At 40.1% G+C, this 72,089-nt stretch overlaps 1 long non-coding RNA gene across 1 annotated transcript; it reads left to right on the top strand.

The window, feature by feature from the left end:
- Positions 1-24,589: 24,589 nt before the first annotated feature.
- LOC144369581 (uncharacterized) lies at positions 24,590-54,262 on the top strand. Its single transcript, XR_013429367.1, has 2 exons — positions 24,590-24,719; positions 54,018-54,262. It is a non-coding gene; the product is annotated as an uncharacterized LOC144369581 (long non-coding RNA).
- The last annotated feature ends 17,827 nt before the right edge of the window (positions 54,263-72,089 follow it).

The following is a 72,089-nucleotide window of genomic DNA, read 5'->3' on the forward strand; positions in this document are numbered from 1 at the left end:
TGGGCATTGGAAGCCAGAAAAGAGAATTCAGACTCGACTTAATCATAGGCATTGGTAATAATAGGCACTGTGAAAACAGATGCCCAGGAAAGTTCACTAGATGAGCTGGGCGTGGAGGTGCACGCCTGTAACCCAGTAGCAACAAAAGAAAAGAAAACAAAACAAAACAAAAAAACAAAAGGAAAAAAAGGAAGGTTCATTAGTGAACATTGCTGAGATGAGCATCATTCCCAGTTCTGCCATTACCTGAATGTATGGGTCTGGCTGCTGCTTCACCTCTCTGGGACTAAGTGGCCTCATCTATAAAAAGTATAGCCTGGATGAGATATTCTGTAAAGACTCTTAAAATTCCCAAATGTCATGATTTTATATTCTACTTAGCCATTAGAGGCAGGATGAGCTATTTGTGAAGGCAACATGAGCCAGAATTCCAGCTGGGACACATTAAGTACATTTTAAAATTTGTAAACTTTTGCAAACATTCCATATTACTTACGGAGTGACTTAAACTTATTGGCATATTAAATAAATCTCTTATAGTGATGTGGCTATGTGGCAAAATTTCTCCTATTTATTCATGCATGTATATATTTATTATACCCAGTCTTGTTAAGATAGGATTTAAATAAATTTTCCACCTTCCTAATAATGATTCCTGGCTTCTATGCATGCCACTAGGTGGCGATGTTGTGTTTTTGAAACCAATTTACTTTTTAGAAGAGATACATGATGGGTGAGATACTACTTAAAAATAAAAATCACATTTTCAGTTTTTGCTCACTTTTGAATCATATTTCCTAGAATTTGCTCATTGTTTAAAATGTGACAAGAAACCTTAATTCTTAAATTCAGAGGAATTAGGTTTTGTTGTTGTTCTTTAAAACAATCCCAATATCTAAGAAAAATCAAATAAAAACAAATCAAATCTATCCTATAGCTTAAAAAGAACTTGAATTTCTCTTCTAAAGGGAATTTAAACAGTTTATTCTGAAAATATTTAGAGAATTGTAAAAAGTTTTTTAAAAATTTTCTTATTCTTTTCTGAGGAGCATGCTTAATATAGCATAAAACAACTACTGCAGATACAAAATATCTCAGAAAAAATTGAATTTGTATTGAAAAAATACAGACTATTTCTTGTTATTATTCCTTAAACAATACAGTTTAGCAACTATTTACACAGCATTTACACTGCATTAGGTATTATAAGTAAACTAGAGATGATTAATGTTTATTGGAGGATATATACAGGTTCTATGCAAATGCCACATCATGAGTATCTGCAGATTTTTGGTATCTGAGGGGGTCCTGGAACCAGCCCTCCATGGATTCAAAGGGACAACTGTATACCTGTTTTGGGCGGGGGGAGGGGGAAGGCCATTCAAAAAGCCAACGTCACTTTGGGTCGTTATGATTACATACTTTTGGGAAAGAAAGATGTCCCTCTATCTAGGAAAATCATACAAGGCATCTCTTTCTAGAATAAAGCTGAATGCTTGAAAGAAGGAGAAGGGCATGAGGCCAAGGATTTAGAGAGTGTTTTCTCCTGTATGACAGTGAAGGAGACTCATCTCTTCCACAGAGACTGGGTGTAAGAACCACCAGTTTAGAGGAAAGCTATTCCTGTGTTCAGTTACCTGAGACTGATTTTCTCCAAGTTCTGTTGTATTGACAGTGGGCAAGTGGAGCAGGAAAAAAGGTGGATAATGTGGTTCTGGTCTTATTTTCTCTGTCATTAGCCTCACAATTCTCACTTACTGATAGACAAACACTCAGCTAGTATCTCCAGCAATTGAACACCATGGTAGGGCTATGGGCTGAGGAGCTGAACTGTCTGGCCCATATCAGCTTCAAAGACGGACAACCAATCTGTCATGGTGTTGACTTCTTTATCTGTAAAATGGGGCTTTTAAAAATCGTTCTTCCTGACTTTTTTTGGGATGGTTATAGGATCTCAATATGTGGGAATTTAAAAAAAAAAATCAAACAGAGTGCTTGAAACATAATAGCTATTATTTTTGTTCTCTTTTTTGTTCTGAAGGTTGACCAAAACAACCCTATGGTGACCCAATGTGAATGACTGATCAAATTAAGCAAGACGGTTAAGATAGCTATTTTAATTTAATGGATGTACATCTCTTCCCCTGTTTGCATGTATTTTTATGGCAGATTCATAGGTTGTTCCACATTCAAAACCTCATGTACTTCTTCCTCATAAACTAAAAGTAAAACAAACCAAACAAAACTCTTATTCGAGGTAATGGCTTTCATAAGGGACTTATTGCCCTCACTTGGGGATTCAGAAATTCTTAAGAGAGATGAACATGGAAATTTGATGTTGATTTGATTTCCCAGACTTCCATAATTTTTAGATTTAAATAATTTTAGCAGAGGCAATTTTCATTTATTTTATTGAACTGAACAGGTAAAGAGTGAAAGTACTGCTGCATCCTATTCTGCAAAATTCTTACGACAACACAACTTTGTTATATATGTGTGTGTGTCGTCCTCTTGAAGATTCCTGAACTTGTGTCTGTGCAAGGGATGAGTCTGTACTCCTCATTGTCATGAGGAAAACCCATCTACCCTCTCCAAGTCCCTGGTCTCATCACTTCTCTTTCTTTTAGGCATTTGTGTTTGAGAGAGCAGTGTGCTGGGTGGTTTTCCTCTTTTGCAAAGAGCACGTCTCACACAAATTAATGCCTTTCTTTCCCCCAAAGTGCATGATTTGAAATAATGAAAACTTGGATTCAGAAGTTGCGTTTCGCAGGACGTGACAAAAATACAGGGACACACGATCATCCCAAGTGGTGGAATGGGAAGGTGGGCTCTTTGCCACGGGCCACTGAGGTGGGGAATCATCGGATGAAGGTGATGAAGATGAACGCCAGCTGTGCTCACGAGAGTCCTTCCAAGCGGAGGGCCTGGCCTGTGCTGGACAGAAGGTCACCAGAGTTCCTGGGCGAAGCGGTGATTCTCCCCTGGAAACATTTTCCACCATCTCCCCTGCCCACCCTACCCAGGGGATCTCTGGCAATGTCTGTAAACACGTTTGATTGTCATAACTAAGAGGAGGGTGACTATTGGCCTCTGGTAGCTAGAGGCCAGGGACACTGCCAAGCATCCTACAACACATAGGACATCCCCAACCACAAAGAACTGTCCAGTCCAGGTGTCAGCCGGGCTGCGGCTGAGAGCCTGGCTTAGAAGGAGCTTACGGTTCTTGGGTTCAGAGCCCTGTTGCCTCGGGTAAGACCTGTAAGGTGATGTCGGGGCCTTGCATAAGACTTGGATGCTTTATAGTGAAGATGCAGTTTTCACTCTTTGCTCTTTTATCACAGTGTCCACAGAAAAGAAAGCTCTGTGAGAGCTACGTTAAAAGATTTCTATTATCTTTTAGAGAACATTACACAAACTAAACATTGTGGACTACTAATGTCATACGATTACTTGAACATAATGTGCGCTGTCATTCCAAATGAGCCTGTTAGAAGGAATCCGAGTTTTATTGGCATATAAAACAAGACAGAAGTGCTTTCTAGGACCAGCATTCAACTGCAGATGTACAGGTGGCCCCCGACTCACAAGGGCTTGACTTGGATCTTAGGTCTTTGTGATGCTGTGAAAGCTCATCCACACAATCACTCTGTTTTTTAGTTTCAGTATAATATTTGTGAGATGTTCAATACTTCACCAAAAAAAAAAAAGGGCTTTGTGTGTGTTATGGCTGGGATATTAAATGTTCCCAAAAGACATGTATGTGAGAGGCTTGGTCCCCCGCCAGTGGTGCTATTGGGAGATGGTGGAACCTTTAGGATGTGGGGCCTGGTGGAAGGAATTTAGGTCACTGAGGCTTGGCCTTGCAGGGAATATTGGAACCCAGCCCCTTTGCTCTCTATCACATGTTCCCCACCATGATGTTCTGTGCTACCACAGGCCCCAAAGCAATGGAGCCAACTGACTTTGGACAGAAACCCCTGAAACCATGAACCAAAATAAACCTTTTCGCCTTTTTTTTTTTTTTTTTTAAGAGAGAGTGAGAGAGGGGAGAGAGGGAGAGAGAGAGAGAGAGAGAGAGAGAGAGAGAGAGAGAGAGAGAGAGAGAATTTTTTAAAAAAATATTTATTTCTTAGTTCTCGGCGGACACAACATCTTTGTTGGTATGTGGTGCTGAGGATCGAACCCGGGCCGCACGCATGCCAGACGAGCGCGCTACCGCCTGAGCCACATTCCCAGCCCACCTTTTCGCCTTTTAAGTTGGTTTTCTCAGGTTTTTTTCTCACAGCAACAGAAAACAGATGAACACCGTTGGATGATTTTCCCAGCTGTAGGCTGATGTAAATAGTCTGTGCTCATTTAAGGTAGGCTAGGCTGAGGCAGGATGTGCAGTAGGCTCGGTGCCTTCAGTGGATTTCCGACTTATGATATTTCCAGCTGATTACGGAATGACACGACCCCATCATAAGTGGAGGATGATCTGGGCTACAGAGCAGATACTGGTGACATGCTGGTGAGCAATTAGTCACATCCACTGCCTTCAAGGGGCAATAGTGTCGGGACGGAACCTGAATCAGTGTGAGAATCAGTGTGGGAGAGGTGACCTTGTCATCCTTATTTCCTTCAGGTAAATGACACCCTTACAGGGTCTGTGGAGGAGAGGCCTGTTATGCACTGGGGTGTGAGGCGGGCTCCTGACCTGGGTGATGCACAGAACCAAGGTGAGTGTTCTGAAGGTGGTGTCCGTCGGTGGAGCAGGCTGAGCGGGGCCAGTGGTCCCTGGCTGGGATCACAAGCACAGCCCAGATGCACACTAACGTGCACCCTCCAGTGGCACAGAGACCTGCAGAGGCAGAGGGGAGCAGAACCTCCTTCCTGTGACTGTCTGCATGGACAAAGCAGAGTCGGCACTGCCCCGACAGCCTTCCCCTAGGGAGGGGAGCCAGAGCACCCTGAGATGCTCTTTGCAATCCCCTGGAAACGTCTCACGTGGAACGTGAGTTTCCCAAGCCACCATTCCAGCCTGGGGCTTCCTCCAGGCTCGGGTTCTGGATCTGGCCACATAGTTGCCAGGATTCTACTTTCTGTTGGATTCTGTAGCTCTTCTGTTCAGGGCAGGTGGCTGGGGTGTGTTGTGGGGTAGTGAGTCTTAGCAGGTTGGGAGAAGCCAGCAGTTTGGAGAAACGAGTTCAATGTCCCTGAAAAGGAGGAGTGGACTGTTGACCCCCATCACTCCAGAAGTGTTGTCATTTATCTTCATCTTTGTTCCAATATTTAGAGTTTTTTCCTCTTTTTATGCCATTTTACCTTTCTGGCAATATAGGTCCCATACAGTATCCTTTTTGGAGGATAGCAGTAAGTATTCTGAAGTATCCAGAAGGGGCTTTCTCATGATCAGGAGTACCATATTGCACAACTGCAGAAGATATCGTGCACAATGCAGTCTGTGTGAAAGATCCCTCTGAAGTTGTTCAGTGCACAATCCATGCAATCACACAAAGCAACTCTCTTTGTGTTTAGGGAAGTCAGTAACCTTCTGGATGATCCACAGGGATAAGCAGACAGCTGTGATCAGCAAGCCCTCCTCCTGCAGCAATGGGAAGAATGCACGGGTCTGCCTTTGGGTGTTGAGCTTACCTGAATGGACGCCGGTCAGCAGATTTCCTTTGGTTCCCTGAAAGGTGGAGGCCATGCTTTCCCTCAGGGCTGGTTCCCTTCTCTCTACCTGTTCCCCAGGATCTGCTCAATTCAGCTCCTGATGTCTGCCCACATTTCTCCCACCACCTTCCTTCTATCACCTACCCTGTTTTCCTGGGCAGGGTGAATTCTTGCTTCTTTGCTCTGCTTACATTATTTTTGCATCTCAACATCTCTGCCTCTCTTACTTGTGATCACTCGGATCATCATTCTTTTCAACCCTGTGATCACGATTCATATTTGGAAGTTAAAAGCATCTTGGACCTGGAGACTATCATGCTAAATGAAATAAGCCAATTCCCCCCAAACCAAAGGCTGGATGTTCTCTGTGACACGCAGATGCTGACTCACAATAAGGGGGGAAGAAGGAATAGAAGTGCAGTGGATTAGACAAAGGGGAATGAAGGGAAGGGAGGGAGGAGGGGAATAGGAAAGACGGTAGAATGAATTGGACATTAGTGTCCTATATTCATGTATGAATGCACGACCAGTGAAAGGCCACATCATATACGACCACAAGAGTGGGAGGTATACTCCATGTATGTATTTATGTCAAAAAGCACCCTACTGTCATGTCCATCTAAAAAAGAACAAATAATAAATAAATACATAAATATCCACATCCAGGCCCACCTTTCCCACAACCAGGCCTTCGGTCACAGTGTTCCCTCCAGCCAGAATTCCTTTCCCATATCCCAGAAGGACTACCTGTGACCCACACTTAAAAGTTCATTGACTCTTCTTCCTAAATGACTTCCTTGATTCTCCCTCTTTCCTACATTTCTACCAAAATATGCATGCCAGTCTCTCCACTGTGCCCATCAAAAGATGTGTTTGTTTTCTGAACTCTTAAAAAAACCTCTAACTGTGCCTTTATCGTGATATTTATTACTGTGCACTCTATAGCACGTTACCTTTTCCAACTCATTGCTAAATCTTGCTGGGGAGACAAAAAGAATCATGCTTCAACTCACCCTCTTGCTTTCCACCAAACCTACTACCATGTTTTGTTTGTAGCCATTCTCAATAAATGTGCTGTGAATAAGTTTTTTAAAAGCAGCATCTTGATGTTTCTCAGTCTTGGGTTCCTTCATAGAAGGCATCGAATGAAGGAGTGCCTGTAGCTGATGGGCAAATAGCTGGGAACTAAGGGAAAGAAAGAAACACCAGAAGATGAGTGGGGTCAGGTGCGGCGGCACACACCTGATATCCCAGTGGCTCCGGAGGCTGAGGCAGGAGGATTGCAAGTTCAAAGCCAGCCTTAGCAATGTAGCAAGGTTCTGTCTCGAAATTAATATTAAAAAAAGGGCTGGGGATGTGGCTCAGTTGTGGCTCAGTGGTAAAGCAGCTTTGGGTTCAATCTCTAGTACAAAAAAAAAAAAAAAAAAGAGTAGGCCCAGAGTCTCTTTTTCTTTCATTGGTGAAATGCTCGGTTCTCCTCACCTCGTGGGGAGTTACAGAAAGGTAGAAGCAATGTGTCTTGTTCTCCTCTGTGATTACCTAGCTCCTGGCACAGTTCCCAACACAACACCAGCACTGAGTAAAAACAGTGGAATACATAAAGAAATGGACCTGTGGATGTTGTTTTATATCAGGATAGTTTTCAGTTGCGTGTAACAGAATCATGATTGCAGCGCCGTAACTAAATAGGCAGCTTTTTCCTCATGACCAGTCTAGAGGCAGAGACCTAGGAAGCAGCAGGTGTACCCATGGCCAGGCAGGGAACAGTGCTACTTCCCGGCCCTGTCCTTCTTTGCATGTGGCTCTTGAACTCAGGGTCGCAGGACGGTTGCACCATCTCCAAGCACACAGTGGATCTTCATGGTGAATCAGACGAATCTGTATCTTTTTATTTGGAAAATTACAGCTTTTTGAGGAACTCCACTGATGTATCACTAAGCAAACCGTGCTCTCCCTGGCAGCAAGGGAGACGGAAATGAGGTTCAGTTTAATCTGGGTTCTCTCCGTGTCTGATATTGTAAGCATTTCTTGGGGGTGGCCATGTTGTATTTATATTTTGTATCCTATTTTTAAAATTAATATAAATTAACATAAATATCCTCTTTAAAAATTAATGTAAATTAATATAAATTAATAATAACTGATGTCATATAATAATAATGGATGTTATGTAATTAAAATTTTTGTAAACATAATTCCTAGCTTCATATCTTTGAGAACCTCTTTAGATGAGACCGCAAGCCCCTATCTAAATGAGGAGGCGGGGAGTATTTCCGACAATGATTTTATAAAAGAAAACCTTTATTGTAATGGTGCTCTTGAGTGTGATCCAAACTGATTGCATCTGATCAGTAATTTAGAATTTAGATTAAGCAAGGATGGAATTCAAAGACAAATGATCTCTTTAAGAAAACATTCAGTTAGTATGCTCCTATTCATCTCCATTAAAGATGTAATTTTCACATATTTGACACATGGTTTTATTCATCCGTTTTACTCTGTGAACAATCATTGAGCACCTACTAGGTTCCTGGTGCTTGGCATGAACATGAATGCGGTAGTGGAGCACGTACCAGGAACTGCAGCGTTCACGCAGTCCACAGTGCAGGAGTGCTCCGGGAGCCTGCCTTTTAGTGGAAGAAGGCAAAAAACTTAGCAAGTAGGCACACTGATCAATAATACCGTTCAATGGAAATCAGTACTTAAAGAAAATAGCATCACGGAGGGGCAAGCCTTGTAATCCCAGCAACCTGGGAGGCTGAGGCAGGAGGATCGCAAGTTCAAGGCCAGCCTCTGCAACTTAGTGAGACCCTAAGAAACTTAGTGAGAACTTGTCTCAAAATAAAAAATAAAAAGGGCTGAAGATGTAGCAGTAAAGCACCCCTGAGTTCAATCTCCAGACAAGAAAAAGGAAAGAGAAGAGATGGATGGAGTAGAAAGTGTTGGGAGTATCGGTTACAGGGAGCCCTTTCACATTGGGTGGTCAGGGAAGAGCAGGGAGCCCATCCACAGGAGGGGGGAAGGCTCAGGGCAGCGGGGACAACCAGGACAAAGCCCTGAAGCTGGAGAAACCGTGATGTAATACAATTTACTGGCTTTGGCCAAGGGAAACAGATGGCATGGCTGAGTGTAGTCCTGGGGGACGGTGGTACAAGTTCACGGAGGCCAGTGGAGTGCTCAGCCTGATGCATGGTTCGCAGCCTGTGTCTGATGATGAGCCGCGGTGTTGGGGCTGGGGGCCTGGAGATGGGTGGGCACGCCCTGCTGTGGGGTGGCGCTGGAGCCTGGTGGCTCAGATGAAGGTGACTGGAGAGGTGATAAAAGGTGTGCTTGGGAGACATTTGTACCTGCATTAGTTTGCTCTGGTGGCCACTAAGAAAATACGACAGCCTGTGAGGCTTCACCCACCGAAATGCGTTTTCTCACGGTTCCAGAGGCTGAAAGCCAAGATCAAGGTGTGTGCGGAGTGGGTTTCTGGGGAGGACCCCTCTCCCTGACCTGCAGGACACACTGCCTCCTGCCTGTGCACTCAGTCTCTCCTCTGTGTGTGCCTCCTGCCGTCTCTGTGTGCCCAGATTTCCTCCTCTTGTAAGGACACCAGTCTGAGTGGATTTGGAAACACTAGAGACCTCATGTTAATTCTTTAAAGGCCCTGTCTCCAAACAGGTCATACTTGGAGGTCCTGAGAATCGGTGTTCAGCCAGCTTAGCCTTTTGAGGAGACACAATTCAGTCCTTAAGGTTCCTAAGGAGGAGATACATAGATAGAGTTGATAATGAGAAAATTAAGAAATTCTTGAAAACACAGAGATTTCAAGATAAATATTGCATTCAAAACAAAATCTGGGTGTTTAAGGCTGGTCAGAAGGCTGGGGTTGTGGCTCAGTGGTAGAGCATTTGCCTAGTAGGTGTGAGGCACTGGGTTTGATTCTCAGCACCACATAAAAATAAATAAATAAAGGCATTGTGTCCATCTACAATTAAAAAAAAAAAAAAGACTGGTCAGCACAGAACCACCAGGGTTAACAGTGCCAGGAAGGAATTATAGCAGGGAAGGGCAAGGGTGAGTGTGGAGGGGGAGGGAGAGGGAGAGGGGACTTCTGGAACTGGTTCCACTTTGCTGAATGAGAAACAATAGCACGTGCAGCTGTATTTACTCAGGTATAGATACTGGCTTCAGCATATAAGGAATTTCACATTATAGATGAAACTTTGAGGCTGATAAAAGGTGTGTTTGGGGTTGGAGGGAGGGAGGGAGGGAGATAGAAGAGATTTGCATTTTGACTCTGGGGGAAGTTGGTACATAGGAGGCACATGGCTCTGCATTACATTTGGCAGCTACTTCTTTAGTGCTTTGAAACGGTGACATTTCAGGGGCAAGGCTTTTCACAATGAAAGTACTTTTTTTTTGTAATTATGCAAATAGTATGTGAGTATTCATATATCATTTGTGCACTATTAAATATTCAAACAATGCTGGGAATGTATGAGGAAGAAAGCAAATCCACCCTCTGAGATAGTCACCACTAGGCATTTTTAATGAACCTTTTTCATGCTTTGCTTTATGCATATATATATATGCACATCTATAATTCATACCAGTCAATCTATTTATTTATAGTGAGGTGTGCGTGAACAAATGGAAGTGAGTATGCACATACACATGTGTGCATGGACGTGCTTGTGGATGCACATGCACACATGTGTGTGCACTTGAGAGTATGTGGACATGTGTGCATGCATGTGCATGCAGATCTGTACACCGCCCCCCCCCCCCACCTTTCTGCTATCCTCTGGGAACCCATGTTAGCTGACTGGTTTGCATTCCTCTCTCTTTTCTCTAAGAGTTTCTGTCCATTTACCAATACACATCTATAGGTGCACCCCAATACACATTATTGTACAAATACAAATTATTATACAAATAATTTTAAAATTAACATCTATTTTTATAAAAAGATGTGATCTCAGATGAATGCACTACACATATGTGCACACACTGTTCCTCATTCCCACGTATTTTTGAAGTGTGCTGCCTAGATGTGTGTCTGCTTTGCTCATGGAACTTAATATCCGTGCTTGTTGGGATGCTGGGTTTCATAAACATCCCTCTGTTTGCATTACCCCCAGCTCTCGGTTCCCCTTTCTCTTCACCTCTTCCTTGCCGAGGAGGTGAGGAGGAGCTGGGTGGTGGACAGATGATGGGAGTAGATGCTCCATGAGCAGACATACCTTACTAGACTTTTCTCAGCGCATGCTCCCGCCATGCGGGCCAATTTGATCTAAATGCCTGTGAATCAAAGGGTGTCCATACACAGTCCTGCTATTAGTAGCTCACTATCTGCTTCACTGTTTCAGTTGCCCCAGATCTGGATTTGGAATATGAAGCCCCTTTATGACCTTTTTGCCTTGGTCACTGCTTTTGATATCAGTAGAGATTTGTTCTCTTCTCCTCGCTGGAGAGACCTAGATTCACATACAAAGGTGTGAACCCATTCTGTGGTGGTTGTTTTCCTACAGAGCCACCAGGGAAACTTCCACACCATCTGCTGGTCTCTTCTACACCAATTCACCAGTCTTCATGCAGAGAGCATGCAGTAAAAGAACCCGCCGGATAAGCAAAGTTATTTCTATTGAAATCATATACCAAACCCTTAAGTAAAACGTCATTCTATTTAGGGATGCTTGGGTGGCAGAAGGAAAATTGGCCTATTTTTCTGATTAGTTTACTTTCCACTCTTGAAAACATTCTTAGCCTAGACCTTGACCCCAGGGGAGTAAAATGATCTCTGTTTTTAATGTTCTGAATTCTTAACCCCAAAGGGCAAACCAGATGTTATTAGTTGTATATTCCCTATAGCACATACTAAATGAGTTGCAACTCTGAGCATGGATAAAATAAGAGTTAATGGAAATATATTATGCCATTATTCAAGTTTAATGGAAACTTGTTAAGATTTTGTTTAAAATATTGCATGAAAAGAGACTGTATAATGAAATTGTACAGAGGGAGAGTTTGCAGAATGATTGAAGTAGACCAGCTAGTCAATAACGTTTGACTGTGGCTCTTTCTCCAGTATTCATTCTGGAATGAGCTGACTGGTGCTCATTTCTGTATTCTGCAAGGGCAAATTCCCTGTGACCATTACTTAGCTCAGAGACTTGGTCTTCCCTGGGGCTGACACTGCACTCCAGGCCAGCATGAGGCAGACTGGAGCATCCTGCTTGCCAAAGCCCTGGTCTTCACCTTCTGAGCCCACAGGCCAGAAGGGCAAGGTCAAGACTGGAAAAGAGCCTGTGTGGCTACCCAACTCCAGTGACACGTGCTGAGTGGTGGGCAGGTCTGGGCGCTGCTTCTATTAGGAGGACACTGTCACCAGAACCAAACCTCTCCAGGGGATCATTAGAGAGACTCACGGTCCTCCTCTCATACCTGCTGTTCTACTTCAGGAAATGTGCAGAGAAAAAATATTTGTTTATTTATTTTTTTTTGTTGCTCAAAAGTGAAGCTTCAGATAATGAAACATTTTCATGATCACAAATCTTCAGCAGCTGGATACTGAAATATTGGCTCGCTATGTATATGTGTCTATGTGTGTTCACTTGTGCAAATGATTCTAATATTATTTTGGCAATTTTTTTCAAGTACTTATTTTTTAGTTGTAGTTGGACACAATATCTTTATTTTATTTATTTATTTTTATGTGGTGCTGAGGATCCAACCCAGGGCCTCGCACATGCTAGGCAAGTGCTCTACCACTGAGCCACAACCCCAGCCCTTATTTTGGCAATTGCAGGTTAAATTCCTACTGGCAGAACATGGTCTTCCTCCTGTGTGGGTGCTGGGACATTAAATTGGATCTAATGAATATTTATTGCACTCCGTCAGAGGGACAGACGAGTCTTCTGTGGGGAATGGAGAATACTGGGAGATTCGTAATTGGGAGATAGACTGAGCCCCATGCTGAGAAGTCTGAGACCTGAATTCTTGCTCTAACTCCTTTCTTATCTATCCCTGTAAGTCTCAGCAGATCATTTAACTCTCCAGAATTTTTAAATCAAAATTTTATCAATGGTAAAAGGCCTAGATTGACTACCTTATAAAGAAAGTCTCTTCCACTTGAGAACTGTCATTCAAGGATGAAAGAAAAGTTAAACCCTTCGTTATCAGATGTATATGCACAAAATGCATTAAATCTGAAAGGGTTGGAAAAATCATACAATAAGTAAAGGGAATTCAGTAACTCCCAGCATTTAAGTGATAACTAGATATTCTAAAAAATAACCTCCTTCAGTAATTACTGGGTTACACAAATACTTCCCCTGATCATTTATTCATTTATAAAATGTTTTCAAATTCTCACATTGTGAGAGGAGACTACAAGGTGCTAGAGACACAAGAGTAGTGAGTCAAAATACTTATCCCCAAAGAACTCACATGAGGTGGATCTCAGAGAAAAGATGGGGAACAAAAGGCAAATAAATTACCATAAAGTGTACTTCCTAAGCTCACTGCCAAAGAAATGCCTTGTTTCATCTTTCTATCCACATTATAAAAAACACAAGATGGATGTGATTGCAAAATTTGAAAACGTGCTCCTATGTTAGGGTCTGTCAACAAGTCAGGATGGCGCCTGGCATTTTGCAGAGGGAGTGGTTTGTGAAGTCACACCAGCGAGCCATTAAGTGTGGAGATTCCTTATTGGTTGACTGCTGTATCTAGTTTATGTTAATTAAGATAAGCTGTGTGGAATGTATAAATACCCCTCCTGTCCTTCAATAAATGGCTCCCACTCCTGCTGTATCAATCTACACAAGTTGCTTGTCACCGCCCCCCCCCCCCTCGTTATTTTGCTACAGCCGGACTGCGGCACTCCTAACTCACTGGCATGACAATAAACAAGAAAACATATACGTAGGTATAACATAGATATTTCCCAGGAGGAAATGACACAGGAAATAGGGTCAAAGGCGCATTGGCTCTGGAATAAGGTGGTTATGAGTTCAGATTCTGATGCCTCTGGACTGGTTACCTTAATTTATCAACTTCAAGTTTCAATTCCTTGTTTACAAAGACAAGATCACTGAACCTTCCTGGCATAGTGGCTGTGACCGTGCGGGAGGGTAGTGTGGATGTGTCTAATTTCCGGGTCCTCCCTGTTGTTATTATTTCAGCTTCTGTTTGTCACCTCTTCTAAAAATCTGCGAATGTTTCTTTCATTTTACTGAAATTCTCCACCAAGTGTTATTAGGCCTTCCTTGATCTCGGGGTGTTTTGTAATCTGGAATTAAATTTGTCTGGTTGAGAAGCTCCCATTTACACAGAACTGGGACTCACGCATTCAGAGTGTCTCCTGTGGGCTCCCAGAGCTGTCTGGGCTGTAGCCCATCTCTACTGTCACTTGGTTCCACTTCACCTGCTCTTCACCCCTAGGGGGCATTTTTGCCATTTACCTCTGTCCTTGTTACAAGCTGCATGCCCAGTACCTCTTTCACCCTAAGGCCTCAGTCTCATTACAGCCATCCAGCATCGATCGAGCTAGAGCTCATGCAAGCTAGGTGCTGGTCAGTGCACCTTCCACTTCGAAAGGAGCTGTTCCAGTCTTGCCAGTCTCCACTTCTTTCTACTTACTGGAAAACCTCTGCTCTGTGCTTTGCCTTGCTTTTGCTTACAGGGCACTGGCATCTCCTCCGAAGTCACTGTCCTCGGGCGGATTGCTGCTTGGTGGCTCGGCCCAACAGATTTTTATCTCTTTAAATGGAGACAACATTTTGTTTTCCAGTGCTACGCTTGTCAAAAAAGTTGCTGATCCAGTCTGCATTCCTAAAATCCACACCACAATTTATTTTCTAATGTATTTATTGCTGTTTGCTTCAGCTTTCTCTTCCACGTTCTGAATGCTTCTATGGAACGACAGACAGTTGGATTCTCCCAGGAGGCTCCTCCACTCCCACATAAATGGTTGGAGCCGACACCTGACCTCAGGTTCACTCACATGTTTCTGTGTCAAGCTGGGACACACAGAGAGAGAGAAGTTTCAAGACTTAAAATAAAATGGAATATTTCTTTTAAAGAGTTCTTGACTTCTAGTCAAATTGGTAGATTAAACATAGCAAATCACTTTTTCTGTTCCAAATGTCAAGAAATTCTGATTAAAACGTTTTAAAATACTTTTTAAAGGTACAAAGATCAGGGAGACACATTCTAGAAGTGAGAATAGCTTAACTGAGCTGGCCCCAGGCAGTGGCTCCAGATATTGAGCCTCTGACACCTGTAAGGGACGGGGGAACAAGTTTTTGGAGGACAAATTGAACACAAATGGAGTTTCTCCATGAAACCAGGGGCTGGAAAATTGCTGCCTGTTTATGAATACAGACCGGGCATCTGTCTGCTAACCTTAGTCATAGCAAAGAGCAAACTGAGCACTCCCAACCTGGCTGAAATCAGAATCATCTATGATCAGAACTTGAATCCTTTGAAACACTGGGTGGCTGGACTCAAGATTTATGTTCCTCCAGTGATGGAGAGCCAGGGACTGCGATAGAGTTTGCGTGGAGGCAATCCGTAAACCCCTGCAGAGAAGTCCCATGACCCAGAGAAGGAAAGTTCATGGACAACTTTGGTGTGAAATAAGGTCATAGGAAAGAATGACACAGGAAGTGAGGTAGCTGGTTCCGTGAAAATCAGGCTTCCCTTCCCCCACGGTAGTGAATGCCTAACACAGAGAGAAGAGGGAATGGAAAAACATGAATGACGTCAACTTAAACAAGTGTGTTTAAAAGCTGCTTGAAGAGACAAAGGAGAAGATAGCAAAATGATGTGAAAATAAGAAAGAGGAGACAGAAAAAGCAGACGTGAAAAATAACCTAAAACAGTAATTGGAACTTGTTATGAGATCGGCTAAATAATAAATCACGTAAAACTTAAGAAAGAATCAGCAAAATGGAACAGAGTTTTAATAAATGGTTCAGAAGTCATCACTGAGAATTAATGAGCCAAGAGGAGAAAAGAAAAATTAAGAGATAATGAACACAAAATGAGGTCCAAATACCTCTCCTTGAAGTTCCAGGAGATTACAGAGGGGATGATAGAGTTAATAGACACATAGAGAATGCTGAGAACTTTCCAGAAATGAAGAAACCCTCACATCAGTAGGGAAGAATAAGTAAATTTTATAAATACCCTTAGATATGTTGCCACGAAGCTGCAAAACCTTAATAGAAAGTTCTAGAACACACCAGAGAGAAATTGTAATACTGGTAAAGAAACAATGATCTAATAAACAGAAGGTTTTCATAAAAAATAAAAGACAAAAGAAGACAATGGAGACTATTTTAAAGTTCCGAGGGAAAATATTGTGAATTTAAGATTCTTGCTGGATGAATGAACATTTAAGAATAAGACAAAATAATAACATTTTCAGGCATGCAAATAATTTTAAATGTTAAAATTATTGCAAGACACATGAAATACACAAAACAATGTAATTAGGAAATAACAGTGAATTCATAAGGAAAAGCAGGATGCAAGAAGTAATAGTGAACAAAAAAGTGTAGAACATGGTAGTATAGTGAAGTGCTTATTCACTGTAAAGTAAGATCATTGCAATAAGAATGAGAGTTAAAAATGTGTGTGTGTGTGTGTGTGTGTGTGTGTGTGTGTGTGAGTGTGAGTGCTTACAGGCCACATAAGCGTAACACAATATTAGTCATATGAGTTTGGGTTTAAGACTGGTAGAAGTTTGGGAGGAATTTATTACCAAAGTTTTTGTCTTATTTGGATAGGAAATGGAGATGCTGAATAATTTTATATTTGTTTGGCAGTACAAATTTAAGTGTGTATGTAAAAATATCATGGGTAGGGGTGAGGGTTGTAGCTCAGTTGAGACTTCTTGTCTGGCACTGGACTCAATTCTCAGCACTGCAATATGAACATATACATAAATAAAAATAAAGGCTCATCAACAATTAAAAAATCCTTAAGGGAAAAGAAGCGGATAAAATATGTATATATGAGCAACACAGACAATAAGATGGCAATAAGAAGTTCAAATACACAAAAATCATAAACCATTTGAATGGACAGAGAAATTAAATGGTGGATATGAACAGATTTCATTAATACCTACCTATTTGGTATTTTCAAGAAGAACATTTTAAAAAGGATTCAAAAGTTTTGAAAGACAAGAGATGATAAAATATATGCCAGGTAACTACTAAAATAAAATCATGAAGAAATACAAATCAAGCAAAGAAGGATATAGGATAAAAATAGGAGAAAAAAAAAGAGGAAACACTCCATTGGAAACAAAAGATCCCCCAGGAAGTCATATCGATGGTGGTTGTGTGCCTAGAAAGTACAATTTCCAAGCTACTAAAGCAAGAACTGACAGAATAAGAGGAGAAATTGACAATGCCATACCATGATAGGTGATGTCACATATTTCTTTCAGAAAATGTTGTAAACTTCTAAAAAACTTAGTTTTTAAAAATGCAGTTGACAACTTTGATCTAATAATTTTACACAAGATTTTGCACTTGACAAAGAACACATTTTTTTTCAAGAGTATGTTGTACTTAATAAAAATATGCCCTATACTCAAAAAAAGTCTGTCTCAACACTTTTCAGAGTTGATATCAGGCAACCATCTTCTCTGACTCCAATGCAATACAGTTAGTAAAGAACTAGAATCTGAGTTCAATCCCCAAATGTTTTTGAAAATGTTTAAGAAAAACTACCTTTAAAAATAATGTCTGAGTTATAAAAGAAGTTATTAGAGAAATCAATAGAATTATAAGCACTATATTTAAAAAATGTGGAATTACAGTTGACCAGTTCTCAGAATGAAACGTATGGCTTTAAATACATTCTGTTTTTTTTCAAGCAGAAACGAACTTTATTTTTAGAACACACACAGCACCCCACGAGCTCTTCAGGAATCCCCTCAGAGCCCAACTGCCACCACCGGCTTCCCACAAGCCTCTTTTTTTTTTTCCTTTAATTTTTATTGTTGGTTGTTCAAAACATGACATAGTTCTTGACATATAATATTTCACACTTGGTTCAAGTGGGTTATGAACTCCCATTTTTACTCCGTATACAGATTGCAGCATCACATCGGTTACACAACCACTGATTTACATATTGCCATACTAGTGTCTGTTGTATTCTGCTGCCTTTCCTATCCTCTACTATCCTCCCTCCCCTCCCCTCCCCTCCCCTCTTCTCTCTCTACCCCATCTACTGTAATTCATTTCTCCCCCTTGTTTTTTTCCCCTTTCCCCTCACTTCCTCTTGTATGTAATTTTGTATAACCCTGAGGGTCTCCTTCCATTTCCATGCAATTTCCCTTCTCTCTCCCTTTCCCTCCCACCTCTCACCCCTGTTTAATGTTAATAGCAAGACTGTGGAACCAACCTAGATGCCCTTCAATAGACGAATGGATAAAAAAAAATGTGGCATATATACACAATGGAGTATTACTCTGCATTAAAAAATGACAAAAATCATAGAATTTGCAGAGAAATGGATGGCATTAGAGCAGATTATGCTAAGTGAAGCTAGCCAATCCCTAAAAAACAAATGCCAAATGTTTTCTTTGATATAAGGAGAGTAACTAAGAACAGAGTTGGGAGGAAGAGCTTTCAATACATTTGTTAAGAAAATAAATGATTTTTTGAATACTAATGAGATAAATAACCAATTCAAGAAGCAAGGTCAAGGTCCATAAGGTGAACTGATGGATTTTTTTTCTCAGTGTCAAAAACATGCAAACATGCAGATTTAAGTAACAATAATTATTGGCAAGGATGCGGGGAAAAAGGTACACTCATACATTGCTGATGGGACTACAAATTGGTGCTACCAATATGGAAAGCAGTATGAAGATTACTCAGAAAACTTGGAATGGAACCACCATTTCACCCAGTTATCTCAGTTTTTTAGTTTATACCCAAGGGACTTAAAATCAGCATACTACGGTGATGCAGCCAAATCAATGTTTATAACAGCTCAATTCACAGTAGCTAAACTATGGAAACAACCTAGATGTGCTTCAACAGATGAATGGATAAAGAAAATGTGGTATATATACATAATCAAATATTACTCAGCCTTAAAGAAGAATGAAATTATGGCACTTGCCAGTAAATGGAAGGAACTGGAGAATATCATGCTAAGCAAAATAAGCCAAACCCGAGAAACCAAAGGCCACATGTTTTCTCTGATAAGCAGATGCTGCTGATCCATAATGGGGAAGGTGTTGGGTAGAATGAGGGAAATTGGATTGTGCAAAGGGGGGTGAGGGGAGGGAAGGGGGTGTGGGGTGTGGAAGGATGGTGGAATGAGACAGACATTAGTACTCTTTATACTAATGATTACACTACTGGTGTGACTGTACACCTTGTTCAGCCAGAGGAAGGAGGAGTTGTGCTCCATTTGTGTACAATGTGTCAAAATGCATTCTGATAATTAATGTATAATTAGAACAAATTAAAAATAAAATCAAGACATTAAAAAAAATTTATACATGATCCCTTTAAACTCTGCCTCTCTCCTACTTTTTCTTGTCTTTTCCTGATGCCAAGTAAAAGTGTGCTATTTTGTTAAGTATCAGGTGACTGTAAGTTTGTGGGTTTGTCTCTGTGTTTTCTATTCTGTTTCAATGGTCTTCATGTCTACTTTGATGCCAATACCATGCTTTTTTTTCCCCCTACAGCTTTGTAGCATAATTTGAAATTGGGTATTAAGGTGCCTCCTGCTTCACTTTTCTTGCTCAGAATTGCTTTGGCTAATATGGCTCTCTTATTCTTCTAAACAAATTTAAAGGATGTTTTTTTTCCTAGTTCTGTGAAGATTGTCATTGGTATTTTGATGGGGATTGCATTGAATCTGTATATTGCTTTTGGCAGTATGGCCATTTAGACAACATTAATTCTGCCTATACAAGAACATGGGATGTCTTTTCATCTTCTGAGGTCTTCTTCAGTTTATTTTTTCAATATTCTATAATTTTTACTGCAGAGGTCTTTCACTTCCTGGGTTAAATTAATTTCCAGGTATTTTTTTTTGATGTCATTATGAAAGGAACAGTTTTTCTGACTTCTTTTTTTCAGCTGATTTGTTGTTGGAGTATAGGAAAGCTACTGATTTAGGAGTGTTGATCATTCATGCTGCTACTTTGCTGAATTCATTTATCAGTTCTAGGAGTCTTCTGGTGTATTTGTGTTTTTTTGGGGGGTATTTTGGATATAGGATCATGTCATTAAGAAACAGAGGTAGCTTGACTTCTTTTCATATTTGTAGCCCTATAATTTCCTTCTCTTGTCTGATTTCTCTGGCTAGAGTTTCAAGCAATTTAAAAGCTTCTGTACAGCAAAGGAAACAAGGGTGTGAAAAACGGGCCTACAGAAGAGGAAAAAATATTCATCAGCTACTCTTCTGACAGGGAATCAATATTCAGAATATATAAAGATCTCAAAAAATCCCCCCAAAAGCCCAATACCCAATCAATAATCAGGCTAAAGAACTAAACAGAAACTTCTCAAAAGAAGAAACACAAGTGGCCAATGAATATATGAAAAACTGTTCGACATCTCTAGAAATCAGGAATTTGCAAATCAAAACTACACTGAAATTTCATCTCACTTCAGTCAGAATAGCAGTGATCAAAAATACAAACAATAAAAAATGCTGGTGAGGATGTGGGGGAAAAGGTACACTGGTACATTATTGGTAGGACTGAAAATTAGTGCAATAACTCTGGAAAGCAGTGTGGAGATTCCTCAGTAAACCAGGAACGGAAACACCATTATGACCCAGCTATCCTACTCTTTGGTATTTATCCAAAAGATCTAAAATCAGCATACAATAGCAATATAGCCACTTCAGGGTCTATGGCAGCGCAATTCACAATAACCAGATTGTGAAATCAACCCAGATGCTCATCAATAGATTAATGGATCAAGAAAATGCGATATATATGAACAGCGGTGTTTTTACTCGGCCATAAAAGAGAACAAAATTATGGCATTTGTTGGTAAATGGATGGAAATGGAGGACATCATGCTAAGTGAAGTAAGCCAGACTCAGAAAAATCAATGGTTGAATGCTTTCTAGTGCAAAACAAGGGTAAGAAGGCGGTGGTAGCATAAAAATATAGGGAAGATCAGTGGCATAGAAGAAGTAGAATGAGAGAGTAGGAAGAAGGAAGTGATAGGGAATCAGATAGGGAAAGAAATATGGAATGACTTTGGCAAAATCATATTATATGCATATATAAATATACCAAAGGTTTCACCTTTTAGGTATATGTAGAAAGTACCAATAAAAACAAATACATAAAGGGACAAAAGGAAGATTGGTAGAGGAGGGAACTGAGGAAGAAAAAACCGTGTGGGATGGGAATCAGATTCCTTGCATGTAAGATTTTGTCAAAATAAACCCAAATATTATGTATAATCATAATGCTCTAATAAAAAAAGTGTGCTAGACCTTTTTTTGTGTTTTTTCCTTCTTTTTTTGTTAATTACTTTTTTAGTTGTAGATGGACACGATACCTTTATTTGTTTATTTTTATGTGGTGCTGAGGATCAAACCCAGTGCCTCATATATGCAAGGCAAGTGTTCTGCCACTGACCACAATCCCAGCCCCTCCTTCTTCTTTGATTTTTTTATTTTTTTGTTTCTGAATTGCATTTTTGTTTCTTCAGACTTATTTTGCAATTCATTAATTTTTCTTCAGCTATGTCTAATTTGCTGCCACAGCTATATTTTACAAACTTATTTTTTAATTTTATATTTTTTGTTATAAATGTTATGATTATTCCCCAGACTCAGACCATTTCTATAATTTAAAAATAGTTTCTTGTTGCATACAGATAACATCAAACTTGATTTTTAACATTAATTTATTATTTAATTGATGCGTTATGGTTATACTTAAAAGTGGAATTTCTGTATATTCACATATGTAGCTGGCATAATTTTGCAGTTCCTTCCCTTTCCCATCCCTCCTTCTAGATAGGCAATATGTTCACTTTGTTCAAAATAAATTAGTATTAGATGGTAAATAAGAAAAAAAATCTCCTTTTCATCGTGTTCATTAGTCACTGAGTTATACACACATGCTTTTACCCCATTTGTAAAACTGCAATACATTATGTTTAATTTTTGTTTTTCACTTAATATGAGTACACATGGAACCTCCTTATTATTTTTCATAAAGTGTGTTTTACTTCATTGTGTATATAAACCCAACTTCATAACTTGTCCCCTATTGATTTAGGTAGTTTTCAAATTTTTTGCCACTACAAATAGTGCTGCTAAGACACACAGATGTGATTAGATATCCTTTTACCAGTAAGGGACGTAACTCTAAGATAAATTACTGAAAATGGAATTTCTAGATCAGAGGGTACACACATATTTTTATAGATATTGCCAAATTGCCCCTCCAAAAGTTACATGTGTTAGCCTTGGTTCAGCAATATATAAGAAGGTCTATTGCCCTGTAGCTTAACCAATACTATTATGAAACTTCTGGATTTTTGCCAGTAAGATAAGAGAAAGTGGTCTCTCAGTATACTATTAATTTTTCTTTTTAGGACTAGGAATATGCTTTTCTTCCATTTTTTAAAAAATTATTTATTTTAATTAGGTATATGACAGCAGAATGCATTTTGATTCATTGTACACAACTGCAGTGCAACTTTTCATTTGTCTGGTTGTGCATGAGGTAGCGTCACACCATATGTGCAGTCATACGTGTACCTAGGGTAATAATGTCCATCTTATTCCACCATCTTTTCTGCTTTCATGTCCCCCCCCCACAGTCCCCCGCATAATCAAAATTCCTTCAGTTTTCCCATGCCCACCCCTATTATGGATCAACATCCACTTATCAGAGAGAATGTTTGACCTTTGGTTTTTTGGGATTAGATTGCTTAGCATTATAGTCTCAAATGCCACCTATTTACCTACAAATGTCATAATTTTATCTCTTTTAATGCTGAGTAATATTCCATTGTGTGCATATATCACAGTTTCTTTATCCATTCATCTGTTTCCAGGTTGCTTCCACAGTGTAGCTATTGTGAACTGAGTTGCTGTTGGTGTGGCTGTGTTACTACAGTGTGCTGATTTTAATCCCTTTGCGTGTAGATCGAGGAGTGTGATGGGTCAAATGATGCTCCCATTCCTAGTTTTCTAAGGAATCTCCGGGAATATGCTTTTCATAGTTTTGAAGAATCATTTGCTTCTCTTTGACCTATGCATTCATATCACTTGCCCATTTTTCTACTGGATTATTGGTATTTTAATATTTCTTTATATATGAGGCATATTAGCTCTTTGTCTATACTGTGAGTTGCATTGTTCCCCACCCCCTTTGTCATTTGTGTTTTGTGGAGTATGTACATGGGTTTTTTAAAAGTAGTTTTATAGTTGTTACATTTAATAAGTTCAGTCAGGTCTTTCTAGATTTTGGGTCCCTGACCTGTTCTTTTTCCTTTGCGATGTCCTGCGTATGTGCATGTGTATTCTTGACTATCTTGACTGTGTGTTGGTCATTGTCCTTTAAGTATTATTTGTAGGAATAATATGAGGTTTAAGATGAAGGTATGGTTTTCCAAAGACGATTTACGTTTCTCTATTGGGTATTTGTGTTTGGGGAGGACTTTAATTCAAGCTTAAAGTCTGATATTATCTGTATGATCCAGGTGATAAGAACTGCGGTTTCAAGAATTTCCTGGGTTATTTTTGTATTTTGAGTTAGCTATGGTGGTCACTGGTTTACATGTGGCTGGCTTTAGACTCTCTTCTTTGTGGGAGTCTGGACTTTGACCTCTGCTCCTCTTGCACCAATAAGTGGCCAGTATGATTGCCCAATCTCTCTGCTTTTAGGTGGAGGTGGATGTGGGTGGAGGTGGAATGCTTAGTAAATGCTCTTTGAGAGTCAAGTTTACCTTTTTGGATTCTCACATTTTCTTAGAAATTCATGTTAGTACTTTATTTTTTTAAAGAAAATCCTGTATTCTTAATCTATAACTACTAATCTAACACATCTTAGGGTTTTGGGCACACTTCTCTACTCCTTTGATTTCCTCCTAGATAGGAAGTGCTCATTGACATTTCTTTCTTTTAAAGAATTTGTCGTTTTTAGATATACATGACTGTAGGTGTATGTTGACATATCATACATATATAGGATGCAACTTATTACGATTTTGATCCCATTCTTGTGGTTGAACGTGATGTGGAGTTACACTGGCTGTGTATTCATATATGAGCATAGGAAAGTCATGTCCGTTTCATTCTGTTATCTCCTATTCCCATCTCCCCTCCCTTCCTTTCATTCCCCTTTGTCTATTTCTCAAATGTTTTGTTGATATTTCAAATCTAATATTACAAAACAAGGCCTTTGGTGTACTATATACAGACGCACAGGAGGCTACAGGCTTCCAGCTGTCTGGTATATTCCATCCTCGTACCCTAGCGCCTCATCTCAATGCACAATCAGAAACCTCGGATTCATCATCAATCCGTCTTTGTTCTTGCCACCTCCTTTACATCCACTCTATTAGCAGTTCCCCTCCACATAGCTTCAAAATCCCCCCATTTTCCTCTACTCTTCAAATCCACTACCGCCACTCCACTCAGCCTTCATCATCCTCTCTCTTAGGTTCATTCACCTAAATTAGATTCAGGTCTTGCTTCTTCTCTTGCTGAGCTCATCATTCCCATTTTTAAATCCCAGACAGTGATCTTTAAAAATGTAATGGATATCACCAGTTTCCCCTAGTTAAATGTCATCCTTTGAAGTTGGGTGAAATCGTTCTACTGACCAGAAATTTGATAACAACATCCTCCGCCCTGTGGCTGCTTTCTGGCCTCACCCAATGCCCTGTTGTCTATTTCTGTTAATCTGATAGGTGGAGCTCATAACTGTGAAGCCGTGCGGACTGCTGCTTCTGCCTGGGAGCATGCTTCCCTAAATCGCTACTCTTACCGCTTATCTTCAGCAGGATCTTTCCTGACCATCCAGTGGAAATTGCCACTCCTATCCAGTGAGTCATAATGTCTCATTTTCTGCATATTATCCTAGTCTAAAATGTTCTATTTATTCATTCCTTTTCCTGTTTAATATCTGTCATCTAGCCTGGAATGTGCCTGTGATGTCCAGCTCCCCAAATAATATGTGACACATAAAATGTCCAAGAGGTACATTTTTGTGGTTTTTGTGTTCCTTGAGTTGCTTTATTTGCAGACACACACTCATTTGGATATATAGTTTGTTTCTCTTTTAGAAAAAATAGAAGGGCAGGGATAAAGTAGGATAAGGTGTGTACCTAAGCAGATGGTCCAGGAAAGCTTTCTTCTCTCTGCTAGAAGGTGGATGATTATACCCCATGACCAGGTCTTCCTTGAAGCCAGTCTGTATGACACATGACTGTAGTAGGTGGGGACCCTTTTGTAATCACTGTGTCTACAATCCCCAGCAAGGGCTCCTCCAATCACTGGTCCCTCTCACCCTGTGTCCTTCCTTCCACTCCACCTCACTGAGACTCACCTCTTTCTTGATCGGCACTGTGTACCTCTTATTTTCCTCCAACACTCTAGTATTGTCTGACTTGGAAAAGGACAAATATTGTATGGTACCACTTATGCACCTAGAATAGGAAAATTCATAAGGCAAAAAATAGATTAGGAACTTCCAGGGGTTCAGGAGGGAGGATGAAGGGTTAAGTAGTGCTTGATGCTTATAAAGCTTTTGTTTGAAGTAATGAAAAGGGTTTTGGGAATGGTCATAATAGGTGCACAACATTGTGAATGTAATTAATGCCACTGAATCTTATACTTAATTATGGTTAAAAGTGAAAAATTTTATGTTATTTTTATTTTATAGTAGTTTTTTTTTTTTTGATACCAGGGATTGAACTCAGGAACATTCCACCACTGAGCCCCATCCCCAGCCTTATTTTGTATTTTATTTAGAGACAGGGTTTCACTGAGTTGCTTAGTGCGTTGCTGTTGTTGAGTCTGGCTTTGAACTCACGATTCTCCTGCCTCAGCCTCCTGAGTTGCTGGGATTACAGGTGTGTGCCACCACGGCCGACTATTTTACCATAGTTTTAAAAATCAGTAATGTAATATACCAAGAAACAATAAATTGTATACTTTAAATGGGTGAATGATATGTGAATTATATCTCAACAAAGTAGTTTTTATTTTCAAAGAAAAAAGGAAAAACTGTTGTCTTGAATTTGTTAGTGTCTGATTCTTTTAGATAGTTGTGTGTTTCATTTTCTCTTTTTTATGGACTTAGGTTAACTGCTATAGACAAACGTTAAGTGCTTGAGAGATGTTTGTTACACTAATGAGTAAATGCTAGAAGGAGATATTTAGTTGTGTAGATTTTAAATCTTTAATTTGTCGCTGGTTGGTATTTACATGATGATTATCTTTCAGGATTTCATGTTCATTTTGCGTTAGGTTTATTTTTTCCTACTCTCACCAGAACACAAAAACAAACAGAAAACGACTTCCTGGTTTTTAAGATGGACTAGTGAAACTCTCAGACTCTTATTGTAGATGATCGCAAAGCAAACACAGGGAGAAAAGAGCAAGAGTCGGGGCTCCCGTTGGCTCCTCTCAGGCCCGATTCCTAATTATTTCCAGATCACATAACTCACACTTGGAAGGAAAGAGAGATTGCACTGAAGTGGAGGTTAAAGGGATGTGTGAGCAGCTGTTTCAGAGGCTGAGTTGGTGCCTCGGGTGAACCATGACCTTAGGTGGCCTGTGGCCTCTGCTCTCTGTCATGCGTTCGGTCCAGCAGGCTCAACCTTTCAGTTTTACCCTTATTGTTAAAGGGATGTGCTTCTCTGCTCTCTAACTCAGACGAGGACTGGTGTTTTACCTCCACTCCTCGCGTGGCTTGTTGCTAACCCATTTATTTGCTGTTTGCCTTTATATGTTGTCTATGTTCTTGAGGGCCTATCCTAAAATTCAGGAGGAATGTATCTTTACTGTGTGCATAAAGAATTTAGAGCTCCAATTAGAATGACATACAAGAGACCCCTAACTTATCCATGGGCTGGTACTTTCCAAATATGGCCTATACATATCTTGTTTAAAAATCAGAATGCAGAGGCTGGAGTTGTAGCTCAGTGGCAGGGCACTTGCCTAGCATATGTGAGGCACTGGATTTGATCCTTGGCACCACATAAAAATAAACACATAAAATAAAGGCAAGCTGTCCATCCACAACTACAAAAAAAAGGGGGGAGGAGGGAGGCCTGGCTTCTAAAAAAAATCAGAATGCATTTTTCTGTAATGACAATGTTGTAAAAGGATATTGTATTCCCAACGTAACCCCCCAAAACCAATGAAACCATGAAGTCGTTAGGTTTGGGGGACTCGAGAAGTGTCTCAAACCATATACCAGGTTGGACTGTAAGATTTGAGTCCTCAGAGTTTTATTGCCCTTCTTGACCCCACTCTAAACTCTGGAAGGTACCAGGAATTTGTCACTGCTGAAACATCTTCCTCTTCTCATTGGTTTCCTGGTGAAATTCATGTTTGACCTTTTTGGTGAGGATTTTCTCGCTTTGAAAAGAACTAACGAGACCTTCTCTCCGTGGGCTGAGAAGGAAGTAGCTTTGCAGGTCCGACTGGTGATTTCTGTTTAGGAGAATGATCGAGTTGATAGAGCTGCTGTGAGGCTCGCAAGACAAGACTCACCAAAGGGGTTGAAAAGCAGTCGAGTGTTTTAAAATTGGAAGTAAGAGGAATATAAAGTATTGAAGGGAGCTCTGGAAGCAGCTATTCATTTATTTATGAGGGAGTACACATTGTCAATAGAAAAGCTGCAGGAACCCTCACAGAATACGGTGTTGAAACCAGCATCGACTAGTTTCTAGCCTACTTCATAGAACATCTGAGCCACATTACCATTTCTATTTTAGAATGCACAACTGCCAGAGTCATTAAATCTTATTAAATCAGTCTAAGACTATTGGGAGTCGTAATTGTCAGTTTTTATGCTCCGCGTAAACTCTTACCAAACTCGAGGCTTCCATAATTGTATTTGAGGCGCTTCTTTCCCAGAGCCCACACAAATAATTACAAACACCAAGGTGTTCAGGGATTCCACTTCTTTTATGTTTGGTCTTATAGGAACAAACATATGGTTGATTTTGACCCTCCGGCAAAGTAATGAAATGAATTAATTTCTGGATGATTAGCTACATTTTATGGTGACTATATTGGCTTAATAACAAAGAAAAGCCATATGTACATGTGCTTCTGTGTGGATATAGATTAAGAAAATGGGGGAAAAGCAAATGCTTTGTTATGAGATTGGAATGCTGAATTTATGTTGTCTTCATCCTATTTCAAACAAGAGATTGTGGCTTGAACCATTCTGGTAATCAGTTTAGGTAGTAAGTGCTGTGTCTACGCATCTCACATCTCAGTTTTCCAAAGGAGAAATAAACAATAATGCTGACAGCCTTGTAATTACCCATAAGAGCCAAAGAATCTGATAGAAATGAAAATAAGTGATTGAATCAAATAGCAATCTAATTTTTCTATTTTTCATCTGACATCTGGGGAAGACTATAAGATAAATTTTCTTTCAACTTTTCTAGAATTGTCATAAAAATTGTATTGATGCTTGACAAACCTATTATTATAAACCTTCCATATTTCTGATAAGTTGACAATTTGATTATTTATTATCATTTTTCTGCTTTTTTTTGTTAAAAATCTCTTGGGTGGATGGGGAGTTGATTAAAATTTAGTTGTCTAAAAATCTTTCTTATCCCATCTTATTCTTAAGTGTTTCTATTTATCAAATGCACGCTCTATTTTTTCATTCCTTTTCCTGTATATTATTATCTTGGCATTTTATTTGTGAGATGGATACTTGAAACAAAATAACTTAGTTGACTCTAAATACCAAATCCGACTTCTGTTAATGTAGGAATTCATTTATTTGAGTTTGGTTTCCCTTCTTGATATGTATATCAAGCACTCGACCACTGGACCACAATCCCAGTCCCTCCTTTTTTAAAAAATGTCTCTAATGGTGCTAATATTTTAGTGGGAGAAATTTCTTCCTGAACAAGATGATGATGAGGTCTTTGTCTTAGGATCGACCTATTTGACTTGAGATATTTGAATGACATGTGCTAGTAATGAAAATTTTGTTTCTAATTTGTTAAATGGTCACCACATTTCTTTGCAACACATTAAATACTCTTAATACATTTTGGGGATAAAACTGTTAAATTGCTGCCTAAACTAGAGGTCCAGAGGTTTATAGGCTTTTGTTGTGGGCGGTGGGTGCCTACATCCAGGTCAAGAAAGAGAGCATGTCTAGCCCCCTGCCCATCTACCACCCCCAATCTCCATGTGATTTTTACTACTCAGTATACTCACCCACTTCTCTAGAGGTAGCCATTATTTTAAATCTTATGGTAATTTTTTTTCTTGCATGTATTTATAACTTACCAGCTACATATAAATTTTAGACAGAATCGCTGTTGCCTGCCTTGGAACTTTAATAAAAGGACTCATAACAGGATTTACCTTTTCCGTCTTGTTCCTTTTCTTGTTGTGATTGCTGTGCTGGGTATGGAGCCCAGGCCTCACCCATCCTAGGCAAGGGCTCTGCCCCCTAGCTACATCCCTCGTCCCATTTCGCTTCTTTCAGTCAATGTTTTATTTGCAAGTTTTATCCCTGTATGACATGTAACTATGGCCCATTAAATGTGATTACTGTATAGTGTTCTGTTGCATAACTTTACTGCAAGTTGTTCATGCTTTTGTAGGTGAACATTGGTGTTTAGAGTTTTGTGCTGTTATGATACCTACTGCCGGGAATATTCTTGCACCCACCTCCAAGCACACATTTCTTTAGTGAAGTAACCCCAAAAGAAATGGAGTAACCCCCTAAACTCTTGCCACAATTAGGCCTCTTATCAACAAAATTTTTACAAAGAATGTCAGCAGGATTTCTGCAGAGAGCTTAGTATGGTTTGGAGCTTCCTTTTTATTGTAAATGGCTTTTACCTTAACCTGGCCGGTTTCTCTTTCTTGTAAAAGCTAGGTCTACAGTCAAGCTTGGTGCTATGCAAAAATATTATCTCTGTTTATTTTTTTTAATTTCTTGATAAAAACTCCTGAAAACCTCTGTCTAGCCTAAGACTATGGATCAACATTACCTCCATGTAACCACCGAGTGTTACATAAATCTCCCCCCACTGGGTATAAATAGAAATAAATTTCCAGACCTGGGGTCCAGAGACTTTTAGGCATTAGCTCCTCTGGACTGCTGCCACTTGAATACACCTGCTTCCTGAGCATTCCTCCGTGCTCACCCTCATTTGTCCTGAGTCACTAGGAGTGAAATTGGTGGGTGCTGCAGTTTGGATATGGCTTGATTGTACCCCTCACAGTTTCACATGCAGGAGCCTTGGTCCCCAGTGTGACAGTGTTGAGGAGGTGGGACCTTAAGATGTGGGGCTTGTGGAAGGTGGTTAGGTAACAGGGAGCCATGAAAGGGATCAATGCTGGCTGAATGGAGAGAGTGGGTTTTAACATGTGGGAGAGCATGTGGTGTAAAGAGAGTTCACTGCGTGTGCCTGTGCCCTTCAGCATGTGGCTGTTTCCCATTCTGTTTTTCCTCCATGTCCTGACACAGCCAGGGGTCCCTCACTATAGTCTGAACAGATGAGGCTGCCCGATGGTGAACCCTCAGCCTCCAAAACTGTACGCTAAGGAAACTGCTTTTCATTGTAAGTACCCAGCTTTGAGAATTCTGTTGAAGCAGCAACAACAAAATGTGTTGTCAGTGAGTCATAAGGTGTTTGAATCTAAAGATTTAACAGGAAAAGTCAAATCCTCCCCGCCAAAGTTTCACTACATGATGAAATGTTTGGAATAGGATTAATAGTTCATACTTCTGTATTTTTGCACTTATGTTTGTCAATAAATATTTTAATTTAACTTTTTGTATCCAGAACTTGTATCAAGGTTTTATTAGAATCATGAAATGAAGTAGACAGCTTTTCTTTTTCTCATTTATTGAATGACTTGTGTAATAGAGAATGTATATGCCATTAGCATTTGGTAAAATTACCTGTAAAACTACCGGGTCATGATGTAATACGGCAATGAAAAGATTTGGTGCCTACATACATTTAAATATTAACACCAAAAAAACCCCCCCCAAATAATCCAATCAATAAATGGGACAAGGAACCGAATAGATGCTTCTCAGAAGATGATATACAATCAATCAACAAATATGAAAAAATGTTCAATATTTCTAGTAATTAGAGAAATGCAAATCAATACTACTCTAAGATTTCATCTTACTCCAGTCAGAATGGCAGCTATTAAAAATACAGACGACAATAAATGTTGGCGAGACTGTGGGGAGAAAGGCACACTCATACATTGCTGGTGGGACTGCAAATTGGTGCAACCAATCTGGAAAGCAGTATGGAGATTCCTTGAAAAACTGGGAATGGAACCACCATTTGACCCAGGTATCCCACTCCTCAGTTTATACCCAAAGGACTTAAAAACAGCATGCTACAGGGACACAGCCACATCAATGTTTATAGCAGTACAAATCACAATAGCTAAACTGCAGAACCAACCTAGATGCCCTTCAGCAGATGAATGGATAAAGAAAATGTGGCCTCTATATACAATGGAATATTACTCAGTATTAAAAGAGAGTAAAATTATGGCATTTGCAGGTAAATAGATGGAGGTAGAGAATATCATGCTAAGTGAAATAAGCCAGTCTCAAAAAAACGAGGGCCGAATGTTTTCTCTGATAAGTGTGTGCTAATCCATATGGAGGGGCATGGGATAAGTGGAGGAACTTTGGATGGGACAAAGGGGAGTCGGGGGAGAAGGGTAGGAAAGACAGTGGAATGAGATGGACATCATTACCCTAGGTACGTGTATGATTGCACGAATGGTTTGACTCTACTTTGTGTACAACCAGAGGTCTGAAAAATTGTGCTGTATTTGTGTAATATGAATTGAATTTCATTCTGCTGTCATATATAACAAATTAGAATAAATAAAATAAAATAAATAAGAATAGCTATTTTTCTAGAAATGATTTTGATTACATATTTTACTAGATTTTGTTTAGAACTTAAAAAATGGATTCAGTAAGATAATTTACACGACAAAGTTTCCTTTTAAATTTAAGACATATGATTCCTTGTTTTTTAAGAACGGTGTTAAGAATTGTGTATTCATCATACATCATCTAAAACATTTCCACACTCCTTGAAAGAAACCTGGACCTGTTAGCTGTCACTCCTCATTCTCCCAAACCCTCAGGCCTAGGCAACCATTAATGTACTTTTTATTTCTTTATATTTGCCTGCTCTGGACTGCTTTAGCTGCTTTTTGTTGCGATGACCGAAAGACACGACCAGAACAATTCTAGGGAGGAAAAGTGTACCTGGGGCTCCCAGCTTCGGGGGTCTCAGTCCATAGATGGCCAGCTCCATTGCTCTGGGCTGTAGGTGAGACCGAACATCATGGTGGAGGAGTGTGGTGGAGGAAACAACTCGGGACATGGTACCAGGCAGCAGAGAGAGAGCTCTTCTCACCAGGGACAGAACATAAACCCCAAAGGCACACCCCCAGGGACCCACCTCCTCCAGTCACACCCTATCTGCCTACATCACCACTCAGTTAATCCCGATCTGTGACTAACACACTGATTAGGTCAATACTCTCATAACCCAATCATTTGGCCTCTTAACTTTCTTGCATTGTCTCACACATAGCTCTTTTCACTTTCTTGATAGACTCTCTTGAAGCAAAAATGTTATCTATTTATTTACTTTTCATTACCAGGGATTGAACTCGGGGGCACTGAACCACACACCCCTGCCCTATTTTGTATTTTACTTAGAGACAGGGTCTCCTTGAGTTGCTTAGTGCCTCGCTGCTGCTGAGGCCGGCTTTGAACTTGCAATCCTCCTGCCTCAGCCTCTGGAGCTGCTGGGATTGCAGGAGTGCACAACTATGCTTGGCCAAAAATGTTAATTTTAATGGCATGCAATTTATCTATTTTTTTTCTTTTTCTGATGTCATGTTTTAAAAACCATTGCCTAAACCATGTCTTGCAGATTGACTCTTATGTTTACTTCAGTGAATTTTATAGTTTTATCTGTTATATTTAGATCTATAAAACATTTTAAATTATTTTTCAAATATGAAATAGAAGTCCAAATTCATTCTTTTTTTTTTGCATGTAGATATCCACTTGAACCAGCATCACTAGTTGAAAAAATTATTTCTCCCTTGGATTTTCTTGGCAACTTTGTTAAAAAAAATCCACTGGCTGTTAACATGAAGGTTTATCTCTGAACTCACCATTTCATTGCACTTATGTGTACATGTGCCTTAAGCCATGGTTACCCAACCTTGATTATTGCAGTTTTGTTGTAAGGTTTGATGTTGCAAAGTATAAATCCTTTGAATTTGTTCTTCATTTTTTAGGATTGTTTGGCTATTCTGGGTCACTTGAATTCCCACGTGGATTTTAGAGTCAGCTTGTCATTATATATTTTTTAAAAGTGGAACTTTCTTGATTGTAAGTCTTTTGTAGGAGAAAGACATGTGCTGTCAGGATGTCAGAAACCATTTGTGACACCTCTCTGTACCTTCACCCTTCACTCAACCCTGAGAGCTGACAGTACAATTGGAACATGGCCCAGGTCCTGAGGAGGCTGTCTGTGTTAAGAGCACGGGACCTGGGCTGAACCTGGCTCTGACATTCACTGGTAATTATTATACACCTCTCAACAATGTCCATTTCCTAATCCATAAAGGGCCAATAAAATATCTCCTAGCTTCATGTTGTGGCAACGATGTCCCATAACAAGTAACCACAAAGCCCCAATGACAAAGTATAATAAGCGTTTATTTCTTACACTTCTGTGGCCGGTGGGGGCCAGCTACTTAGCTTCTTATGCCAACAGAGTGCACTCACAGAGACGGTGAGGGTGACTGGTGGTTGGCAGGTTCTGTGTTCATTGCACTCCATTGTCCCCTAGCAATGGCACAGGCTAAGCCAGAAGTGTCAGTCATGGCAATTTATCTGGGTGAAAAATAGATTTGTAAACTGGGAAACGCAGGTTCAGTTAGAAACCAATCGAATGCTCCACCGAGGGGAAGCAGTCAGAGCTTTTTATAATAGGAAGAGGGGAAGGGAGTGTGTGCAGCTTCCCGTTCTTGGTGGACATGAGTAAAATGGACCGAGAGGCACAAATCAGGGTAGTTACAGATTTTACAAATTCATTGAAAACTGCTCCCTCTGAAATTCCTCTTGGTCCAAGAGGACCTGTCAGGAGTTTCAAGGCTCACGAGGGATTTTTTGGTCTCTCTGAAATCATGATGATTTTTATTTTATTGGAGGCCACCTGATAAAGTATAAGATATCTGATAAAGGGCACAGATGAGAGAGGGCTGAAGCAGTTGGTGCCGTTTTTGCAATGCCATCATTAATCTCCCAACAGGAATATTCTACTTCCTTCCTACGTGTGAAACATACTCACCTTGCCCTCGACACCCCAAAGTGCTAACCAATCAAGGCATGAGGCTCAAAAGTTGAGACTGTGTAGTCTACACCAGGTCCAGATAGCCTTCTCTTGATGGCGAGACCCATCAGCTAAAAGCAAATATTTCTATATGCTTTGTCTCAACGTATAGTGAGAAGAAGAAGCATAGCTCCAATGAACACCCATTTAGGAATAGGAATGAGAAGCATGGAAGAAATCCTAAAATAGGACTGGAAAGGGTGGCCAGGTCGCCCTGTCTTGGGAGAGGGGGTACGTTCTTCTCTTTTAGGCTCCAGTTCTGTTCCCTGGGGTCTCACTGTGGGCTCTGCCTTCTCCTTCCTTTTCTATCACAGTTCTCAGCCAAATATAAAGAGAGTTGGAAAATGGGCCCTTTGAACAATTCTTTCACTCTGCTACCTAACTATGAAAACCAGTGGCCCACAGGCATCTTCATGCCGTGTGCATTTTTAGTTTGGGCTGAAACCTGGATAGCTGTCTCAAAACTTTTGTGGATTTGCAATGTTATCCGAATTTATTCCTTCCTCATATGTCAAAACCTGCTTCTACAATTCTTTTTTGAGAAGCCTCTCTCTCTAGGCATAATCTCCGCTTCTTTGGGCATGTTGGGCTGCTGCAGGGCAATGCCGTTAGGATTTCTAGAAGCCTTTTCATTCCACTTGGAGCATCTAATAGGCATTGACTCAATTCTTTCTGAGGTCTCAAACCCCGGGCTTAAGTCTACATCTTGCTTTGGATTTTATCTGAGGCCATGTTCTACTCACACTACTCTTGGATTTGACCTTTTCACCTAGGCTGGGAATACATGTTTTTTTGGCTGGAGAAATTGGAGGTAAGAAACTATTTTTCAAACAGCACATCTCCAGTTCTTTCTAACCCATCTGAATTCCTGCAAACAAGGTCAGTTCTTGTTAAAATTCATACCATGCTTTCAGTCCTGAGTGAAACCCAGCTAGTACAGTATCATTGAAGCTTTCCATGTTTTGTCCAGCAGTCTCCTTTCCCAACTTCGAAGGTTCAGCAGGTAACTCTTGTCTTTTGAGTTATCTATGGTGATGTTTTCACTAAATGCTTTCTCAGCACGTTTGTAGCCTTCGCCTGACAACTACGACAAAAATCACCCCCCTTACTACACACGTGCGCGCACAACACACACACACACACACATGCACACACACACACACACTCACACTCATACTCATTCCCCCATGGTTGGGCTTTGCCTCTACTACCAATTTCTGTACCAATTAGCTATTGCTGAATAATAATTATGCCAATTTTCATTGGCTCAAACACAAATCATTGATTTTTCTAGCTCACAGTCATGAAGATAGTTTTTTTTCCCTAATTTTGCCTGAGCTCAAATCATCTCAGATGGTCTTGTTTGTGCATCCGTTAGTCTCCCAGGCATCCTGCTCTCCGTGGCCTCGACTGGGGTGGCCAACAGCCAAAGCCCACTCCACACATGTCCCCACCTGGTCAGCCAAGGCATATGTTTCTCATGCCAACAGCCTAAGCGCACAGGTAGAAACTGGAAAATGCTTTTACAATCCCCTGTTTGTGTTGTGTCTCCTGACGTCTTGTTGGCTAAAGCACACCATAGCCACACAGAGCATCAAGGAAATACTTATTGTTATTAAACACTGGAAATACTTATTGTTATTAAAAACTCTAGTCACACAATAAAGATCATGGGTGTGGGGTGGGGTTAAGTTTGGATTCAACAGTGCAACCATTTCTCCATAATGGATATCTGGATATCAGCATATACACCAACACACACATATACACATAGATCTCGACACAGGTATGCAGATAGATAAGCATCCACATATGGTCTGGCCCCTCTGTAGAATGCACAGCAGCGGACATTCTTTGATCTCAGCCCTGAAATCTTGGCCTGAGTTAATATAAAAGTTTTGTTGTTATCATCTTGTAACATTTATGGTAGCTAGATTGTAACAACTACAACAACGACAATGAATATTTATCAGGTTTGAACTGAAACTGAATTAAAAGTCCTTTACATCTGTCATTTTTTGTGACAACTTCATGATGATCCTGAATGGTGAGTTGCATACTTCCCTCTCTGAACCAGGATCCAGCCAGGATAGCAGGTAAACCTTGAATGGGATACAAGATAAAGCTTTAATATTGAATTAGTCTGGATTTTTTAATAATTGAAAAATCAGAATTATTATAATAACTGGGAATGATCAAAATAGCTGTGGGATCCTCTTACGGCTTTTTACAGGGCTAGATACAAGAGAACTGGCTTGGGACACAGGGAAAGGTCGTGCAAAGTGAATTTGCTTCAAGTCGGGCCCGGTGGCTTAGCTGGCAATCCCAGCAGCTCAGGGGGCTGGGGCGGGAGGATCACAAATTCAAGGGCAACCTCAGCAATTTAGCAAGGCCCTGAGTAACTTAGCAAGACCCTGTCTCAAAACAAAACGTAAAAAAGAACTGGGGTATGAAAGAACTGGGGGTATGGCTTGATCCCTGCATGTTCAAATCCACCCTGCTGCCAAAAAAAAAAAAAAAAAAAAAGATAAAAAGTGAATCTTCTTTCAATAAATTAGGTATGGGTACAAATAATTTTTCAGAAACAGCATCTGGGTAAGCAGAATTCAGGTAATAAAGAATAATATTATTTACATGTTTAATATAATTTTCTTTCAAGCATTACCTTTGCTTTCAGTTTCCAACTGAGGAAAGCACGGCATCTCCTGTCTATTTCCACCAACGTTGCCTTCTCAACAGTTTTTTGCAGCCACAATGTTACATTCAAAATCACACAACCTGTGTCCACAGGCTTTGCAGTTCATCCTAAAATTGAAAAGGATAAGAATGCGGCTCCCTCTGTGCCGCTAAGCCATCGTTTTCTTAGAAAATCCATCAACTGTAATAAACGTGGAGTTAGAGGGTGTGTCTGACCCAAATAAGAAAGGTTCTGGGTTTGTAGCCATTTTCGTGGGTGGCTATTCTCATGATGAAAGGTTTGTCCTCGGGGAAACTCACACGTGTGTCCATCACCCGGGGATGGATAAAACTGGGTAGTCAGGATGCTGTCCCGGCCAGCTCTATACCAACTGGCCCCTCTAGCCCACAACTTGAGTGAATTTGTTTGTGGGGCCTCTTGTGTGCCCCTGATCCATTATTCTACTCAAGTTGAAACCACCCATTTTAACGATCGCTTTGATAAACCTTGTTCGTACTCGGGAGTGTCTTCTGAAGGAGCACACAGCATCCGTCTTTAAAATCTGTTTTGTTTTATTTTTTATTTTACTGTGCGTCAGTCAGCTTTTCATTGCAGGGACCAAAATTCCTGAGAAGAGCAACCTGAGTAGCACAAGTTTATTTAGGGCTCCTGGTTTCAGAGGTTCAGTCTAGGGTGGGTGGACTCCGTTGTGCTGGGCCTGAGGTGAGGTGGAAAGACGTCAGGGCAGAAGAGCCTGGTGGAGGAAAGCTAAAGGGAGCGAGGGGAGACCAGGAGACAAGATCTAATCCCAAGGCACACCCTGAGTGAGTGCCTCCAAGTCATGCCCAGCTGCCTACAGTCACCACCCATTGATCTTCCAAATTATTAATCCATCAGCTAAATCAATCCACTGATTAGGTCTCTCATAATCTAATCACTTCACCTCCCGCTTTCACAAAGGAGCTTTTGGGGGACACTTCATATCCAAACCATACTGTACTATATTTAACCTTTCGATGAACTGTGTGCACCCTACTTTTCAACATCACTGACATCCTTGACCTGATCATTCTATTTTGCTTTCTAGCTACATCATACAATCTTTATTGGCTTTGAAACCACTGATCTATCATTTACAAGATACGTTAACTGGGTAACAGAAGTTAGCACTGAGGAACTAAGTCATCTCAAGGTCATGTTCTTCCTTTGATGTGCCCTCGGTGAGTGTTACCACATTCCCAACCATTCTCCACCTGCCGTCAGAATAAGCTTTTGGAAAACCAAATATGATCTTGTCTTTGTTTAAAACTTAACGATGTTTTTCTGTGGTCTTTATGTACCAGTCGAAAATCCTCAGGATGTTACTCCAGGTCTTCCATGATCTCTACTTGGTTATTTTCAATCTCCTTCGACTGTTGCCCTAGCTGCACTTTGAGATTCTCATTAGCGTTATCCCCTGCCACACCAGCTGAGAGTTATCTCATACTTTTTGTATCCTAAGGTTTCCCTTTGGAATGGCTGCAAGACTAATGCTCTTTCTTGAAGACATCTCCCATCTTCATTCCTTCCCCGTCTCTGTTCTTACACTTTTCTCACTGTCGTGAAAGGAGACAATTGTGCCTACCATCAGGAGTTTGACGAGAGTAACCCATAAAACACTGACAAACAATAGGGGTTAATTTGTCTTACAAAACGGTAAGTCCATATTGATCAATCCAGAGTTGATTCAGTGGCTCCATGATGTCAGGGTGGAGCTTCTTCCTCTTCATTATTTGACTCATGGGTGCAAGATGGCTGCAGCAGTTCCAAGCACAAAGCAAACAAAAAGCTCTTCTTTTTCCCATTGTTCTCCTTTTATCAGGCAGGAAAATATGTCTCTGAGATGAAATGGGAGACTCTTTTATGTGTCATTGGTCAGAGCTGTCCCAACTGCTAAGCAGGCTGGGACAGTTTGGATTTGGTGTATCTGACTAAAGAAGGCTGTCTCTGCTGGTAAGGAGTAAAGCAAACAGAAAGGCAGTAGGGAAGTGTTGGACTCAGTATCTCCATGTTTGTGCTTTGTAAACACTGAGGTGCTATGAATTCCTTCTTTGCACTTGTTGAGGAAAGTATTCTGAAAATAAGAGATAAGGTTCCCAAATCTATTCAATAGTATTTTGTGCTGTGTAATACGGTAGCTATTATGCAATACAACTTAAAATTATATCAGATTAATTAAAACTAAATTAAATTAAAAATTCAGTGTCTTGTTATAATAGTCAAGTTTCAAGTGTTCATTAGACACATGTGGAAAACACAGATAAAAGATTTTTCATTATTGCAAAAAGTTCTGCTACATATCATTGCTTTAGAGCTTAGAGAAAATTTCTGAGAGCTGATACAGAAGGAAACTTTGAGAATGTCTTGTGCAATGGTAGTTCTCAGCAAATATTAGCTAAGTTGAAAGAAATTAGGAAAATTGTATGAAAAGGGTTTATTGCATTTAGGTCTACTGCTCTTTGTTTTTCTTGGTTATGAGAAACTCTATTCCAGTAAATCCCCTTTAAAAATCATAACATCTATCATGTGACATATTTTGTATCTTTTTTTTCCCCTACTTTGTCATGAGTAGACAAGATTTTTAAAGGGCAATGCTCTTAAAAAGTTGAAGTGCAGAAGTAATTTGTCAAATAGTGATGACTTGCAATGCAAGCAAAGTTACTGTTATATGTGTGTGTGTTAATTACTCAGATCTTTTAATGTATTCCATTACTGTGAATAAATTCAACTCATTAATTATATTGCCAGCAGTTATCCTTATTAATATATAAATATAAAAAAGAGAAAAACTTAGTTACAATGTAACAATAAACTCAACAATTCCACACATGTATTTTATGCTATTTTGAAGATAACATCTATCCAGGATCCAACCCTAACCCTTATCAAAGGGTAATTAATATGCATATTTTGTGCTTTCCTCATTTACTTGAGTGTGTTACTTAAATATTTTTCTTAGTCTTAAATAATTACATTGATGTTAATTAATATTAGCTATATTAATTAATAATATTATATATCATTTAGATAATTAAATAATATTCACAGGTAGTACTGAGATATTCTTTTGCTTACGTGTCACCCAAATTCCCACAAAGGTGAGAGCTTATGCAACAACATTGAATCTGATAGTACAGTATGCAACCAGGAACTTGGTGCAGCGTTTGCTTAATTTCACTGTGAATTTTTAGGTTTCACTTTGTTTTCCCCTATAGGGATAGATGCAGTGATTTTCAACAGAATCAAGTAATTACCACCGTGGAGATACGGTTCTGTTCTATCACAAGACGATTGTTTTGTGTACTTATGATCCCATCACTCCTCCTACCATCTCCTTCCCCCTCCCTAACCCTGGCAACTCCTGATTTATGCTCTCTACAAGTTTGTCATTTATTTTAGAATATTACAGAAATAAAATCAGAGCATGTAACTTCTGGTGTTGGCTTTTTCTCGCTCAACCCATCGTCCCCAAGATCCATTTGTTCTTGCAGGTTGTTTCTTTTTATTGTTGAGGTTTTGTCTTTCTAACAATTCACTCATTTTTATGACATTTAACTTGTTTATGATTTTAGGATTTTACAAATAAAGCTGCTGTGGCTCAGGCCTGGAATGCAAGGTTCAGGGCTCCAGCAGATGAAAGAAAATTCGAAGCAGGATTGGGATGGTAGACAGCCCCTATGCAGCCCACAACTCCAGCTTCAGCCCCAACTCAGTTCCACATTTAGTCCCATGAGCCATTTCCATAGGGGATATATATATATACACATATAAAATCTCCTGTATTTGCTTAACTCTTTACAATGATCATGCTGTAGAGAAGAATGTTATAAAGTTTATTTCCCTATATAGTTTTAATAGAATCAGACATATTCTTTCATAAAAATCTCTAAAATGTGATTGAATGGAACATTATACACCTCTGTTGTCCTACAATAAACGGCTCCTACTCCTGCTGTATCACCGTACACAAGTTATTCGTCGTGTCCCCCCCCCGCCCCCCCTGGTTATTTTGCTGCAGCCGGACTGCGGCATTATACAGTCACTAAAATGATCATTATAAAACCATAAATTCCTTTCACTTAAAATGGAAAAAAAATCAAAATTATGAATCCATTGTAGTTGCAACAATGCAAAAATGTTTATGCACATAAAATACTAGAGGATAAAATACATGAAAATAGATAGTAGTTTTTATTTTTATTTTTTAGTTGTAGATGAACACATACCTTTTTTTTTTTTATGGTGCTGGGGATCAAACCCAGTGCCTCATGTATGCTAGCAAGTTCTCTACCACTGAGCTACAATTCCAGCCCTAGATAGTCTTTTTTTTTTTTTTTTAAGAGAGAGAGAGAGAATTTTTTAATATTTATTTTTTAGTTTTTGGTGGACACAACATCTTTATTTTATTTTTTTTATGTGGTGCTGAGGATCAAACCCAGCACCCCGCGCATGCCAGGAGAGCACGCTACCACTTGAGCCAGATCCCCAGCCCCCAAATAGTAATTTTTAAGGTAGGATTTGGGGATATGCAGGCCAGATAAAGAAGGCACGTTGCTAACAAATTACATAAGTGGGTGCAAGCTCACAAGCAAATGTTGAATACGTATGCTGAATCAGGGTGTCCATGACCTTGACTACATTCTAAAAACATAGCCTGCCGGAAGCCTTGGTGAGGGAGACTAACTAGAGCTGTTTTGGATCTGCCCTAAAATTTCTCATGAGGATTTTGGGGAATGTAAGTTTTCAGTTTTTAGGAATAGATGCCAAGGTGTGTGATTATTGGATAGTATGTTAAGGGTGTATTTAATTTCGTAAGAAGCTACCAAATTATTTTCCAGGATTGTTGTACCACTTTGCATTTACTACCAGGAAGTATGGTAGATCCAGTTTCTCCACATCACTGCCAGCATTTTTGTTTTCTCTCTTTATTTCAGTGGTTCTAATAGATGCATAGAATATTTAAGCACTGTTTTTGTTATGGCTTGAATTCATGTCAAAATTCATGGGCTGAGATGTGGCTCAGTGGTAGAGTGCTTGCCTAGCATGCATGCGGCACTGGGTTTAACCCTTAGCACCATATAAAAATTAAAAAAATATTTAAAAAATTAATTTCTATGGTGGTAGTCTTAAGAAGTGGGGTCTTTGGAACAAGCACTTAAGTCATGAAGTGTCTATCCTCATTAATAAATTATAGTGCCTTATGAAATGGCTGGTGGATTGGCCTCAGCCCTATTTTGTCCTTCTATTATGTCAAAATATAATGCACCAACTTGGAAGCAGACACTCAGCCTTCACCAGACATTGAATCTGCTGGAGCCTTAATCTTGGACTTCTAAGTCTCTAGAACTGCAAGAAATATTTTCTATTATTTATACATTAAACAGTTTGTGGCATTCTGTACCAAGACAGCCTTCACTTGCAATTCCCTAATGGCTATATGTTGAACTTTTATTTTTCATGAGATCATTTTTAATTTCTGCATCTTAGTGAAATGTTTCCTTATGTCTTTTGCACAGTTATAATTTAATTTTAAAATTAATGTGTAGACTTTATATATTATAGTACAAGTTCTTTTTCAGATATGTGGTTTGCATCTATTTTTTTTGCCTTTTCATTTTCTTAACAAGATCTTTTGCAAAACAAAAGATTGGGATTTTATTGAAAATTAATTCAATTTTTTAAAAATTGTGATTTTTGTACCATGTCTAAGAACTCTTTTACCAAGGTCTATATCCCTAAGATTTCTCTCTTGTGATATTAGATAAGTTTTATAATTTGAAAATTTGCATTTAAGTCTATGATCCACTTTGAATTAATTTTATGTAAGATGTAAGATACACATTAAGGTTCATTTTGGTCTTTGTGACTGAGCAATTTCTCTGGCATGACTTGTTGAAATGACTGTCCCCCCTCTACTGAATTGCATTAATACATTTGTCAAAAGTCAGTTTTCCATATTTACATGAGAATACTTCTGGATTCTGTGCAATTGATATATAAGTCTATTTCCTCATCCAGCACCACCAAACTTGATTATTATTGCTTTCAGTAATTCTTGAAGATAATAATTCCTCTCAACTTTATTTTTTTAAAATTGACTTAGCTATTCTAGTTTCTTTATCTTTCCATATAAAATTTTAAAAGAATTTTATCTACATTTATAGAAAATCTTGCTTAGATTCTGTAGAAATTGCACTGAACCTGTAAATTAATTTGTAAAGAACTATTATTCCTTTGTGTGTGTGTTTGTTTGTGTGTGTGTGTGTGTGTTGCTAGGGATTGAACCTGAGGCTTCTAGATTAGTGCTTTAATCACAGAGCTACCTTTTAAGTTCTGGCATTTCTGCTACATTAATTTTTCCAATCCATGAACATGGTATGTCTCACCTATTTTTAGCCAATAAGTTTCAATATGCATGTATGTTTGTTAGATATGCAGTTAAAGTATTTTTAAAATAATAAGTAGTATTTTATTTTAAATTTATGTTTCCACATGTTCATTGCTAATATATAATACAAGTGATTTTTATGGTAATCTCATACCCTTAGATCTTGCTGAACTCATTTTTTAGTTCTATCAACTTTTGCAGATTTATTGGTCTTTTCTATATTGACTATTATGTCATCTGTGTAATGGGCTAGTTTTATTTCCTCCTTTCCTATCTGTGTGCATTTTATTTTCTTGCCTTATTTTCAGTACTATGGTGAGTAAGAGTGGTGAGAGTAGACATAACTTGTCTGATTTTTGCATCAAAATAATGCTGAGTTAAAATGAACTGGAAAATTTTATTTCCTCTTCTCTTTTCTGGAGACAGTATAGAATTAGTGTTAATTCTTTAAACATTTGGCAGAATTCTTCAATGGAGACACATGGGCCTGGGAATTTCTGTCTTAGTGGTTTTAAGTTACAAATTTAATTTTATTAATCATTACAAGGCTATCAACATTATTTTGTATTGAGGAAATTGTGCTAGTTTGTGGTTCTCAAATAATTGGTTTATTTGTTCCTGTTGTGGAATTTATATGAATAGAACTTTTCATATTATTCTCTTCTTATCCTTTTGTTCTCTGCAGTGTCTGATATTGGCAATCTGTGTTTTCTCTCTTTCTCTCCCTTTGTCCATCTTGCTAGAGGTTTTATGAATTTTTAGCCTTTTCTAAGTTCAGCTGTTTGACATCTTTATCGTATGTATGCATGTATGTATATATGTATGTATTTATGGTACTGAGGATTAAACCCAGGGTTGTTCTACCCCTGAGCTTCAATCCCAGTTTTATTGATTGATTGATTGATTGATTTTGAGCTGATCTAAGTTGCCAAGGCCAGCTTTGAACTTGTGATTCTCCTGCCTCAGGTTCCCAAGATGTTGGGATTACAGGTATGCATCCATTCTGTTGTTGTGTGGTAATATAATTTAATTCTCTCTTCTTTATCATTTTCTTTCTTATAATTGCTTTGTGTTAGTTTTTTTTTTCTAGGTTTTAAAGATGGGAGCTTAAGTTACTGATTTTTTTATTTTTCTTTTTTTTTTCTAATGGATATTATTAGTGTATATAATTTCCTCTCAAAACCACTTTAACTGCATTCTACAAATTTTGTTACATTTCTTTCCATTTTTATTTTGCTCAATATAGTTTTTATTTCCCTTGAGATTTTCTCTTTGACTCGAGTTATTTAGAAGATTGCTATTTAGTTTCTAGGTGTTTGAAGCTTTTCCTACAATCTTTACTCAGTTTTAATTTGATTTCATCATGGTCCAGAAACATTGTATCACAATTTTAACTATTTTAAATTTGTTGAGGTTTGTTTTATGATCCAGGATGTGTGCTTTCTTATAATGAATTTAATAAGCATTCGAAAAAAGCGCTTATTTTGCTGTTGTTGGGTGTTGTATCCTGTAAATTTCAGGTAGATGCTGTTGCTTGCTGGTTTTGTTGAGATCCTCTATCCTCTTGATTTTCTGTATTGTTGTTCTATTGATGTTGAGAGAGAGGTATTGAAGTCTCTAAGTATCATTCTGGTTTTTACCACTTCTCCTTTCAGTTATTTCAGATTTTGCTTTATATTTGGTATCGAGGATTGAACATAGGGATGCTTAACCACTGAGCCACATCCACCCCTCTTTTTAAATTTTGAGACAGCGTCTGGCTAAGTTGCTTTGCGCCTCCCTAATTTGCTGAGAGTGGTTGGTCTTGAACTTGTAACCTTCCTATCTCAGCCTCCTGAGTCGCTGGGATTATAGGCGTGTGCCACCACATTTAGCTTTAATCTTCCTTTGAAGCAGGTTTCCTCAGACATTGCTCTGACAGGGGAAGTGGGGCACCAATTCTTCACTGCCAGATGGGTGGAAGTCCAGGTTTCTACTTGGCCTTCATTGACGCTCCCCACATGAGGAGGGCACCCCATTACTTGTGGGGTGGGTGGGGTTTCAGGAGTCCCACTATGCCTTGCTGTGTGCACCTTGGCTGATTGAGCTGGGGTGACTCACTGTTTCTCGTATGGTCTCAGCCAGCACATGCTGCAGGGGCCTCATTCCCACTGGTCAGTGGTGAAAGTCCTACCTCGCCACCTAACCATCTCTGCAGCAGTATGGCAGAGTGTGGGGTTCTCAGTGCTCTTTCTGTGTGATTTCCATTGATACCGAGAGAGGGAGCCCACTATCACCTAGCAGGGCTGAAAGTCCTGTCTCATAACTCAGACTTTCCTGGTGCCACTGTCCTGGGAAGTGAGCAGCATATCCTTGTGGGCAGTTGTGGGGAAATCTAGGTTCTCCACTTTGTCTTTGCTGAGGGCTGGGGCAGTGAGGTTTTGGGGGACATGGGCTTGAGTCATGCTGTTATGGGCTACACATTGTCAGTCTTCCTAAACGTTCCCTTTACATCCTTTGGATAGACAGGGAAGTCTTGGGGGCACTTTTGTTTGTCTTCATTGAATTTTCTGGATTGTTGGCTTTTCTAGCGTCCAATTCAGAATAAATGATGATGAAAGAAAGCTCAATGCACTCGCCACCGTGTTTTTCCCAGGGTCTCACTGTCCCTGGCTGGCTTGACTTTTCTGTTCCACCTTTCAGAATATTTTTATTTCTGTCTTGTACATAATGTCATTAGAGGAAGAATTAGGAAAATGAGAGCCTGCCTCATCTTGTAAGGGAATTAATTAATTTTTTGTAGATTGGGAATTGAACCCAGGGCCTCACACATGCTAGGCAAGTGCTCTTCCACGGAGCTATATCCCCAGCCCTACCCCATCTTTCTGGAAACAGACATCTTTAAATGCCTTACCCACATCTTCCCACTTTGCCTAGAGGTCTCCCTCAGTGTGTATTAGACAGGCCAACAATAGCCTCTGTAGTGATCAAACTCTCCATGTCCAGAGACGTGGCATCACACACAGTTCTTTTTCACGTGTGCTACTGTTCCACATGTGAGTGCTCCTGATGGACATGTGGCTTCTTCCAAGGGGCAGTTTGAGAATCCTGGCTGATAAGGGAGGATTATTATCATAGTAATAATCGGCTTTTCTTTAGGTCTTTGTCTTTTTGTGTTTACAGCCCTGCCCTAGGGGATATCACCCATAACTGTGGCTTCCAACACCTTGCTGTCATCCCCAGGTCACTTCCATACTGACATCCCCCTGTGGGGCAGGGGGAATAGGTGGCACCACTGGCCGACTCTCCATAACTTGAGACCAGATGTTGGTGGAACACACATCTCTGTCCAGCTTCCTCCTCTGTCCTCTGGCTTCTCTTGTATGCTTATGATCTTGTCTGAGATTATCCCCTAAATAAATGATTTTCATAAGAATCCCCACCTCAAAGCTCTGGGCTCTGCTTCTAAGGAATCCAAGGTCATCTATACACACAGATCCTCAGATTTCTATCTGCAGCCTGCACCTCCCCACTGAACGTGCTCATCCCCATTTCTACTGGAATTCATTTAAGCTTGCCACAACCAAGATTAAAGTCCTGATCATTTTTGCTTGACTAATGCTGTTCTCCCTGGAACTCTTCACCTCTCTACATAAAAAACTTATTACTTCATTTGCTTTGTCTGAAAGCCTTGATGTCATCATTGACTCTTCTCTTTCTCTCTACCTCCCTTATCTGTAGTTTCACTTTCTGGGATTTTAGTTGCCTGCACCCAACCATGGCCTGAAAATATTAAATAAAAAATTCTGGAAATAAACAATTTGTAAGTTTTAAATTGCATGCCATTCTGAGTAGCATGATGAAACCTTATGTCATTCTGTTCTGCCCCACCTGGGACATGAATCATCCCTTTGTCCAATGTATCCATGTTGTATATGCCACCCACCTGTTAGTCACTTAGTAGTCATCTTGGTTATCAGGTCACCTGCTATGGTATGGGAGTGTTTTTTTTTAATTAAAGTAGCTATTATTTTACTTAATAATGATGCTACACTGCAAGAGTAGTAGTAATATTATTAACTCAAATACATCAAAGAGAAGCTATAAAGAATTGAAAATGTGAAAGTTTATCATAGGCATATATGTAGAGGAAAAAAAACCCACAGCATGTGTTGATTCATTAATATCCACCATTTCAGGAATCCCTTGGGGGATCTTTGCATTTATCTTCTTGTAGATAAAGGGGAACTACTGTGTAATTTAGGAAGAAAAGGAGAAACCCTTCAAAGAAATATTTCAAATTGATTATGAAACTCCATAATAGGAAGAAGATAATGCTGTCTACCAATCATGACACAATCCATGAAAGTAATCCTGTAGAGTCCATGAATTTACCTTCACCCAGCCTCTTATCCCTCTGAAGTCTTTTTGCTAGTTAGATGTTTCTCCTGCCTCAGTGAATGCACTCAACGTCTGCTCAGCAATTCTGTTTTATGTGTCACATAAGCAGGATGTAACCCAGCCTCATTAACTTGAGGAAACTGTCCTTTCTCAGGACTTAAATGTTGCTTTTGAGACCAACTGAAAATGTACAAATTTCCTTCTGGTGAACATTTGCTTCACTGATATTAATTGACAACATGCTGCTCTGTTGTCACGGCATCCTATGTACCCCAGATATTTTTGTTTTGAAACCAAATCATGATGTAAACTTTTTGAAGACATTTGAGATGTAATCATACCCAAATACTGTCGTATTAGCATGCCCATACGTTCTATTCTTGCCTCAAAAATATAAGCAAGGAAGAATTCAACAACCTGATTTATGTCCAGGAGAGTCCACTGTATAGGAGGCAGGTGGAAGGCTTCTTGCTGTGGTTTAGATATGAGGTGTCCCCAAAAAGCTCATGTGGAAAACAATGCAAGAAGGTTTAGAGGTGAAGTGATTAGGTTATGAGAGTCTTCACCTTATCAGTGCATTAATCCCCTGATAGGGATTAACTGGGTGGTGACTACAGGCAGGTACTGACTAGAGGAGGTGGGTCCCTGGGGTGTGCCTTAGGAGTATATATTTTGTCACTTCCTGGTGGCCGTGTCCTGAGCTGCTTTCCTCTTCAACCATGATGTTCTGCCTCACTCAGGCCCAAAGCAATGGAGCCAGTGGACTCTATGGACTATGGATCTATGGACTGAGGCCTCTGAAACCATGAACTACAAATAAACTTTTTCTTCTCTAAAATTGTTCTTGTCAGGTCTTTTGGCCACAGTAGCAAAAAAAAAAAAAATCCAACTAAATACTCCTTAAAGAAATCAAAGATCTCTCTGAAGATGTAAGAAAAAACGAACTCAGTTTCTCCTATTGTGTCCCTCAGCGATCAGCACAATCCTTCTGTCACCTTGTTCGTGGGGCTGTAGGACTTTTCCTCCATGCACTGTTACTAGGTGGTACGGCCCAGGGCGTACAGCCTGGGCTAGAGTTCTGGATGCTCCATAAATACTCAAAGTCAAATTGGTCAGAAAATAGGTTTTATTCAAATCCAGTTTTGAAGGAAGGTAGGAGAAACTTATTGCTTCAAAATTCCCATCTTTGCAATCTCTGGAGGTGAGCAAAGGTTTTAAAGGAGGAGAGATGGGAAAGAGGCAGCCAAGTGAGACCAAAGGCAGGAAAGATACTGCCTTCTGCTCATCTGCTTCCAGACTTAGGAAAGATACTGCCTTCTGCTCATCTGCTTCCAGACTTAGGAAAGATACCTGCCTTCTGCTCATCTGCTTCCAGACTTAGGAAAGATACTGCCTTCTGCTCATCTGCTTCCAGACTTAGGAAAGATACTGCCTTCTGCTCATCTGCTTCCAGACTTAGGAAAGATACCTGCCTTCTGCTCATCTGCTTCCAGACGTAGCCTGTGTTAGACAGGCCTGCGCAGGGGACATCTCCACCCTCAGCCTCCTGCACACCCTGAGGGTTTGTAAAGCATCAGGCTCCACTCTCTGCATGAGGAGTTGTTCTTAATTTCAGAGAAGGCCCCTCCAAACTCAGACTCTTTCAACCACTCCCTGCACCTTTAGCTCATCCCTCAATCTTGAGGGAATTGAGGCTTCTGTGTTATCGTACCTGGTTGGGTTATTTTGCAGAACTCAAACAAAAGAGATCAGATGCTTATTCTCGAAGGAGTCAAATTCTGAAATACTTAATAGCCCTGCCCAAGGGAAGGATTTCAGTATTAGTTTGCTTACGACCTCTCTTTCCTTAACTTCCCAGCTGTTTCTGTCTTTGGTGGGGTTTGACACGGGACTCCATGTGATTTTCCTCCCTGTCTCTGAATGATTTCTGCTGAAAAAACTGTTGATTATTTTCCAAATGTGTTTGCTTCATTGTTGTGAGTCCTTTGTCCAGTTCTTTGATCTGGGATTGTCCCATTTTGAAAGGGAAGTGATGCATGATTTGAGTCAGCATCAGAAGACCCCCCACCCTTTGGCCAATTTTAAACAACAGAAGATTTTTGGAAAGATTAACTCTTACGCCAGAAAGACACAATACGCTAATAAAAGCAAAACCATTGTATGTGTTTCAAGATTTTGCTGCTGTTCTTTGTTTCTTCTGTTTTTGAACTCTGAGGAGGGAGAATAAATGCACCTGCGTATTCTAGAGCCAATTTGCTTTTAACTAATAAATGCATATAAGAGTTGCATGAGGTGGGTGGACTGTAGACGTTCCCATCAGGCTTAAGCTTCTTGGCAGAGACAGCATTCTTGAAGACAGGCTGTGGGGTGGCTCCCCACAGGAGGTGTTCTGGCTGGGGCGCAGACTGCTATGTTTGTTGGACAGGGTAGTGGCACAAACCCACACTCTGACTCCCAGGCCTGGAGCCACGGGGTCTGAGGAGATCACTAAGAGCAAAAGTGGGAGCCACACCCAAAGGGGACTTGGCAGAGAGGCACACTCAACTCCAAGTGAATGGCCTATGACTGGGCTCCGTGGGAAGGTAATCAGGTTCTAGGGGCAAACGGGAGAACTGGGGATTCTTAAGGGACCAGGGGAGAGATAGTCACAGATGAGTCCTTTTCTAGAGCCTCATACCTTAAAGAGATTGTAAGGTACTTTAAGGGTATCTGCCTTGTTCTAAATATTCACCTGTAACACAAATGGAATCACTTCATGAGAACAAGACGATTATCTGAGACCAATGGAGAGTAAAGATACCACACACAGCGTACCATATGATCTAACTGTAAATATGCCCAACAAATACAAGTGGCAGTGAGATTCTGACGTCAGTTCCCAGGGCTTTTATACGAAAGATCTACTGAAACCTTGAGCAGATAGTATGATTTTCTTCTATTTTTGGTGCAGATTTCTCTTATCATTGTGCAGTCTGCCTTCTTTTGTGTGTCCATATTAATGTCTGCACACACACACATACACACACAATTTAATTCTTTAGTTTAAACATAGTCAATCCTCCATACTTGTGGGTTCTGTATTTATGGATTCTATTCATAAATAAAATTCCTTCTGTACTGGTCACGTACAGACCTTTTGATCATTATTCCCTAACCATGCAGTATAACAACTGTTTACATTGCATTTGCATTGTATGAGGTATGATAAATCATCTAGTGATTTAAAGTATAAGAGAGGATGTTCATAGGTTATATGCATTTTATATAAGGATGTGAGCATCTGTGGATTTGGGTATCCACGTGGAGTACCTGGAACCAAACAAATTACACAAGATATTCAACAAGTTCTAATAAAACAGACTTTGTGTTAGACAGTTTTGCTCAACTGTAGACTAATGCATGAGTTCTGACCACATTTAAGGGAGGCTAGGCTAACGTGTGAGGTTTGGTAGCTTATGTGTGTTAGATGCATTTTCAACTTATGATATTTTCGAATTCTGATAGACTTCTCCATCATAAGTCAAGTCACATGTGTATGGGGAAAAAGTTGTGTAGTAACAGAACAACTCACAGATTTTAGGTACCAGTTCGTCTGTTACCAAAAGCTCCGTCCTAGTCCCCAGTGTCAATCCAATAATGAGGACATGGTTTTGAGAAAAGGGAAAATGAATTTTTATTGCTTTGCTAGCAACAGAGAAACACAGGGGACTCCTGCCCCAGAAACTATGATTCTGCCCATTAGGGAAAGCAGAGGGTTTTTAAAGATGTGAATCAAAGACTACATTTCACATGTTTACAACTCTGTCTGGAGTTGTAATTCACTTCTTAATTTGGGAGCCAGTCATTTCTGAGATTTCCTGGTGCCATCCCCAAGTCTGAATTACTTGGTTCCTGTGGTGGGTAGGTGCTCAAGGACAGAGCACTCTGCCTAGGATGGGGAAGAAAGGTAATCCTGTTTCCCCTGAGATTGGGGGCAGGGAGCAGGGAGAGAGGAAGAGAAAGAAACATGTCCTTTTAAAAATAAGTCACAATGGCAGAGCAGCAAGGGCTATATTCAAAGCATAAAGTAGACCACTATTACACATCTTCTGTGGGTTCCGAGTCACAGTTACCAGAAGACTGGATGACCTTCATGCTTGATCCAAACTGGGTCTTCATGTTGCTAGATTTCAAGTACTGTAAGTGCCATTAAAAAGAGTTATTATTTTGATTCCCAGCACACTCAAAGGGCTTTCTGATGAATTCAGGATGAGTAAAAAAGTCAAGAAAAAAATGTAAATTCCCTGTCCTTGTGCCAGACGCCTCCGTTCAAAGTTGCTCAGTGAAGTGAACTGACAGGTATGATGTAGGAGATGAAAGCACGCGAACATAAGACTGACATTTATATGCATTTCAATCTTCATCGCAGATATCAGAGCAAAGCAGGGTCACGTAGGGAATACTTTGATGACGATGGGGTCTGAGAAGTATGGGTTTCCACAGCTGAAGAAGGCACAAAACTGCTTTGAAAAGTAGGTTTGCAGATTTAGGGTAATTTTCATATCTTTGGGGTGACATGCCAATTTGTGCTTAAATCCACAGGGCTTCAATCTGAGCCTCATAAATGACAATCTGTGACTTTAAGCAGACAGTGGGGGCAATGGTGACAAGTTTTGGATCTTTTGTTTTGGATTTTTAAAATACATATGAAAGTATTCCATTAAAAAAACTGTAAGACCATTGTCTCTTAAAAAATTAGCAATGATTCCTCAATATCATCATATAGTCAACCTGTTTCCAAATTTTCCTGATTGGCTATTTTATCTTTTCAAAGTTTTATTTAGAAATTTAAGCAGATGCAAGTTTTTTTTCTTCTTTCTTTTTGGACTGGACTGTTTCACAGTGGTAGCTTTCCATTAGGAAGCTCATAATGTCTAACTCTCTCTCTCTTCTGTGACATTTATCAATAATTGATAATCTTAGCCTAGACCCATTAATTCATCAGTGTTGCAAAATGTAATGTTCTATCTCATTTCCTTCATTTGAGGCTGGGATAATCAAGAAAGAAATGTGTTCCTTGTCAACTATTTGAATGCTCTGATGTGTGGATCTTATAAGGAAGTTCTGATAATTGCTTCACTCCCTCTCCCCACTTTTTAATGACCAGTTATAAGATAATGAGTTGGCTCTCCAGTACATATCCGAGGTTGGTTAATGAGTTGCATTTTCTTTTTCTTTTTCAGTGTCATTATTAACACTGGGTTAAATAGTTAATGTGATTCAATCCATTGCAATCATTATCTTTGTTGATGTTCAAATTGTTTCAGTTTTGGCCAGTGGGAGCCTTTTCAAATCAGTTCATGAATCCTTTTGGCAAGACACGAATAGTTTAGAAAGTTCCCTTGCTTTCTGGTTCGCTAGCATATCTTGGGCTTTCCTTGTACTTGGGAATCAGTCATTTCTCAATGGGTCCTGCTTTCCATAGAGAGAAATATTATTTGAAATATATGTTCTGAGATGTCATCACTACTGGGTGGGTCTTTGTTTATGGGCCTTTTCAGAGCACAAAACTAAAAAAGATGCATAATATTAAAAAAAAGAGAAGTCAGGGATTGATACAGTGCTCCTAATTCAGACTCTAGATCTAGGATTTTCACCTACCATCATTAATCTTGGCATCCATGCTGAAAACTCTCAGTCAGCATCAACCTAAATATTGACTTAACTCTCCTACAAACACATAACACAAGCTACTACTACCACCACCATCATGGAAATGCATTTAGAGTTTTGCAGGTTTTTATTTTATTTTATTTTATTTATCTTTCAGGTTTATCTTATTGTGAATATATAGCCAAGTTGTTGTGCTTCAGAGAAATTTACAATTCTTCTTAATGGTTACACTGCCAGTTAGAGTATCAGATTTTTTTAAAAAATACTTTTTTAGTCGTAGATGGACGTGACTTTATTTATTTATTTATTGGTATGTGGTGCTGAGGATGGAACCCAGTGCCTCACACATGCTAGGCAAGCGCTCTACCGCTGAGCCCCAGCCCTAGCCCAAGACCAGATTTGTTATTTCTATTTGCCTTTTATTTTTAGGGATTGCTTTTGAAAAATGAATTTAATTTGTTTAATAATGTAAAATAATTATACAGTTCTGAAGTCACATCTAAGCAAACAAAATACACTCACTCAGAGAAATCTAGCTGTTTTCTGTTCTTTCTGCTTTATTTTCTCTCTTTTTCTATAGGTAACTGAAAGATACAGAAAAACAACCCCCAGGTAGAAAGGAGGCCAGGGAGAGAAGGAAAACAATGTGGTCTGGACTTTCAACGGTTCCCGTATCTACAACTGTTCCCCACGGCCCAGCTGACACATTCTGCTATGATTCCATCTCCCTGAACCCTACAAGACTGACTCCTGTTGTAACCAGTTGCCATTTTCCTCTTGAAAATGTGCCCCTCTGTTTCTTAATAAAGCATCGCCAATCACTGATGTCTGTTTCTGTTTCTTGTACTTTCTCTTTCATTTGCTTTCAGGAACCATTCTTGGGTTGTAAGTTTGTAAAAAGTCAATAAATAACAATTAAGAATCTATTTTTTTGAACAAAGTGCTCTGCTTATGTTGCTAAGTGACTACTTTTACGTGCTTTATAACCACTTCACCTGGAAATAAAATGTAGAAGCTGATGGCAGATCATCAAAAAACAATGTTTTTAGATATTTTCTTTTTAAGTCATTTATTCTATCATCTATCTATCTTCATTTTTGCAGTTCCGGGATTAGACCCAGGGCCTCGTGCATGCTAGGGAAGTGCTCCACCACTGACCTACATTCCCAGTCCTATTTTCTTTTACTTTAAGACAGGGTCTCACTAAGTTGCCCTGGTTAGCCTCAAATTTGCAATCTTCCTGCCCCAGCCTCCTGAGAAGCTGGGATTACAGGTGCGTTTTACCAACACCCGACTCATTCAGTCTAAAATCTGGAAATTAAAAAATTTAAAAAAATAATTTTTTTAAGAAAAAATTAGAAGGCCTATGTAATTTTACCCCTTGGAAATGGCCAGTGTTTATATTTAGTTCATTTCCTTCTAGGTGTCTTTTCTACCCAACTTATTTTTAAAAGAGGAACCGCAATTGTACTGAAAAATCTGTATATGTTGGGGCTTACCGTTATATCTCGAAAAATTATCTACTTATTTTTTAAATGTGTTTAAAGACTGCAAAGTGTTCTATTATGTTCACTGGCCTATCAATGTCAATGTATTGCACTATTTTTTTTATGTGTGTGTGTGTGACAGGCACTGTGATAGATTCTGGAGAAAGAGTAAGTGTTCTTGCTGTCATGGAGCTTACACATATCACACACACACACACACACACACACACACACACACACACACACACACTCTACCATGTCCTGATTGTTGGCTATTTAATCTGTGTGTAATCACTTACCATCATGAATATTGTTTTTATGAACTTCCTACACACAAATCTTTATACCTGTCACTTAGGACAGGCTGCAGAAGTGTAATTATATATATATAAAACATAAGTGATAGAGGTGCTAATTTCTTGCATATTTTAACTAAGGAACATTTGAAAGCTTTCGGTGATGAATGGCTAGAAAAATAGTGTCTGTCTGAGAGTGTGTTTGTGGGGGGTGGTGTCCTGCTCCATTTTCTTTTTCTCTGTGCTGCCCTTCTTCCTGCACTGGGGTGGAGACTCAGATGGGGAGGAGAGTGACCTCAAAGGGCTAGTCTCTGCTTGGTCCCTGCTGGGACTGCAGTTTTGAGAAAGCTCATGGAGGTGGGCTGGATCTCAGGCATGAACAGGAGAACAAGGGAGGCTGCTGATTACCAGATCCCCAGAGGAGCTGTAATCACAGCTCAGGCTTCCCCACACTCCTGCCAAATCCTTAGAGGCAGGTGCTGTACTTCATCAAGTCTCTTACTTGAGAAAAGAGTGTTGATACCCTTGGATTTATTAATTCCTTAGAAAGTTACTGATTCAGCATGTCTGGGTTAAATCCTGGCTTTACTATGTACTCACTGTATGTCTTTAGGTAAGTTATTTAACCCTAGCCAAGTCTCAGTTTATTCATTGTCAAGCATTAAGTACCCATCTCAAAGGGATTAAGTGGAATAAACAGCGTAAAATATTTATGAGGATTTGGGCACATACAAAGTACTTAATAAATGCTGATTATTGATGGACATTAAGATGCAAAAACCTTCTGGTGCTCACGTCATGATGACCAGCACAAACTTATCCTTGGATTCATGGAGTCAAACAGCAGTGCCCCTCAAACCAGCGATACTCAAGATTTTTCAGCAAATTCCTTAAATTTGGACCTGTTCTCCTATCAGAATGTTCACACATTGATTTTAGCAAAAAGTCGCTTCAGTCTTGCTGTAAGGATGAAAGACATGGTAAAAAGTTTGCTCCCTTGAACTCTTCCCTGCAAACTGCTGGTCTGGAGAGGAGGAACGGCATTGGTGAAGGGGGTGGGAAACTCTCAGAAACACTGGAAAACTCTCAGAAACACTGAAAAAGCTGGCAAACTGCAGAACTCCTCTCCTCTCCTTTTCACTTCTCACACTTCTTTCCCCTCCCTGATCCTCTCCTTCTCTCCTCCCTCCTTCCCCTGCCTCCCTTTCCTTCTCTACTCCTCCTTCAGCAATCTAGAAACAGTTAAAGGTCAACAGGAATCAAACACTTAGGAGAAGGAGTGAGAGAAGGAGAGAGCCTTGTGGCGCTTCACCTTGTCACTGTCCCATCCCTTCTCCCCAGCTGGGCAGCGAGGTGGGTCAGAGATCCAGGGCAGATGCACAGTGTGGGTTCCTGACTCTGGGAAGAGAGGAGTGGACCTCGACCCCTGCTTGTACCCCTGTCTGGGTGTTCTGCCAAGGACTTGCCTTTGTGGCACCTGTTGGTGCTCTCTCAGAACAGAGAAGTGGCTTCAGAAAGACATGCCTCAAAGACAATGAAACACAAAATAAAAAAGCTGCAGCTTTTTTGGGTAAATAAGAAATGTCTGGAAGAAAAAGTTGGTGAGTGAGATTCTTAGGCAAATAGAGATTTTGAAAAGCTCCCATGTATACCAGGAATCTTAAGGCTATGTTCATGCCCAGGACAGGACACATACTTAGAAAAGACCCAAGAGGAGCTTAGACTTCTTCTTTTGCTGATGTTTAAGCTTAGCCCAGGAAGGAGGGGAGGGTTGAGACAGAGCAGTAAACACTGGAGTGCCCCAAATCCAGAGCCAATCTGCAGATGGGAGAGTCTTCCCAGCCCCCTCCAAACCTGTCTCCTCTCCTCTCCTCTCCTTTTCACTTCTCACACTTCTTTCCCCTCCCTGATCCTCTGCTTCTCTCCTCCCTCCTTCCCCTGCCTCCCTTTCCTTCTCTACTCCTCCTCCCGACCTCCCTGTCTCCCACACCTCTTTCTCTTTCACCTTCTTTGGAATTCTCTGTCAAACCACTGACTGAACACTAACCTGGAGGAACAAAGATCCAAGAGATCATATATGATAAAGAGCATAGTCTTTACAAAAGTAGGTTAGAATGGCATCGAGTGGACCACTATGACCCACAGGAAAAAATGGCAAAACCTGGGAGGGGGGGGATGATAGCCAAAGTTTTCCTAAAGGACTGATCCAGGCCCAACACTTACGACCTCAGTTTACCTTAATTAGACCATCCTTCTACGGCCTATCTCTAAATACTGCCACTTTGGGGGTTCAGGGTTTGACATTTTTTTTTGTGTGGGGGTGGGAGAGACAATTCATTCTTGGCGACCATAATCTTCAAAATGTCTAGTTTTTCACCAAACATTGATGAGGCATGTGAAGAAATGTGACATAAAGCACATGCACAGGAAAAATCACAAAGAAATTGACAGAAACCGCCACTGAGGAAACCCAGACTTGGAATCACTAGCAAAGACTTGACATCAAGTGTCTTGACAAAAGCCAACCTCTAGTTCCTGGATACCAATTAGTGGCTTCCAGTGAAATCCTCTCATTTGTGGCAAAACGGGAGGAAGTGGAGGCCGAGGAGTGAAGGGCTATAAACCAGACACAGAGAGACAGGTGCCCGTGTTCTCTCTCATCTGCGGAAGCTAAAATAGTCCACCTGAACGTAGAATAGCCATTACCAGAGGCTGAAAAGAAGGGAGAGAGGGAAGGAGGGGAAAATGGGAACCCAAATATAACTGTGCGTTTTTATGAAGGTCTAGAAGACAAGAGCGCAACAGCTTCAAGCACAAAAAAATGAAAAGCAGAGGGAATTTCTAATTATCCCCATTTGATCATTTGATTAATGCACACCGAGCCCCATTAAGGTAAACAATGATCACATCTAAATTTTATTAATATGAGACAAATTTAAGTTGATTTTAAAATTATTTTATTGTTAGAGAGCACAGTATGAGATATTTAAAAAATAAAGCAAAAAAAATTAAGAAGAGAACACAGTATGTTGACAATCCAGGACACTGAACCAAAATTTAAATATTGTCCCACATGTCATGCTTTCCAAAAAAATTCTTTCAGATCGTATTCTCATGCTTGGGTCTGCTGTTATTAATGTCTGTGTTTCTGCCTTTAAAAATCTTTCTTCTCGTTAGTACTGCTTCCACTTTTATTACTTCCAATTTAACAATAGAGACATTTTGAAAAAGATATTTTTGAAACTGGGAAAAATAAAAAAAGAATTCCAGCTCTTGTTACAGGACTGCTTCTTGCATCTTCCGTCTTTCTCTTCCACAGCAGAAGGTTTGAGACTTGGTTTGTGAAATCCAGAGTGACTCAAGTTTACCCATGTTAAATATGACTTTATAAAATATATCCTTTGCCTTGGAGAGATGGCTGATTCCAGAGACGATTGATTCTAACACGGGAGCAAGAAATATGTAAGACAAGCCTGACGCGTGTTGGCATTTTGTAGTGCCAGAAAAGAAGGAAGTGTTAAAAACAAACAAAAAAACGGTGTTCGTGGGCAGGGGTGGGGAGGGGGAGATGGATGTATGTCAGAGGGACTCAGAAGCCAGCTGTCAGAACCTCTGGTGGCCAAAGCTGGAACAAACTGGGCAACAAAATAAAGTAGTACTGGGTTATGACCAAAGTATAAGTACCCATGAGTTCAGACTGATATAAATAAAATATTGAATAAATGAACAAATGGGGGAGAAGAAACAAATTCCCCATGCAGAAGAATCCCAACAATTTATGTAGATGCTCTGCGCTCAAGGAGCCAGAGTGTAACTCCCACTCCTTAAGTGTGGGCTGCACGTGGAGACCTTGTTCTGAAAATCTGCCTCGGTAAGATGACCAAGGTGAACCCCAGCCGTGGTAAGCTATGTCGACAGTCCTAACCTTGATATAATGGGACGGAAAGGACACTGTCCCCAAATCTACAACCCCTGACATTCTGATCAGGAACAAAACATCAGGCAAATCCTAAAAGTTTTGCTCTTCAAAACTCTCAAGTTCATCAGAACAAGGAAAGTTCTAGAAACTGACAGCTGGGAGGAGCCTAAGGAGACATAATGACTAAAGGTCGTGTGTTCTCCTGGATGGAGGCCTGGGGCAGTGAAAGGATATTAGATAAAAACTAAGAAATTCTGAATAAATGATGGTCTTTTATTAATAATCATGTGTCATGTTGATTAATTCTAACAAATGTACCCTATTACCATACGATGTTAACTATAAGGAGATCGGGCGTGGGGCACACCATCTTCACAATTTTTCTATAAATCTAAAACTTCTAGAAATGAAGTTTATTTTAAAAAATCTAGCTCCCGGCTTCAGTGCAAAGAGAAAATGTTGATTCCCACTCTTGCCATATTTTTAGATATTGCCGCTATCTGGGTCACTGATCAGTTTGATCATTTGAAAGACAGCCAGAACAGGAACGGAGAGGAAGTCCCCTTTCTTTTATTGTGTATAATAAAACCCTTTTATTATACATAATAAAACAGGAGAGAACGGCCTTTTTTCAGGATGCACAAGAGACCCTTGGGTCCAACTGGTCTTAGAGAAATTGGTTTCCATGGTGCAAATTTAGTTGGTCGCTAATTGGCCCAATTTGTTCTCTTTGTTTGCATGGGGCTAACTCAATGCTAAAAGTAGCATTTCTTTGAAGAAATTTTAAGCCTCACCAGGGAACAAAGAATGAACCTTGATATGAAGGATCCAATGCAGGAGTTAACTTTTAGCAGTCGATGGAAGAAAACCCACCTGAAAGGTCTAATGAAATGAAAAATGGGTGGGAAGGACTAAGGGAGCAACAAAGGGTGGGGAGAGGCTGTCACCAACAGGAAGCTGTCTCCACCCCAGGACCTGAAGGGCAAGAGGAAGAGGGGCTCGGGTGAGTTTATGGGAAAGGGGCTCTCTCAGGGAGCAGTAAGAACGAGGTGGCATGAATAAGGGGGGAAACAGAGAAGGGCACCGTGACCTCCCTCTTCACCTCCCCCATGCGTAAAGTCGAGCTGCGAGTTCCAGGGTCAGGGTGACTGCTCTAGTGGTCAGCCTCCTGGGCACCGGGCAGAGCAGAGAGGGCAGAGCAGGGATGCAGCAGGCACCAGATGGCAAAGAGCCCACAACACCAGGAAGTTCAGTGTGCACCGGGACTAGGACGTGTTTCCCAGCTCTGTCCTTATTAAATACCACCCCACAGTGAGAGGAGGACTCTTTCCACCTCCCAGTCCTCCACTGCCGGACTTTATTATTCTTCACAAAAGGAATCCGGAATCCTGACAGGGTTGCTGATCCCATGTCTGTAACAGGACAAAATCAGAACAGTCTGAAAAAAAAAAAAAATCAAAAGCAGGGGCTGTGCTGAAAGGTCAAAGGGAACGACTTCCAGGTCACCCGCTGGCCAAGTGTGGTCCCTTGAACCTCAACTGTCATTTCAGTTAAGGAGGAACAGGGTGAGACTGCACGGCCCTGGATCCATCGTAGATGTCAGAAAAGTCATTAAGGTAATGCACAAAAAGACAGAAGAAATGGTTCTCATTGACTTCACAGATTTTAGTCAGTAGGTGATATTCAAATATGTGTTTTCTTCTATCAATGCTGCCTGTTTGTAAAGAATGAACATGCGTTTGCTTTATTCACATACTATAGAGGTGAAAAACATAAAGAACTGTAAGCCGGCCTCCAAATCCAAGAGAATTAGACACTGTAGCCTCAGACAGGCTGACTTGTGATCACCTACAAGTACACTCCAACAGGATGACTTAATTAAATGTCCTCAGGAGAAGAACTGACTGTGTAGACTTCTTTCTAAACAGAAAAGAAAACCACTCTATGTACTAATATTGATGATACACACATACACACACACACACACACACACACACACATCTGCTTTAAATAATGTGTGTGACTATAGATAGCAATGTATCCCAAAGAACTGGACCATGTAACATAGGCTGGCTAACGTCTAAACTGTTTTTCGGAGTATATTATCTTCTCATGGCTGCTGTAGCTATTTGCCGTAAACTTAATGGTACAGAACAACAGATTTCTTCTCTACGATTCTTGGAATTTAGGTGTTACTAGGGCTTCCCCTCCTTTGCAGATTCTAAGGAAGAATCCCAAGTCCCTCTGGCCACTGGTCCTTGCTGTGTTCCCTGGTCTCTGACTCTGTGGTATGGTCACTTTGTCTCCTCTTGATTTATATTTTTTCTTGCCAATTTTCCCCTTGGAGTTCTTATAAGAACACTTGTCACTGCATTTAGGGCCCAGCCAAATAACTCAGAATAATCTCTTCGATTTACTATCCTTAGCTTAATTAAAATCACAAAGTGTCTTTCCCCAAATAAGGTCATATTCATAGTCTTTCCCAAAATAAGGTCATATTCATAGGTCCCAGGAGCTAGTGCATGGATGCATTTTGGGGGAGGAGGAGACACTGTTCAATCCACTACAGTTGGGAGTAGGTCAGACAAATAGAAACCAAACCTAAGTAGAAGGTTAGAATGAAAACATCTTCCTGAGGAGCGCTTCCCATTTCCTCTGTTATTCCACAGGCATAAAGTTTCAGTTACGTAAGACCAATAAGTCCTAGAGATTTGCTGTACAGAATTGTGTTTATAGTTGACAATAGTCTATTGTTCACTTGAAATTAAGAGGGTGTATCTGATGTTGTGTTCTTACCACCACAAACTGGCCTTTCTGATATTTAATTATCAAAAGGAAATGCAGGTTAATGATTTCTAGATCTGGCTTGTGTGTCCTTGGGGAAAGAAATCATGTCTAGTAGCCAGGTATCTCAGTTACGCAAGCAGCCTTTGGCCCGAGAAAGAACTTTCTCTGGGGTCTGTTGAGAGTATTTCCTTTCCAGGAAGAAATCTAAATATTACTCTCTAACCCCTGGGAAAGCACCAACAATCCTAGGAACATATGAAAACAGTTCAAGCCGGGTGCTATGGTGCATGCTGGTGATCCCAGGACACGGAGGCTGACGCAGCAGGATTGCAGGTTCAAGACCAGCCTCATCAACTTAGTGAGGTCCTAAGCAACTTAGTAAGGCACTTCTCTGGTTAAATCCACAGTACCAAAACCAACATCAAAAAACATACATTTCCACAAGAGCGGAGGGGTAGGGAAGAACAGAAGTTCAGTGGAGTAGAAAAAAGTGAAAGAAGGGAAGGGAGGGGGTAGAACTAGGACAGACAGTGGAATGAACCTGACATGTCTTTCCTATGTTCATCTATGAATAAACCACAACGAATCTCACCGTCTTGTACATCCATAAGACTGGGATCCTAATTAAAGTAAGCTGTACTCCATGTTCGCATAATGTGTTAAAATATATTCTACTGTCATGTATTCGTAAAAGGAATAAATTAAACATAGTTCAAAGGTAGCTAAAGAAACAAAATCCGTAGTTTGAAATAGTCTTGAATATGAGTGAAGACATATATTTTGTAGTCATTTTATTTATATTCTTTTTGAACTATTGAATTGACTATGGCTTGCTTAATTTGTTGTGATCATTTACAATGTTTTTGGTTGTATGATCAATCGAATTTATAATCTATGCTTAAATTCTCAAGAAATATTGATTTCGAAAATTCTACCATGATAAATATCTCAATTTGTTAAGTTGAGCATTGAATAAATTCCAAATACTAATGAACATCCCACTTCACAGACTCAGGCCCTTTAGGCTTTAAAGAATGTATCAACTGCCTCAATTAGTGTTTGAGGTGGTCCTTAAAGGGGATCTGCTTCATTTTCTCCTTTCCTTTTCAGAAACCTCCTTAAGCTGATAGCAGGTGAATCAACCTTCTTCATCCTCTTCTCTAAAGGATTGAGGAGCTTCACGTTCTTCTAGATCCAGATCAGCTGTGTTTTTTATATATATTTATAGTTGTACACAATGACTTTTTTTAAAAATTTATTTTTATGTGGTGCTGAGGGCCTTGCACATGCGAGGCAAGTGCTCTGCTGCTGAGCCATAACCCCAGCCCCTCAGCTGGATCTTTATCCTCTGACACGAAGTATTCCAAAGTAACCCACATTAAATTCACATTCATTCAAATCTTACATGAATTCATTCTGATGGAACAGGATATTTTACTGTGATGGCTCATTCTCCATTCTTGTTTCTTCAACAAAATTCTATTTTCATGAGGAATAGAAATAAATATGTTTTCTCAGGAATATTGTATTTGCTTTTATATATAACACATATAACCCCCCCTCCCACCCCGGGAACTAATGCTGAATTCTCTGCTCAGTTAGTTTGCATGTAGTGGTTCCGTCTCTGCTTTTCCTTTACTTTCTGATATGATCAGTAATAGCCATGAGATACAGAAGGCTTCAGTGTTGAGTGGATACAAAGAATACTCCTTATGAAAATGGGTATCCGTAAAATGGCAAAGAGTATTTGTTTATCTCCTAATTCAGCAAATTGCTTCAGAATCCACTGACAGTTGCTTTTAATAAGCTTTTAGCTCACTTTTTTATTTGTAGGTTTTGACTTCTGGGAAGGAGAAAAGAAAACAATTCCACTTGGTCTTCACAATAAAGGGGAATTTAGCTTAGAAATGTCCAACTTTTTTTCAAAGTGGGTATTTGGGGTCATGGTCAAGGGGAGGACCTGAGAGATCAGTAGGGAAAACAAGTGTAGGCCAGAAGGCCAAAGTGCTCTGTGATTACCTGAATTTGAGGATCAAGTTCCCAGCACATAAACTTTTGGAAGATACATTCAAGTCATAGCAGATGTCCTTCTACTTTAGGGGAAAAAAATGATGCATTGAGACGAATAAGATTAAACAACTCTGAAAAGACCTTTCTTTCTTTGGTTGATATCTGCTGGGCATGTTTCTTGAGTCAGGCACAGGACTGGGCACTGGAGTGTCCAAGACTGCAGTGGCAGAGTCAGGCTTCGAGTCTCATTGCCCCTGGTGGCAGCATGTCTGGGCCCTGGGAACCCGACTCTGACATGCCTTCCTGCAGCTTCCTCTGGCCCTGGCCCTCATGACATCGCCTCTGTTTGTGATGATTATACGTATGACTATTTCAGGGCTCAGTTTACCACGTGGGATGCTGGACTTTAGTATTCTAGGGCCGGAAGACGAACACTATCATGACCAATGTGAATAAGAAAACACTCCTGGAGATTTAATTGGTGAAAACAAAGAGAGGAAAATGAACGGAAGGGCAAAAGTTATATTGGACAGTCATATAGGCATTTAGAATCAGCTGGATCCAGGATTAGGAAAGACCATGGCCAATATCGCTGTGGAGATCAGCACATATTTTAGCTGCTAGCATGCAGCCCCACAGGACCCCCCACTTCACCAGAGGTGTGCTTGAGTGACAGTTTGTGTGGCAGGACATGTGTGTCCCTGTGCTGCTGAATCCAGGTCTCTAAGGGTAGGGAGGTAGGGCCTGATGGCTCACAGCCAGCCTAACTTCCACTCAGCATGTACCTCCCGTCCTTTGTCTCAGGTTTGCTGGCTTCCATTTGCATGCCAAAAACTTTGGGCAATTCCCGAGTTATTCTCCTGGTTGTCAGGACCACACTGCACAGATTTACCTTCTGGATCCAAAGTGATGGGTCCAATGGGCAGCTTTCCTGAGCAGGTCAAGGAGGGGCACTGGAGAGTCTGCAGTGCTCTGGCTGGCCCGAGACACAGGGCCCACACTTCCAGCTTGCCTTTCAGTCACACTGACCAATGGCTGTTTGAAACACTTTCCTAAGGGCAACTGTGGCACAAAGCCATGATCACCACTAGTTGGGATGACAGATACTCCCTACTGTCCCCATGTGGCCCTGTCAGCTACAGTCCTCATCAGGCATCACAAAACTGAGAAATGTCAGCAATGGCTGTGCATCAGGAACCTCCTGTTCTTGTCCTCTCTCCTTCTGGCTTTTGCGGGGAGATCTCTCCATTTTTGGATTTGCCTTGAACCTATGATGTGAGCCCCTTCCCAGCAGCACCTTCTCAGCTAGGCCCCTGAGTCTCAACAACATTTTTCTTCCATTTTTCTGTCTGTGATTGCAGCAGGGAGCACCCCTCCCTTGCCCTTGGATCTTGAGATCTTGTGCCACAACCCATCACCATGAGTGGGGTCGCTCCTGATTTAGTCTATCCCAGCAAGGGAGAACCAATGCCACCTTTCGCAATCACTAAGAATCATCATAAAACAGAAATTTAAAAATGTCAATTTAAAGACAAACCCAGATATGAAGATTATAAGCTACTTATGGTAGGAAAAAGACTCTCTTCTGGGAAATTTGCTCTGCAGGAATCTTTTAAAAATCAATTAAGAGCTATAACAGCAGCAGCAATACAAGCTTGATACCATAAATTGAGGCAAGAGGTAGAATTCCACAAATGTAATGCATATTTCTTAAATTGTTTCTCATGATGAAGACTGTACGGTTTGCCATTTTGACGTCATGTTTCCAGGGTCCGCAGTTGTAGCTTGGTGGGCACATATTTTTCTCATTAGCTAAGTCTCATACTGATATCTCAGATATTAAACCTTTGGCATATCACGTTGGTTTATAATAGACTGATGTCCTCATGATGAATCACATTAGTCCCAGGCATTCCCAGCATGGAGATCAAAGCCTCTGAGAACGATCAGGTGTTAAACTGAATGAAAGAAACACCAGAAAACAGCTTGTGTTCATCCTCCAGATAGAACTGAATTTTGTTGTTGTTGTTGTTACCAGGGATTTGTTGGGGACCGCAAGTCAAGTCAAGATGGCGCCTGGCAGTTTGCCAGGAGGAGTGGTTTGTGAGGCAACACCTGGGAGCCATTAAGATGGTGGGGATTCCTTATTGGCTGATTGCTGTAACTGGATGATGCTAATTGAGTCAAGCTGTGTGCAATCAGTTAGGTATATATACCTCTGCTGTTTTGCAATAAAGAGGCTCCTGCTCCTTGGGTGCCCGCTACCTTGAGTTTCCGCTCAGTTCCTGCTGAGTTTCCCCGCAATAAAGCAGTTCTGCTTCAACCTTCAAGTTGCTTGTCACCTCCCGGTTATTCTGCCCGGTCTGCGGCAGGGATTGAACTCAGGGGCACTTGACCATTGAGCTATATCCCCGGCCCTATTTTGTATTTTATTTAGAGATAGGGTCTCACTGAATTGCTTAGCACCTTGCTTTTGCTGAGCCTGGCTTTGAACTTGTGATCCTCCTGCCTCCTCTTGTCTCAGCCCCCAGAGCCACTGGGATTATAGGCATGCACCACTGCACCTGGCTAGAACTAAAATTTTATGTTATCAGGTATGTATTTAGCATTGAAAGGTAGGATCTTCATGTTTGGCAAATATTGGTAATCAGCATCTGCACTTCACTTAAAAAAACACATACATGTTCTTTATAAAAACAAACCCAGTGGAGAGAGCCCATACAATGAAACTCCGGGCTAACCCATTGTGGAGATCACTGGCCAGCTGCTTTGTGTTATTGTTTGAATTGGGTCATAGTCTATATGTATTGCATCTCCACATTGCTGATGGAGCCAGGTCAGGTAGCCTTAAGAGTTGAAGGGGGAAATATGAGAGCAAATGTAACAAGGTTTGATACATAAGCTTCTTCACTGCTCTACAAAACTCCACTGCTTAATTTCCACATAGCATTCTCCCTTAGCGAACATAAAATCTTAAATGTCAATGTACAAACATCCTAATTAAATGTCACTCATGTTGACTTTTCCTCAAAAAATGTTAAAGATGGAGGTACCTGAAATAGATAATCAATGTTAATGTCAGAATCAGGAACAATGTCCCCCAAAGGACTCCAGCAAATCTAAATCTGTCCACTGTGAAAGCAATCCCACATGTGTCATGCTTTGCAGGGATCTAGCTTGTCACGACTCTAGCCATCTTGCCGTGACCATCATCTTGCCCACCGGCTGACTCTGGCCTGTGTCTTGGGCCTTATAAGACAATGGAGTTGTTAAGATAGTGTTATGGGCCAGGCTATATGGGCAATGAGTAGACAGACTCCATTTGACCCTGAGACTCCATATCATGTAACAAATGCTTCTACTGTGGGAAAGCCCTGCCTCTGTACCCATTAATAGTTACCTAGCACAGCACACTTGGCAACACAACATGGCCATCTTGCACAATGTAAAATTGTTCCCTCTTGGGTTCCCATTTTTCTTGGACTATGTCCCCTGTCAGAGATTGATTGTCTCTATGTTAGTAACCGTTCTCTAACTTGTACTCAACTAGGATCATTTTGACCCACTTCTCTTCTGCTTGCTTACTGCTATGCCAACCTGGAAAGTCCCGTGGGGAATACCAACGTGCCCATTGCATTGTCTCACTAACTGCTCGATTCACCTTCTGCGCCCCTGCTGGCTTGCAGCTATGTCAACTTGGATGTGGTTTTTGCCTTTAAATATCTTAATATGTTGAAGCTCAAAGCTGTTCCTTGCAGGGACAGTTATGGGTCCTATGGGGAGCAGTCAGAGGCTGGCTGGCTAAATAAAGACCCCTCAATTTGGACAAAACTGGGATGTGGTGTGTTTTCTGAGCGACCTGACCACGATCATAGTTCTCTAAACACGGTGTGTCAACCACGGATGCTCACGCTGTCTTAACTGATGCTGGACATGTTAATAGTTTCTGAGAAAGGCAAAGCGCATTCTAGTGGGCCACAGCCATGGTCTAGCTTAATATGTACCCCCTTTCTCCTGCTTTGAGGTGCAGGGGTCCACCTGACTCACTGCTTCCATTTTTATCCACAGGTGCCTAATAATGGCACTTTATGAAGTCCTGGATTTTTCTGCCTTTTTCTTTAGTCTCAATGTACCTTGTAGCTGATTCTTATACAATAAATCTGTGATTTTTCCAAAACATACACATGCATGCGTGTGTGTGTGTGTGTGTGTGTGTGTGTGTGTGTAATACATATAAAACCCCATCCAGGGTTCTAGGCTGGCTAGGATTAACCACATTAAAGTGGAAAAATTGTGCATCATTGAAAGGGGAATAAAATGGCTTCTGAAGTATCTATAAGGTCTGTGGCTATCTAAAAAGGCTATAAAGATTTAAGACCCAACAAGAAGGAGGGAAGCATGCTATAATGACAGTTACCTTGAGTGTACAATGATTAATGATGGACCATGTACTTCCTGTTCATGCCAACTCAAACCGTCCACTAGTTACAGTGAAAGGTTGCTGGAGAAGCAGCAGATTCATATAGAGGCACAACGAAGTCCTTAAGTACTTTTTAGGCAAAGCCTATTAAGTTACATCGTCCTAGCTTCACTCTTCTTTCTCACCACAGACAAAATAAATAATTTGGTTGTAGTTAGTGTATTTGTGCATTCCAAGATAGCGTTTGTTTTATCTTTCATAGTACTGAAGAGCAAACCCAGGGCCTCACGTGTGCTAGGCAAGCACTCTACCACTAAGCCACATCCTAGCCCCCTTCATTTTATGACACCGTCTTGCCAAGTTGCCCAGGCTGGCCCAGAACTTGTGATCCTTCTGCTTCAAGCTCCTAGGTAACTGGAATTACAGGTATGCACCACCTCACCCAGCTGCAAAGATTCCTTACCCCCACCCCCAAGATATGATTACCTTGTCAATATGTCTTCATATACTTTTTATCAAAATGCTTTTAGATTATAGTAGTTGGTGCACTTAAAATGCTATGATTAAGTCTTCTTAGGAATCTACTCAGGGAACCTGATTCACTCTCTAGAAGGCAAGAAAATTGTTCAACCCTTTCTTTGAGCTGCTTCCAACAGCTCTGATTAACCTTGCTCTCGGCCTCTGCTTCTTTAAGAGGGGGCTCTTCAATGGTTATTTCATGTGGCAGTTCCCTGCTACATTCCAGGTCTTGGAAGAGTTACCTTTGCATTGTGAGATGAACCTGACTTTGAGTCCTTAACTCCCTTGAACTACCCCCTTGAATCTGACTTTCTTGTTTATGAATTCTATTCATTCTTTGTCATTAAATCAATAAAGTAAGTGGCCGTATGATATAATAGTTGGGGCAGCTTAGGTGGGGAGGACATGGATGGAGGATGAAAAGGTTGACTAAAGCATATTTATCTTTGAACGTGAATGTACAAGATTCCTCCATAATAGAATTTGGGTCTAAAAAAGAAGAGGAAAAGCCTCATGTAAGAATTGCATTATAAAATGTACGTGTGTGAAACCAAAACCAAATGTATTCTGCAGGATGAGGCTGCATTTAATTAATCACTACAACCTCCAAATAGACCACTGTGCTTCCTTTTAGAAACCTTTCTATTGCAAAGTGTGTTTTCTTAAGGTTGTTTCCTTTGGGAGAAAGGCAGTAAAAATGTTTTTCCAAATATGTGCTAGGCTTCAAAATGAACAGTTGTTCCTACATTTCAAAGAAAAGATGCAGTTGAAATCCCCTTGAATAACCAGGAGAAATACTGACTGTACTTCCCTTCAAAAACACAAAAGGTTGGGGCTGGGGCTGGGCCTACAAGCTCAGTGGCAGAGTGCTTGCCTAGCATGTGTAAGGCACTGGTTCAATTCTCAGACCACATAAAAAAATGAATTAATAAAGATATTGTGTGTTCCTCTACAACTAACTAACTAACTAAATAAATAAAAACCTCCCCACAAACAAGAGGTTATAGAAATGCTAAAGAACAAAGAAAGTAGTTCTACGGACTTTGACCATAGTTTTGGTTATTATCAAAACATGACTTAACCAACTGGTAGTACCAAATGCTGGTTACTTCTCACTTTGGGCAAGTATGAATAAAATTACCTAAACATCTATGCATGAGTTTTTGCCTGAACATATGTCATAAATACAAAGGAGGACAATAATGTGTTGTATGGCAAACATGTTTAGTTTTGTAAAAAAGCCATCATGGTGGCTTCGAAAGAGCTGTCCCCTTTCGCATTCTCACCAAAGATGAATAAGAGGTCCTTCTCATTCCTACCAACATTCAGTGTTGTCAGCATTTCAGATTCTAGTTTTCATGATAGGTATGTGATGACATAGCAATGTTACTTGGATTTGCAATGTCCTATTAATGATGTTGAGCATTGTTCCATATACTTACTTGCCATCTTTATATCTTCTTTGGTAAGTTGCCTCTTCAGATACTTTGCCTATTTTAAAATTGAATTGTTTGTGTTTTTTTAGTGGTGAACTTTAGTGTTCTTTCAATATTTTCTTTTCTTTATTTAGTTTCTTTCGTTTGTTTTAATTAGTTATACATGACAGTAGAATGCACTTTGATACATCATATATAATGGAGTATAATTTCTCATTCTGCTGGTTGCACATGATGTAGAATCACACCAGTCATACAGTCATATATGTTCTTAGGGTAATAATGTCTGATTCATGCTACTGTCCTTCCTACCCCATACTCCCTCCCCTTCCTTTACTCCCCTCTACCTAATCTAAAGTAACTCTGTTCCTCACTAGTCTCCCGTCCATTGTGAATTGGCATATCAGAGAAAGCATTCTGCCTTTGATTTTTTGGACTGGCTTATTTCACTTAGCATGATACCCTCCAGCTCCATCCACTTACCAGCAAATGCCGTCATTTCATTCTTCTTGAAAGCTGAGTGATATGTCTATACAGGTTCTTTATCAGATACGTGCTTTGAAAATATTTTATCCCGTCGGTGTCTTCTCTTTTTATTCTCTTCATACCTTCTGCAGGGCAGAAACTTTTAATTTTAATGAAATACATTTATTGTTTTTTAATTTTTTTCTTTCATGTACTGTGCTTTCAGTAGTGTGATTTTAAAAGTCATTGCTAAATTCAGGATTACTTAGATTTTTTTTTCATGTTATGTCCTAAGAGTTATAAAAATTTGCAATTTTTACATTTAGGTATGCAATTCATTTAGTTTTTGTGAGGGGTACACTATTTGTTAGGAGATGATCTTTTCTCCGTTTTATTACCTGTGTTCATTTTTCGAAGATCAGCTGACATATTCATGTGGCTTGATTTCTGGGCTCTTTGTTCTGTTCCATATCATCGGAATCTATTTCTTTTTCGTCTATACCACACCTTTTTTTTTTTTTTATTACTGAAGCTTCATAATAAGTCTTGAAGTCAAGTAGAGTTAGCCCTCATTAGAAGTTTTGGAGAGTTTGTATGTAGTTCTTATTCCATTCTTGAAAAAAATCTGAGTTTATCACAAGATGCCTATTGCAACCCTTTCTTGGCTTCTGTTCTCCCTTTTACTCCATACATAATGTTGTTGCATATATATGTCAAGATTTTAATTGGGGACCTCTGATTTGTCCTGGGTAGTTATTTCCTTCATTTTGAGTTAGGCAGGTGGACATGTCTATTATCGGAATTGACATGTTAGCATATAGGTGTAATGAATAATTTTGGATTACCTGAAATAATTTTCTGTCTTTGCAAAGTGTCAGCTTGAATGTTGTGGTTCGGCATATTCAAATGTAAACGGTCAAATTCCTGCAGATGAACTACAATATATACTATTTCTCATTTGGCAGTTGTATTTCATAATATTAAACACCAATACCGTTTAAAAGACATTCATATTAAGAAAACACCATTACATACCTAAGGTTAATATAGACAGAAATCAAAGATGCATTCAAGTTATAAAGGAATGGGATGTGAATATAATTTCTGGAGCAATGACAAAATTGAATCAATAAAAGTTTCCAAAGATGATGTCTCTTAATTGATATATTTCACACTAGTCAAAACGAGTCCCACACTCCTTGAGGCACAGATGCAGTTGCCGGAAAAAGCCTGCGAAGATTTACATTTTAATATTCCTTAAGACTCAAGTACTCAAGGCAGAGACTGCAGGAAAAGACTTCCATTTGAGCTAT

This window comes from Ictidomys tridecemlineatus, chromosome 12, assembly GCF_052094955.1.
Source record: "Ictidomys tridecemlineatus isolate mIctTri1 chromosome 12, mIctTri1.hap1, whole genome shotgun sequence".
Classification (NCBI taxonomy): Eukaryota; Metazoa; Chordata; class Mammalia; order Rodentia; family Sciuridae; genus Ictidomys; species Ictidomys tridecemlineatus.